Source organism: Rutidosis leptorrhynchoides, chromosome 7 (assembly GCF_046630445.1).
Source record: "Rutidosis leptorrhynchoides isolate AG116_Rl617_1_P2 chromosome 7, CSIRO_AGI_Rlap_v1, whole genome shotgun sequence".
Lineage (NCBI taxonomy): Eukaryota > Viridiplantae > Streptophyta > Magnoliopsida > Asterales > Asteraceae > Rutidosis > Rutidosis leptorrhynchoides.
Window position 1 is genome coordinate 92,624,598 of NC_092339.1, and position 72,089 is coordinate 92,696,686.

At 35.6% G+C, this 72,089-nt stretch overlaps 3 protein-coding genes across 4 annotated transcripts; 2 read left to right on the top strand and 1 right to left on the bottom strand.

Annotated features, from left to right (window-relative positions):
- The first annotated feature begins 26,126 nt into the window (after positions 1–26,126).
- LOC139858115 (mannose-6-phosphate isomerase 1-like) lies at positions 26,127–30,326 on the top strand. Its single transcript, XM_071846968.1, has 5 exons — positions 26,127–26,574; positions 27,762–27,929; positions 28,864–29,061; positions 29,333–29,599; positions 29,821–30,326. Exons 1-5 carry the CDS (start codon positions 26,242–26,244, stop codon positions 30,133–30,135), a joined length of 1,281 nt encoding a protein of 426 aa, XP_071703069.1. The 5' UTR covers positions 26,127–26,241; the 3' UTR covers positions 30,136–30,326.
- A 2,879-nt stretch (positions 30,327–33,205) lies between these two features.
- On the top strand, positions 33,206–34,375 carry LOC139857668 (small ribosomal subunit protein eS7-like). The gene is made up of 5 exons (XM_071846493.1): positions 33,206–33,329; positions 33,430–33,503; positions 33,591–33,714; positions 33,803–33,985; positions 34,071–34,375. Exons 1-5 carry the CDS (start codon positions 33,255–33,257, stop codon positions 34,188–34,190), a joined length of 576 nt encoding a protein of 191 aa, XP_071702594.1. The 5' UTR covers positions 33,206–33,254; the 3' UTR covers positions 34,191–34,375.
- An 865-nt stretch (positions 34,376–35,240) lies between these two features.
- LOC139858441 (protein ABA DEFICIENT 4, chloroplastic) lies at positions 35,241–37,750 on the bottom strand. 2 transcript variants are annotated; one of them, XM_071847288.1, is made up of 6 exons: positions 37,576–37,750; positions 36,430–36,628; positions 36,246–36,346; positions 35,959–36,087; positions 35,763–35,851; positions 35,241–35,509 (listed from the first exon to the last, which is right to left on the bottom strand). In XM_071847288.1, exons 1-6 carry the CDS (start codon positions 37,618–37,620, stop codon positions 35,359–35,361), a joined length of 714 nt encoding a protein of 237 aa, XP_071703389.1. In that variant the 5' UTR covers positions 37,621–37,750; the 3' UTR covers positions 35,241–35,358. The 2 variants fall into 2 exon arrangements, with proteins under 2 accessions (XP_071703389.1, XP_071703391.1); XM_071847290.1 differs by having other exon boundaries at positions 35,251–35,513.
- Between the last annotated feature and the right edge of the window lie 34,339 nt (positions 37,751–72,089).

The window sequence follows — 72,089 nt, forward strand, 5'->3', positions numbered from 1 at the left end:
ATAATTGGTGTTATTGAGTCTATAATGGTTAGTTATTCACTAGCTTACTTGTGTTGTTAATAAAATTGGTTCTAGGGTTCATGGTGGACTTGAAATGGATCAAATGGGTAGGTTTGACCTAGTGGGTTAAATTATGTATGAAAACACCCTATTTATGTGTTGATGGAAGTCTTAGAACCTTAATTGCTAGCTTTTAGTGATTAGTTGGGAGTATTGACCTCTAATGAGTGTTTATAGTGCAAATGGGTCATAAATACACTAGTGGGTCTAGTTGGTGGAAAGTCCAACTTATTATGTGAATTAATTGAGAATTAATTGTGTTAGGTGACTCGCTTTGAAGTTACAAGTGTTATTGGAAATCTCGCCAAGTCGACAAGGTGAGTGGAATGATTATACATGTGTGTATATAATGTATCTATTTGTAGGGCGGGGAAGGGGCCGGGGTATATGTTGTTTATACCACCAAGAGTTAGTGATATATTTCGTTGTACACTAACGATGGATGTTTCGTTGTCCAAATTGCCCAAGAGTTAGTGATATATTTCGTTGTACACTAACGATTGCTTGAACGGATATTTCGTTGTCCGTGTCACCTCGGGGTTAGTGATATATTTCGTTGTACACTAACGGTTGTTATGAACACCGATGGGAAATTCGAAGTACCATTCCCTTGTGTGTTGGTTAACCTTAATTATGCGTTGTATTGTAGTATATTATATCATTCGGGTTATATATATATGCTATTGTGGTGCTAGCTTGTGATCTTGAAGGGTTTAGAGTTATACTTGCGATGGTATGTTATGTAAATTGCTAGCGTGTATGAGGTAATTGTGTAAGTGCTTGCAAGTAGGTGTATTATATATGTATATGTATAATTATTGCATTCACTAAGCGTTAGCTTACCCTCTCATTGTTTACCTTTTTAGGATCCAGCTTGGTTAAAGGAAAAGGTATTTGCTTGGACTAGTGGCGCCTCGAGGGTTTTAGCTTTTTGGAAGTTCGACCAAGATTTGGGTAGTTTAACCCCAAACACCATGCTCTAGTGACGTTTGGCAATTAAACTTTTTGTGGTCGAAACTCGTATTTCGTACTCAATGGCATTTTGGGCATATGTGGGCCCCGTAATGTAAAACTCGTTTTATCATTGATTTGTGCTTGTTTTACTTATACTAATATGATGTGAAAAGCATTTCGCCTAAAAATGATGGGAAGTGTTAGATCTTTTTACGAAAACGGAACATTTTGGACAGCGGGCTGCCAGGCCCTGTGCGCGCCGTGCACAGGTAGGGGTGCGCGCCGCGCACCCAGCCTGGGCAGGCCTGCTTCGAATATTTTTTTTATTTCGCAGTTTTGGTTGGTTAACGGGTTGGGTCATTACAAGTGGTATCAGAGCATGGTCTAAGGGATTTAGGTGACTTGAGATAGGCGCCTAGACTTAGACTTTTGTGTTGTGGAATTATATGCGGGACTTGTAGGACTACGAGTCAATGCAGGGTTTGGCTAGTTCTTTGATGCATAAGTGGACAACTATGCTATGTTATGATGTTACTAATCGTGTGATATCGTTTTGAACATCGAGTAAGATGATTGTGATACGTTTGATCATGGCACAGCATGCGAGCGTAATAGTGAGTCGCGACCACTATTACGGTTGCAAGTCAAGTCAAGAAAGGATGTGCGACAAGTATCGTGCTAGATGTGGTGTGTGTGCGGTCATATGCATAGGTATATATGTGTATTAAATTGTTGGTGATGTCTAATCCGTTTTTAATCTTTAGAATGAAGACGAGAAAAGGAACGAATACGAATGGCAATGGTGGTCCCTCTCATGTAGAGGAAGATGAGATGACTACCAAGATCAAGACCGCTTTAGAAAACTATGTTTCGGTTTTCTCACGAAGGGTTAAACAAATATTCGAAGAGTCGGTTTCGGAACAAATTGTTGATATGATTCAAGAACAGATGACTAATGCCGTTAAAGAAGAAGTTGAAAAGAGGTTTCCTAGACCTCAAAATGTGGGCGAGTTGAAGTTTAGCTATAAGAACTTCTTGGCGACTAAGCCTCCTCACTTTCACGGGGATCCCGACCCCATGAAAAGTACGGCTTGGATCTCCGATGTTGAAGGTTGTTTTCGCACGACCGAGTGCCCACCCGAGAAGAAGACTAGACTTGCTACTAGTTTGTTGAGGGGTCATGCTAAAGATTGGCTCGATGGTAAAATTGATATGGTGGGTGATGCGGCTTTTGTAGGGTTATCTTGGGCGGATTTCAAGAAAGAGTTTTTCCTTGAATATCGTATGCAAGCGGATCTTTCCAAATTGTGCAACGAGTTAAGGAACATGCGTCAAGGGTCTTTGGACCTAAACACTCTCAAAACCAACTTTCTCGCAAAGGCGCGTTTTTGCCCCGAGTATGTGGGGAATGATCAATTGTTAATGGAAGACTTTCATGCGACCTTTAGAGACGATTTGAAGGGTAAAATTAGTATTGGTCAAGTTGAGACTTTTGCTAAGCTTTTGGCAGTGGCGAAGGGGTTTGAAGCGCAAGCTCCGAGTCCGGTTAGTTATGCGCCAAGTAAAAGAAAGTTTGAAGCTTCTAGTTTTTCGAACAAGAAGAGTAAAGGAGTATCCGAAAGTGTTGATAGTGTGAAGAAGGGTGCTCCTAGTGTTTACGTGACCACATGTTACAATTGTGGGGAAAATGGTCACTACTCTCGTGATTGCCCAAAACCGCGTACTAATGTGATCACATGTTTTAATTGTCAACAAGAAGGGCACCGAAAGTCGGAGTGTCCCGAACTCCGAAATGATCAAGTTAAAAGAATGGAGAAGGCGGCGGGGTCGGCTAGGGGACGTAATTATTTGATGACCAATGACGAAGCCAAGCAATCCAATGAAGTCGTTTCAGGTACTTTCATGGTTAACTCTAATCCGGCAAGGATTCTATTTGATAGTGGTGCAAATTTATCGTTTGTGTCTCCAAAATTTGTGCCTAAACTTAATAAACCGTTAGCTAAGTTAAGTCGTCCAGTAGAATTCGAAATAGCGGATGGCAAGACGGTGCTAGTGGTTGATGTATGTAAGAATTGTAATGTTGTATTTGGTTCTGAGAACTTTAATATTGATCTCATTCCGATGACTTTGGGTGATTTTGATATCGTGGTTGGTATGGATTGGCTCGATCATAATAGAGCCGATATTTCGTGCCATGAAAAATCTATTCGTGTAAAGACCCCAAGCGGGGGAGAGTTAATTATTCATGGCGATAAGCGTAGAAGACTTATGCCGTTATGCACTTTTGAACGGGCACGTCGTTTCCTTGTTAATGGTGGCATGGCTTTTCTTGCCCATGTTGTCGATACTCGTGATGAGCCACCACCCATTCGTGAAATTCCGGTGGTAAGTGAATTTGAAGATGTTTTTTCGGACGAATTACCGGGTGTTCCGGCGGAAAGACAAGTCGAATTTCGCATTGAGTTGGTTCCAGGAGCTACTCCCATTGCTAAAACTCCTTATCGTTTAGCACCAATGGAAATGCAAGAATTGTTGAATCAAATTCAAGAGTTACTTGAGAAGGGTTTTACTCGACCGAGTGCTTCGCCATGGGGTGCTCCGGTCTTGTTTGTGAAGAAGAAAGATGGTAGTATGCGTATGTGCATCGACTATCGGGAGTTAAACAAAGTGACGATCAAAAATCGTTATACGTTGCCTAAGATTGACGAATTATTTGACCAACTTCAAGGCGCTACGTACTTCTTAAAAATTGACTTACGGTCCGGCTATCATCAAATGCGAGTCCGTGAGGAAGATATCGAGAAAACAGCCTTTCGTACTTGTTATGGGCATTTCGAATTTGTGGTTATGCCTTTCGGTCTTACGAATGCACCTGCGGTGTTCATGGATCTTATAAACCGAGTGTGCCAACCTATGTTGGACAAGTTGGTAATGGTGTTCATTGACGATATTCTTCTCTATTCTAAGAGCATGACAGAGCATGAACACCACTTGCGTGAAGTATTGAAGACGTTGAGAAGAGAGAAGTTGTATGCTAAATTCTCAAAATGTGAATTTTGGCTAAGGGAGGTTCAATTCCTTGGCCATATTGTGAACAAGAATGGTATTCAAGTGGATCCGGGGAAGATAGAGACGGTAAAGGATTGGGGACGACCGACTACGCCTACGGAAATCCGAAGTTTTCTCGGATTGGCCGGTTACTATTGTCAGTTTATCCAAGACTTTTCTAAAATTGCTTCTCCATTGACGAGATTGACGAGGAAGAACGCGAGTTTTAATTGGGAAAACGAGCAAGAAATCGCTTTTCAATTATTGAAGGAGAAATTGTGTAAAGCTCCAGTCTTAGTATTGCCGGAAGGTGTAGATGATATGACGGTCTATTGTGATGCTTCTTTGAATGGGCTCGGGTGTGTTCTAATGCAACGAGGTAAAGTCATCGCTTACGCCTCTCGCCAATTAAAGGAACATGAAAAGAGATACCCGACTCATGATCTCGAATTAGCGGCGGTGGTCCATGCTTTGAAAATTTGGCGCCATTACTTGTATGGTGTCAAGTGTACGATTTATTCGGATCACAAGAGTTTGAAATATCTTTTTGATTAACGGGATTTGAATTATCGTCAACGTAGATGGATGGATGTGGTGAAGGACTATGATTGTGAGATACTCTATCATCCGGGCAAAGCGAACGTGGTCGCGGATGCGTTAAGCCGAAAGAGTCACCACCCGGCGTTACGATTGGGATTGTTACGTATGGTTATTACTAACGATTTTCTCAAAAAGCTTGGTGAAGTTCAAATAGAGGCTTACGTTCACAACAAGCATGCGGAACGAATTGTGGGGCAATCGGAATCCATTACTATGGGTTCGCGCGGGTTGTTGTCTTTTCAAGAAAGAGTATGGGTGCCAAAGATGGGTGGCTTCTGAAAGGTGCTTCTTGATGAAGCGCATAAGTCTAAATATTCTATTCATCCGGGTGCGACGAAAATGTATCTTGATTTGAAGAAAGATTATTGGTGGCCGGGCATGAAACACGACGTTGTTAAGTATGTTGAGCAATGCGTCACGTGTTTGCAAGTTAAAGCCGAACACCAAAAGCCGTATGGTAAGTTGTAACCGCTAGAAATTCCAATGTGGAAGTGGGAGCATATTACCATGGATTTTATTACCAAGTTGCCGAAAACGGCAAGAACCCAATTTGACACTATTTGGGTGATTGTCGATCGATTGATTAAGAGTGCGTTGTTTCTTCCTATTAAAGAAGCAATATCGTCGGAGGCACTCGCGAAGATGTTCATTAAAGAGGTGATATCGAGACATGGCGTTCCCGCGTCTATTGTTTCGGATCGGGACACGCGTTTTACTTCTCGATTTTGGAAGAAGTTTCATGAAGACATGGGTACGAGGGTGAATATGAGTACGGCGTATCATCCTCAAATGGATGGTCAAACCGAACGTACGAATCAAACATTGGAGGATATGTTACGTGCGTGTATTATTGATTTTGGCGGTAGTTGGGACGAACATTTACCATTGGTGGAATTCTCGTACAATAATAGTTTTCACTCTAGTATTGGAATGCCAACATATGAGATGTTATACGGTAGGAGGTGTCGAACCCCAATTTGTTGGGGCGAAGTGGGTCAAAAGGAAGTCGGGAGCACCGACTTGGTATTGGAGACAAATAGCAAAATCGATATGATTCGGGCTCGTTTAAAGGCGGCGCAAGATAGACAAAAGTCTTACGTCGATAAACGTAGGCGACCGATCGAATTTGAAGAAGGCGATGTGGTGATGCTTAAGGTTTCACTATGGAAGGGTATTATTCGGTTTCGAAAACGGGGAAAGTTAGCTCCTCGGTTTATTGGGCCATTTAAGGTTTTAGCTCGTGTTGGTGAAGTTGCGTATCGTTTGGAATTACCGGAAGAGCTTGCGGGGATCCATAATACATTTCATGTTTCCCATCTTCGTAAGTGTCTTGCGGATGATTCATCATGGATGCCATTAGATGAGATCGAATTAAACAACAAGTTAGAGTATGTTGAGGAGCCGATAGCTATACTTGATGAGAAGTTGAAAATTTTGCGTAACAAAGAGGTGAGGACCTTCAAGGTCCAATGGCGTCGTAGTAAAGGTTCCGAATTTACATGGGAACCCGAAGAATTTGTGATGGTTTATCTTCCTGCTTGTCATGCAGCTTGGATCGCGAGGACGCGCTCCGATTCAAGTGGGGGAGAGTTGTAACACCCTAGTTATTATCGTACAGAAGTGTATATAGTGTACATAAAGCGAGGGGAACTGTGTGTAATTAAACTGTGATCAGAATCTGTTCAGACCATAGTGCGCGCCGCGCACCCTTAAAGGAGCGCGCCGCGCACCACTACTGTAGCCGGGTTCTTTTTATTTTAATCATATATTTTGGAAAGGTATTGAGGTAATTTCACTTGGGGACGAGTTAAGGTCACAGATCAGTGGTTTGGGTGAGTCATAACTCCACTTTCAACAACCATTTTCATCCTACTTTAATTCTAGTAAGAGAAACCCAAAATTTAGAGAGAGAAAGCTCAAGTAAAGGAAGAAGGAGCTAGTTTCGGGTCTTAGCTCGGGTTATAAAGTTGTTCATCTCCTCACTAGCTACAATTTGGTTGTGTTGGTAAGTTCTAATTTTGATTTCCTTGATTTAATTTGTTTAAAGGTTAGAACTTGGGTTAGTGATGAACACAAAACCCATTAATGGCGATTTTGGGGGTTTTGGATATGATTGAGTCATTAGGACTCAAGGATGACTAACCTAGGGTTTCAAGGTAATAATTGGTGTTATTGAGTCTATAATGGTTAGTTATTCACTAGCTTACTTGTGTTGTTAATAAAATTGGTTCTAGGGTTCATGGTGGACTTGAAATGGGTCAAATGGGTAGGTTTGACCTAGTGGGTTAAATTATGTATGAAAACACCCTATTTATGTGTTGATGGAAGTCTTAGAACCTTAATCGCTAGCTTTTAGTGATTAGTTGGGAGTATTGACCTCTAATGAGTGTTTATAGTGCAAATGGGTCATAAATACACTAGTGGGTCTAGTTGGTGGAAAGTCCAACTTATTATGTGAATTAATTGAGAATTAATTGTGTTAGGTGACTCGCTTTGAAGTTACAAGTGTTATTGGAAATCTCGCCAAGTCGACAAGGTGAGTGGAATGATTATACATGTGTGTATATAATGTATCTATTTGTAGGGCGGGGAAGGGGCCGGGGTATATGTTGTTTATGTCACCAAGAGTTAGTGATATATTTCGTTGTACACTAACGATGGATATTTCGTTGTCCAAATTGCCCAAGAGTTAGTGATATATTTCGTTGTACACTAACGATTACTTGAACGGATATTTCGTTGTCCGTGTCACCTCGGGGTTAGTGATATATTTCGTTGTACACTAACGGTTGTTATGAACACCGATGGGAAATTCGAAGTACCATTCCCTTGTGTGTTGGTTAACCTTAATTATGCGTTGTATTGTAGTATATTATATCATTCGGGTTATATATATGCTATTGTGGTGCTAGCTTGTGATCTTGAAGGATTTAGAGTTATACTTGCGATGGTATGCTATGTAAATTGCTAGCGTGTATGAGGTAATTGTGTAAGTGCTTGCAAGTAGGTGTATTATATATGTATATGTATAATTATTGCATTCACTAAGCGTTAGCTTACCCTCTCATTGTTTACCTTTTTAGGATCCGGCTTGGTTAAAGGAAAAGGTATTCGCTTAGACTAGTGGCGCCTCGGGGGTTTTAGCTTTTTGGAAGTTCGACCAAGATTTGGGTAGTTTAACCCCAAACACCATGCTCTAGTGATGTTTGGCAATTAAACTTTTTGTGGTCGAAACTCGTATTTCGTACTTAATGGCATTTTGGGCATATGTGGGCCCCGCAATGTAAAACTCGTTTTATCATTGATTCGTGTTTGTTTTACTTATACTAATATGATGTGAAAAGCATTTCGCCTAAAAATGATGGGAAGTGTTAGATCTTTTTACGAAAACGGAACATTTTGGACAGCGGACTGCCAGGCCCTGTGCGCGCCGCGCACAGGTAGGGGTGCGCGCCGCGCACCCAGCCTAGGCAGGCCTGCTTCCAATATTTTTTTTTGTTTCGCAGTTTTGATTGGTTAACGGGTTGGGTCGTTACAATAAATATGTTTAATCAATCAACCAAAAATATTTCAAAAATTCGTCATGAGTTAAATTAGATCATGAAACCGAAATTACTTTACCGAAAAGAGGGGCGCATATTTTTGATAATATTTGATTGATTAAAGTGGGATAAAAGCCAAAAAGATTTTCAATTTTTTTTACCATGTTTTTAAAATTAATATTGTAAACTTCTTTAAAATTGTAAATATCTGAAAAATTAATATTTTTAATATAAGTTTGTATGTATAAAAACAAAAATATAATTTAAGTTTGGTGTGAATTTTTAATATGAATTTTTAATTTTATGCATTTTAAATTTAAGTTTGGTGTGCATTTAAAAAAAATTTACTTTATTTCGTTAAGTTAAATATATGATTTTTAAAATTCGTCGTGAGTTGAAGACTAGGTCTTTGAACAGAAATTGCTTTACCCGAGGGAGGGACGAGAACTTTTATTATCATTATTTTTAATCTTATTGAATTAAAGTATGCCAAAAAACATTAAAAAACCCAAAAATCTTTGCTTTTAAAATCGCGTTTTGAATTGACAAATTTTAAAATTTTGTCGAGGGACGGACTAGGACATCGATCCGAAAAGCCCTCATCCAAAAAAGAAACAAATTTTTAAAATTTTATTAATTTTATGTTTTATAAAGTGTAAGGTTTTATATATAAAAAAAAAAGGTCAAAACACTGTAGCCGGCACCCCATACGATCGCATGGGGTTTACACTCCAACCTCATGCGATCGCATGAGGCTGGAAATCAGGCCAGACACAAAAGGGCAGCGAGCTGTTCTTCAACACCACAACACACAAACACATAAGAAAACACACTCAAATTCTCTCCAAATTTCACCAAAATTCACCGTAATTCGTCAAATTTTTTGCTCTAATCATGCCTAGATTCGCATTCTTCAGCAAAAAGGTAAAAATTACACTCCTAAACTCTATAAATTCCTAGTTTTTGTGATAATTACCAATATTTTACCTAATGCAATTTTGTTAATTTCTAGTGTAATTAGTGATAAATTGTTAGTATTTTATGCATGTATAACCTAGATTGATGCTATTTAACATGATTTGAAGCCAAAAACTTCAAAATTTTTAGAAATCTAGGGTTTGTGTTCTTGAGCAATTTGGGGCTTTTTGATATAAACAGGTTATGACCGATTTTTGTCATGAATTATTGCTAAATTGAGTAGTGTAACATGTTTAGGTAGTTAAATGATTCAAACATTGATCCTAAACATGATTTTTAAAGATTAAAGTGGACTTTTTAGGTACAAAATTCATGAACTTGATTAATTTGATATAATTGCCAATTGAGACTTGTTTAATTGTTAGTAATGACTATTTTGACATGTTATTTGAGTTAAATGCTTATGAACTTTGTATACATTTTCATATGTGCTTATTTGGAAAAGTGTAGAATTGTGAAAAATTGTGAAAATGTGTATAAGTTTAATTTTGATTTAACATGTTATTGTGATTGTTTTAAGTTGTTATTTTGCTAACACTAATGCATATTTGGATGCACAAATTTTGTGTTTAATGTGTTTTGCAGAAAGCCGATACTGGAGGTTCAGGATCATCATCATCTAGACAACCTGCTCCAGCTCCAGAACCAGAACCAGAAATGCAATGTGAACCTGAACAACAACCACAACAGGAACCACAACATCAGCCTGATCAGCACGTACCTTATTATGATCCGCTACAGTTACCTAATGAATTCACAGTATTTCCCCCGCATCCGCCTGTCGAATACCCAACAATTCTGGAACACACGTTGCATCCTAATCTGAGATTCAATAGACGATGGAGAGATTACCCGGCATATCAAAGTAATAAATTTAAATTGTTAACAAAAGATGTAGAGGTGCCGAGGGTAATTGATTGGAATCCTTTAGAAACGGTCCATCTAGCTGATCGTGTTAGACAGCATTTGGTACAAAGGTATGGCAGTTCTTCTTTTACAGATTGGGAACGTCTTTTCACCATTCGTAGACCTGTATATAAGGAATGGTGTGTTGAGTTGATGAGTACTATAGCGTTAAATGTAGATGTAGATAGGTTAGATGATAGAAGTTTTCTTAGATTTATCCTTGGCGGTAGGATGTACAGAATGTCCATAATGAACATGGCCAGGGCATTACAGATTTACACTCCTAGTGAATTGCTACTACCCGATTGTATGAGTTTGATTTATCGTGGTGAAAGGGTAGATAGGAACTTTGACGTTGACGCCATTTGGAGGCGTATGTCGAACTATAATGTTTTTACACTAGGAGGAAAACACTCCTACTTACATATTAACAAAGCCGAGCTTCATGTGATTCATAGATTTTTGGCTAACTCGATTACACAGAGAGGTCACAATAAGGAGAAAATGACCTTACATGATTTATTTTACCTAAAGTGTATTCGAGACCCGAGGAGCTTTGTTAATATCCCTTACTGTGTTGGTTTTTATTTATCTAAAATGGTAGAAGGAATGCAGGACGGGAGTATAATAGGAGGAGGTATTTTTGTTACTCTCATTGGAGAGTATTTAGGTGTTGATAGGAACCAAGGGGGTCCATTACAGCTTTGTAGAGAACAGGATGAGACCATAGGATTGCGGGTTTATGTGGGTGCTAAAGTATTGAAGAGAAGACGCAACCAGGCATTGCCCTATGAAGGTAATCATTCACAGGTAGAAAGGGGTTCAGACGAAGAAATGGAGGAAGCGGAAGACATTAGGGATGTCATTTGAGATGCTATTCTTGACGTCCACGTTCGTATAGATGAGGAATCAATGACGAGCGCGGCCAGACATAGTATGTATGAGCAGTGGAACTCCGAGCGAGTATACGAGGATTATAGGTGATGCCAACACGATAGCTGGTTAGTTCATCAGCACCAAATCATGAGCCAGCTATCATATCAGGTACCAAATAATTACGTGCCTACTCGACCTGCTCATTTTCCGCCACACAACCCCGACATCCGACCACCCTTTAACCGGTATGACTATAACCAAGCCTATCAGAACACCTATAACCAACAATGGAACCCACCTGACGAGATGAACTGGAACCCCTATCCAGACTGATTTGGTTCCAATGGTTATTTTTATGATTTTTATGTTTTTATCTTTTTACTTATTCATGTTTAAACTTATGTTATTGGATATATTTATGTAATTTTTATCATTTTTATTATTATTGTGTACTAATATTTCACATTTAGGATTTAAAAGTGGGATATTAAGTCTCATTTCAATTTGCCATGCATGTTTATATTTGTATGTATGTATATTGTCGATTGTACAAAACAGGGTAAAACAGCGCATTTTCAAAGACTGGCATTAAGTTCAGCAAAAGCTACTAATTTTGACGACAAGATGAAAAATAAATGTGATGTAACAACAAGATGGAATGAACAAATGATGTGCACCATTTATCATTCAGCAAACAAACGCCAATATGTTTGGAAACTTTGGTAAAATTTAATCATTTTTCTACGCTATTTACCCTCAATAATTTAAATTGTTACTGATTTCTTGCAAATGAGGGCATTGCAAGATCTTAAGTGTGGGAAGGGGTTAAATTCTTTCGGATTTTAAAAAAAAATTTGATTTAAACACTTGGTTACCATTAAAAATACTAGTAACGCAGTAGTTGTATTAGAATCTAGTGCTCTCTGATAACAAAGAACAGCCCTAGTTTTATATACTGACTACCCAATTCTAGTAAAAATTTTCAAAATTTTCAATTAAATGAACTCAAAATCATGTTTATACATATTTATGAACGATAAAACTAGGTGTTAACATCGAAATTATTGTTACCTCGGAAAGGACATAAATTGATAAACAAACCAAAATGTTAGAATTCATTTAAAATGGAATAGAGAACAATAAAAAGGCAAATAAAAGAAAATAAAAGCCAAGTGTGGGAAAATATACCAAGTTATTTAAAACATAAGTCACATATTTTTGTAACAAATAACTGAAGATACTTTTGTTTTGGACGATTTTAATCAGTTTTACCCGATTTACTGTAATATATTTGAAAGAAAGATGGATCTACACGATGAATCAATTCCATCGTTAAAAGGAAGTAAAGTCTTCCGAAAAAGAAACGCGCTTCTTGATTTAGGTCATGAAGTTGTCGTCCAGACCAGCTGTAGGTTGACGAAAAATCTAGAAAAGTCATCACTAAAATCAGCAGGAAATCCACGGACCTCAGCATCAAACAGGGTCGCCAAGTGGTCAGACTTATCCTAACCATGAGAGGATCTGTCTTGTAAAATGGGGAGGACGCCGTGCAAATTAGCTTGATAAGACTAATGAATCAGATCCCCAGAAAGGATAATCTCCTTAAAGATCAAAAATCAGCTTTTAAGACTGATATTACTCAATCCTTGAGATTGACCTTAAAGATTGAGAATTACAAACTCATGGAATTCAATGATATCTAAACTCGAGCTTGAACGAGAAAATATTTTGATCAAAATTTCAAACCGATTTGTTGTCTGAAAACCCATTTTCAATGCGTTCATTACCATTGAACATAAAATCCTAGGAATTCACCTGAAATTCATTAGGTCACCTGAACCAAATCGGGTGTCAACCGTAAGAACGGTGGTTGCATAGCATGGTCAAAGACAGGACCTTGTGCCAGACCAAAAAATTATAAGGGTGAGTTTTACTATTGCTCCTACCAAAGATAGTAATTGCGTCCGACATGTTATAGACCATAATTAAAAGCATGTCAGGGGACATTGCCTTAACAATTGCTTGTTCAACGCTTTCCTTTACAACCGGATGGTAGTTTACCAAAAGGTAATATACGGAGCAAGTATACTGGACGTGTTGCTTTCCCAATACAAGGTTAGCAAGTGGGTGACACAAAACCGCAAGTTTTGAACTAAAATTTTCAAATCTAAAACCCACCAAACCCACAAAAAGAATTTGCAAACACCTGTGAAGGGTTATTCCGGAAAACTTATCTAGGGTAAAAGCTAGATTTAATTTTCAAAAGATCAAATGTTTTCATAAAGATCCAATTTCCTTAAAGGATCTAAATTTTTATAGCCATGTGGGACTGTAAACCACATCGTTACTACCATTGTTTATACCACCGTAAAGAAATCACTGATGTACAAAGTGTGAAGAATAAAGAAGTGATTCTAGTATATTTCAAGACTATATTGCTTGAGAACAAGCAACGCTAAAGTGTGGGAATATTTGATAATGCTAAAAACGAACATATATTTCATAGCATTATCCCTCAAGAAAGAAAAGCTTTTAGTTGCAATTGTTCTATTTACAAGTGATATTAGTTTAAATAATAAAGGGTGAAGACAAAAGACAGATTCGACGAATTGAAGACGCAAACGACCAAAAAGCTCAAAAGTACAAAGTACAATCGGCAGAAGAAAACAACCACATGTGAGCCTCCCCAGCTGGCCATGCGATCGCATGGCCTTGAAGGGCAAAGCTCATGCGATCGCATGAGCCCCTTTTTCTGGTCACAGGCCTATAAAACTCGCGTTTTTGGTGATCATAAAACATATCTTTTTCCTTCTTCATTCATCAACGTATTATATATATATATATTATAATTTTAATTTTAATTTTAATTTTAATTTTAATTTTAATTTTAATTTTAATTTTAATTTTAATTCTAATAATAAGGGTATGTTAGCGCATATTGTAAGGGTGTAAGTCGAAATTCTGTCCGTGTAACGCTATGATATTTTTAATCATTGTAAGTTATGTTCAACATTTTTACATTAATGTCTCATAGCTAAATTATTATTATGCTTATTTAAAACGAAGTAATCATGATGTTGGTCTATATACTAAAATTGGGTAATTGGGCTTTGTACCATAATTGGGGTTTGGACAAAAGAACGATACTTGTGGAAATTAGACTATGGGCTATTAATGGGCTTTATATTTGTTTAACTAATTGATAGTTTGTTAATTTTAATATAAAGATTTACAATTGGATGTACCTATAAATAACCACATACACTCGATCGGACACGATGGGCGGGATATTTATATGTACGAATAATCGTTCATTTAACCGGACACGGGAATGGATTAATAGTCTATGGAATTATTAAAACAGGGGTGAAATTATGTACAAGGACACTTGGCATAATTGATAACAAAGTATTAAAACCTTGGGTTACACGCAGTCGATAACCTGGTGTAATTATTAAACAAAGTATTAAAACCTTGTTACAGTTTAAGTCCCCAATTAGTTGGAATATTTGACTTCGGATATAAGGATAATTTGACGAGGATACTCGCACTTTATATTTATGACTGATGGACTGTTATGGACAAAAACCAGACGGACATATTAAATAATCCAGGACAAAGGACAATTAACCCATGGGCATAAAACTAAAATCAACGAGTCAAACATCATGATTACGGAAGTTTAAATAAGCATAATTCCTTTATTTTCATATTTAATCGCACTTTTTAATTATTATCATTATATTTAATTACACTTTTAATTATCGTACTTTTTAATTATCCCAATTTTATTTTATCGCACTTTTATTTATCGTAATTTTATTATCGTTATTTACTTTACGCTTTAAATTAAGTCTTTTATTTATTTTAATATTTTACATTAGGTTTTAACTGCGACTAAAGTTTTAAAAATCGACAAACCGGTCATTAAACGGTAAAAACTCCCTTTTTATAATAATAATATTACTTATATATATTTGTATTTTTATAAATTAAAACTAATATAGCGTTAAGCTTTGTTTAAAGATCTCCCTGTGGAACGAACCGGACTTACTAAAAACTACACTACTGTACGATTAGGTACACTGCCTATAAGTGTTGTAGCAAGGTTTAAGTATATCCATTCTATAAATAAATAAATATCTTGGGTAAAATTGTATCGTATTTAATAGTTTTTCCTAGTAAAATATAAGCTATTTCATATACGCCTCTACGCACATCAGTGGTCGAAGGTGAATCAAGGTGGTCTTTGATGGTGGTGTTGGCGATCAGAGAAGATGATGGTGTGTGGGTTTACATGGTGGTTTGTGTTGTGATTGAAAATGGTTTATTGTAACAGAAATAAACGCAGCATGTATTGATGGTGTTGGTTTAATAATGGTAGAAATTTCAAAGGTGGTGTTGGCTTCATAATCTTCCTTTTAAAAATATTAACAATCTAAGTGGGTTTGGAGTTTCTATGGTGGCGGTTTGGTGGTAGTTTAACCGGTGGTTCATGATGATCTTAGGGGCCGAGGGTGGTGGTTTGTCACGTAAATGAGGAGATAGGGGATGATGGATATTACGAATAAGAATCAAGAACGTAAGTAGTGATGGGTCTAGTGGTTTAACCGTGACTAAAGTGTTCTCGAATAGAATTTGAATCAGAAAAAGGATACCATGGTGATGATGCTAAATGATGAAGAATAAGAGTGGTATGAAGTGGGTTTCCTCTCCTTGCAATATATATCTATAATATATGTATAGAATGATAGATAACAGATTAATTGGAATAGACAGAAAGTATAAAATTGCCAGAGATGTAAAAACAAATTTGGATAAATCATCTACAGGGATAATTAGATTTTTTTTTGTTCGTATTCTTACTAATTGGATTCTTGATTTGTACTATCGATTAAGATGGATAACCATTTTTATAGATTCAAACAAAGATCAAAATATAAGATTGATTTAGATAGGAACTGCTTTTTGGATCATATGATTTTTAATATTAATAAAAATGATAATAAATATTATTAATAATAATCATAACCCTATCCTAATTATTTATATTATTACTGATAATAATATTAGTAATAGTAATAATAAGGTAAAAATTTATATATATCTGATTTCATATCTTATATGTCATATATTTAAGATAATAGTACTAATAGTACTAATCTAGATGTTAATATTGAAAGTAATAATAATATTTCTATAACAATTATAATTTAACTTATAATTAACCTTATTATATTAGATATTAATATTACATAGTATTAATTATATGACATATATAATATCATACATTTGAATATTCAATAATTAAACATTATAATATAGAAATCATATTTTAGTAGCAACTTAATAATTTTATGTATTACATTAAATATTCATTTAAATTCAAATGTTTAATTTGTATTTTCTTATCTCAAATTATTATAAATTTACTATTATTTACATTTGCCCATATATATATACATATTTATTTACAAACAATGGTTCGTGAATTGTCGGGCATGGTCAAAGGTCAAATATATACATGAACACGGCTCAAAGGTTTTGGGACTTTAACATTACAGACTTCGCTTATCGTGTCAAAATATTAAATCGTATCGAGAGTTTGGTTTAAAATTAGTCGAAATTTTCCGGGTCGTGACAATCACGTACTCCCATGATGAAGTCAGCGGACCCTAAAGGTCATGCTCCACCAATCAACAACCATGATGAAGTCAGCGGACCCTAAAGGTCATGCTCCACCAATCAATAACCATGATGAAGTCAGCGGACCATAAAGGTCATGCTTCACCAATCAACGCCCTTTTGGCCTCGAACAACGAGTAGCATAACATCGCGCTCTGCTACACTATAGTGAATCCTAACGGATACCACTAACCATCCACACAATCGAGCAAGAACCACCTATATCAAACATAGGCACAAAAACAATGATTCTCTAGAAGAGAATCCGACACACACTTCCCTTAACCGAAGGATTTCACCTTGCTCGCTAAACACGTCCATTATCTCTCAATCGAGATTTACCGCATTACCACCTCGGTGGTAATTCAAATCCAAACCATAAGTACAATTTATCCGAAATTGTACTCTACCCCAAATCGACCAAAACTAGGTCTCGACAACATTTTCCGGATCTACCAAAAGCATCATCCGAAATCTCACACTAAAACTTCCTCGGGCGGAAGTGTAACTCCCCCACTTGGAACTACGTTCCATATCCGCACCTCGTACAACCGTACAATGCTACCAAAGGTAGACTTTACCAACAATTAGGTTCACATGACCCATCACCATCTCTTGCTCCAACCTTGAGCATACCAAGGATCTTAACCTATCCTTAAACACTTCGAACGAAAAGTGTACCACCAATTACACAACCCAAATCCCTCGCAATCATCAAATTGCTTTAGTTTGTCAACTTCCACCTTGTCACTCATGTACCTAAGGGTTTCACTTCGGTATCCTAAGTACAATGTAACCACAACCTAATCGGAGTCGAACACCACGCTAGTAGGTATAAAAAAGGCACCTAATGTCGCATTACGTAGACTCCTTTACCAACGTACATCGAGATCCAAAACACTCGATTTCAAGGGTTTCATCCCACCCGTCGAACCTCATGGTTCATCAACTCCAACATACAAGCGAACACGCGCTTAACAATCGAACACCAAAACCCATTTTCATGGCTTGGTAGAAACATTTCCCAAATACTAAGGAATGCTTGGTTGCACCAAGTCTTACGCCCTTCGCCGGACAATCAAACGTCACCATAGGGTACTTCCATTAGGAACGTCACCCATAACATCAACATGCACAACACAATGCATTTAATAAACTCAAACTCAACGGCGCATAATAAATAATCAAAGGACATATTTATTTAAAATGAAACGTACCTTAACGTCTCCTTGCCGCACCCGTCCCCGCTAACTTGGGACATTCCGACTTACGATGTCCTTCCTCTTGACAATTGAAACACACCATGCCATCACCCTTTGGTACCGAACATTTCCAAGACTTGTGACCCCTCACGCCATAATTATAACCTCGAGACGTACTAGAATCCGGTATACCCGTCCGCGTACCACCCGTGCTCACACTCGGACCCTTAGTCCTCTTACTCGGAGCACCATACGAAACAACCCTTCTCTCACTTGAAGGTTCACACCTCTTCGATCGTGAATACGACTCGAAACCTCTAGCCAAGTCAAATAATTCCACAAACGATTTCGCTTGACCCCGGCTAATTTTACTCTTCAAGTCATCATTCAAGGTCCGATAGAAATCTTGCATCAACAAATGATCATTCCCCAAATACTCCGGGCAAAAACGAGCCTTCGCCATAAAGGTCGTCTTGAGAGTATTCAAATCCATAGAACCCTGTTGCAAATTTCGCAACTCATTACGCATTTCCGACAAATCGGCTGAAGTTCGGAACTCCTCGAAGAATTCCTTCTTAAACTCGTCCCATGATAACGCCATAAACGGTTCGCCATCGACAAGATCAATCTTACCATCCAACTAATCCTTTGCTCTACCCCGCAACAAGCTCGTAGCGAGCCTCGTCCTCTTCTCGGGAGGACATTCAATTGTTTGAAAACACCCTTCAACATCCGAGATCCAAGTTGTGCTTATCAAAGGATCCGGTTCTCCGTCGTACATCGGGGGTTTAGTCCACATGAAGCTTTTAAGACGACGCTCCATGTCACCACTACCTTGAAGTTCGGAATACTTCCTATCCATTTCTTCTCGAAACGCACTCATTTGCTCCGTAACGGCGGCCGAAACTCTAGCGTTAAACTCCACGTCGTTCATCTCGATCCCATTTCCCGTCGCCATTCTAAGGAATGCAAAGCGATTAGATCACGAACGTATAAAGTACACACACAATACCGCCCCCATCTTGCTAAACACTCGTCGTACATCACTTGCTAGACCCGATTTGCACCCGTAATAAGGTTTGCAAGTCCTTATTACGCATACACGCCGTATCAACTCGTTAGTACAACGACCGCCTCGCTCGATGATATAAACAAACACAAACAAAATCCTACGCGATATAAACACACGCGAGAATTTTAATCACAACACAATCATATATTAATAATATCCGCATTACTAATATAAACATTAGTCGACCTATATACAAGGCACTAACTAAACCCATTCCGGCCCGTAATCCTACAAGTCCCGCAACAAATTAAGCACACACACAAGTCTAAGTCTAGGCACCTATCTCAAGTCACCTAAATCCCTTAGACCATGCTCTGATACCACTTGTAACAATCCAAACCAAACCACGAACAATCCACTTAAAATACCAAAATAAAAAAAAATTGTTCGTTCAACAACTGGCTCGGCGCGCCATAAGGCCGCGCGGCGCGCCAAACTGGTCTGTCCCAAAAAGTTTGAAATGCGAAAAAGATTGGCCACTTCCCGACCTAATTAGACAAAACGCTTTTAACCACATGTTCAAATATGTAAAACTAACACGTTCCATTTATAAAAAGGGTTTTACGACACCGGGCCCACATATGCCCAAATTACCCCTTTAAGTACAAATACAAGTTTTCGACCACAAGACTTTTAATACAAAACAAAGCCGAGCATGGCGATTGGGGATACGCTACCCAATCCTAATCAATCCAAAAGCGAGCCTTCTAAAGTAACTACGCAAGTCCACTAGTCCCCGCTTACCCGAGCCACCGCATCCATGCAATCTATAAAAAGTCAACAACGAGAGGGTAAGCTAATGCTTAGTGAGTGATAACATACTACATACATATATATGCATAAAATGGACACGCCACACAAATAATCAAATACCGCATACCGGAGCATCCAATTATAAAGGCAAGCTAAGCTAAGCATACCGTATAATCACTAAGCAACAAGCTAATAACAACAACCATAAAGTAAGTCACCAACGACGATGTGAACAATGCCAACAAGCTACACGCAGAGGGTTAGCTACATCACAACAATACAACAATCTATATATAACAATATATATACGAATAAGGTTAACCCATTACCGAAATACCAAACACCACAATGAAGATTGGCCGAACTACACGAGCCTTAGTAATCCGAAACCACACGAGATTACTATCTTCAACAAGACATCATCGAGGTTGGCCGAACTACACGAGCCTTAGAAATCCGAAACCACACGAGATTACTACCTCAATAAGATGACCGAACTACACGAGTCATCGTGAATCCGAACTACACGCGATTCACTTCTTCAATAACAAAACCCACGGTCACGGGATTATAAAGTCCACCATATCGGGGTTATCCAAAACCACATCACAATACATGTGATAACGTACACATAAGTGTACACCTCGCCATAAGGAGGTCAACCAAAATGCACAACCGTGCCAATTGGACCTATACACAAATCCATCAAAACCACCTATATGTGAAGTGAGCTCTATAACCGAGAACCACTTCACCCGACCCGCACCCATCCTACACATACATATGCACATAGGATATTAACACTCACCTTGTCGCCTTGATGAAACGCTTCCAAATAATTCGCAACTCGTCAATGGAAAGCACCTATTCCATCATCATAAATACCACAACACAATTCGGATGGATTTACAAACCAACCCAATTCGACACTTAGTGCAATTTTGACTCAATTGCACTTCCAAGCATAAACCGTGCCCAAACTAACCAATAATCACTAACACAAGTGATAATGGTCCTAATATGCCAATTAAACCCGAACACAAGTGTTAAACACCTATCGTTCTCAAAATCGCCATTAAACCCTAATTTTGACCCATAAAGTCAAAATCTCACCAATTACAAGTTTTGACACCAAAACATATTTAACTCGATTTTATACTTCAACTTAATCCATTTTAAGTTTATAAACCTCATCGAATCGACATTCGGGTCATAATCATCAACAAACCCTAATTTTGACTCTAGTCAAAATTAGTCAACCACAAGAACCCTAAAGGTCTCCAAATCATCAATAATCACTAATACTAGTGATTATACACCATTTACAAGTCTTAATCATGGTTAAATCATTAACCAACCCAAAACCCGCCTTTAACACTTATAAACCCGAATCTTGGTGTTAATCTTCAATTAACAACTAAATGGGTTCCATCTATGAATCATACAATCAAAAGCCCCAAAATTGAATGATGAACACGAAACGAAATTCAGAGTTAGAGCTTACCACTAGTATCACCTTGAAGCTAAGAACAAGGGGAACAAACTTGTCAACTACGCCAAAGATCAAAACCCGCTTCTTCCTTTCCAAAAATCCCTTAGAATCAAATGGGGTGTTTGAGTTTTAGAGAGAAAATGAAAAGAAAAGGAAAAAGAAATAAGGAAATGAAATGGGTGGATGAGGTTAAGTCCTCAAATCTGGCTCAATCGCGAAAAGACCAAAATGCCCTTTTAAAACTCTTAAAATAACAAGGGAGTCTGCCAGCGACATATGGCGCGGCGCGCGACCAGGTGGCGCGGCGCGCGGCTTGTCAGAATCAGGATCCAGGTCTTACACAAGCAAGGTCAGGTCATAGTGTATCACAATCCTAATGCTCGAGATCAACATACAAAAGTTTATCAAAAGTCATTTCAAAAAAGTCATTCTAACTTAATACTATAGTTGAATGATCATGGCAATCGAAACATTTTAACATTTCACATAGTTTCCCAATTCTTGTAAAATTAGTCTATAGTTTTTATAAGGCTTTAAAACATGATAAAACAGTCAATTTTGACAATTGTTCAACAAAATGAGACGTGCCTTAAATAAGGATTCATTTACTCGGCTGGTAATATTTAAAAATCCATTTTATCAATCTTGTAAACAAGTTGTTTAAATCTTAATTGCAGATTCAAAAGCAATTTCAATTAACGTCAATCATAATTAAGTTGATCATATCTTTTAATCCGTTCATCGAAACTATTCGATATCTAAATGAAAAGTTACTGATTTTTCGCCAGCTTTCCAAAAACATGCATATCATATACCTTTTATCAGTAATATATGTATTTAATTCGTGATTCATCATAAACTGTTTAATGACGAAATTTGGCATACAAGCATGCCTAAACATATATACTCGAGCACTAGACATGTATACACTATTAATATATAAAAGATAAGATATGAATGCTCACGTATCAATATTGTGATTCAATATTGTAGGAAGGTACGTAGACGTAACGGAGATGATAAACACTAGGTTTGACTTGCGAATATTACCCATGAACATTACCCATAACCTCCATGGCAATAGCCCATAATTTCTTTAGCTCTAGCTTGCTCGAAAACTTGTTTTGAAATAATTTGGACATCACTCCGTCGTAATATTTTATGTATATTATTATTATTTTTGTATCGTAAAAATAATAATACTAATACTATTAATAATAAGATTAATAATAATATTCTTAATATTAATAATAAATATATATATATATATATATATATATATATATATATATATATATATATATATATATATATATATATATATATATATATATATTTAGAGAGAGTCGAGAGATACATATACATATATGAATGAATCAGAAACAGAAATCGCGAATTTATAGATGTGGCCAGCAAAAGGGTGCCATGCGATCGCATGGCTTCCCAAGCCATTTCCCATGCGATCGCATGGGAAGGTATGACAGGTCACAAATGTTTTTGTCCTACGCTTGTCGACATATTTATTAATTATATTTATAATATATAATTTATATAATTAATTATATATTATATTAAATTTACGTGCATAGTTGACTTGTAATTTTTGTTCCGATAAGTTGTACGTCATCACGCGACTTATGTCCCGGTTCCGGTTTTTCGAACGTCCTTTCGTACACTAAGAAAACTTGCATTTTACATTTCGTGACACGTACCTTTGTTAAAATATAGTCTTAAATTATCAATAAACTATATCACTCAAAGTGTATCTTAAACTTTCGAGTGTTTTGGTCATTTACTTCTATAAATCATCGTCTCGTAGTATATACATATACATATATACATTTTCATTTTGAAATAGTGCTTCTGTCGGCATGTCATTTGACTCGTTGGTTCATTTTTGTTTCGAAAAAGATGAACGTGTTTATGTGGAGATCTAAGCGTAATAGCCTTCCAACTCGGTGTAATCTTTCGTCGAGGGATATGGAGATTCAATCCATCATGCGTCCAATATGCAACCAAGGCGTGGAGATGGTGGATCACCTATTTTTTTCGTGTGTTTTGGCTAGAAGTTTATGGCATTTGATTAGAATTTAGTCCGACTGCAATATGCCTGCTTTCATCTCACGGGACAAAGTGATGATCTGGATGGATGGAAGTCGTTTTTTTTACTTACGGGACAAAGTGATGATCTGGATGGATGGAAGTCGTTTCTTTGAAAAAAAGCAGTGCACATTGGGTGTTATTTCTACTCTTTAATGGGTAATTTAACTGTAGTTTTTTTATTGATTCTTTGATAAAAAAAATTTATGCTATTTGATTTTGTTCATTTGTATTTTTTTCAATTGACTTAAAAATTGAGACCATTTAATTTTAATTTTTATATTAGAACTTATGAACTTAAAAGGTTTTATAACTGTTTTTTAGTTCAAGTGTTTTATTGATAAAATGTTGTCGTTTCAAAAAAATATTATTAAATAATTTTGCCCAAAATCGCTACTGCCCTAATAGGGATGACAATGGTCACCCGATCCACTCGTTTCGTGATAGATATAGATGAATCTAAATGGATATGGATATGAACATAGATAAAAAGTTTCATCCACTAATATATCCATTACCACTCGAAATACATATACAAATACAAAAATATAGATATATGCTCACATATAATTACTACTTCGTATTACAAGTTTGTTTATCGTTAGATTTACATTTTTCTTTCAACCATATACAAAGTAATAAAATAACTATAATATATTACAATAAAACATATATATATATATATATATATATATATATATATATATATATATATATATATATATATATATAACAAAAAAACCCTACAAATTTCATATTAATAGTTAATGTAACATATTTTGTTATATCTTCGACAATGATTAAACAATCTTATGAATAGATTTTAATTATTTCATATTATATTTAATTTTGATAAACTATGCATTTATTTTATTCGCATATTAGAATATATTATAATATTTATTTAATATTCGTTGGATATCTATTAACCGTTTAATTCACTGAATATGGATATAGATGAATGACCTGAAACTAAAATGAACATGGATATACATATGAATGATCTAAAACCAAATAAATTGGACATGAATATGTCATCATCGATTCATATCTAATACATTGTCATCACTCCACTGTCATCACTCCACCAACCTGCCTCTATACTTATCGTTGGGTAATATCATACGCCACGTCAGCAATCTTCTAAAGTCTTGGTTATCTAAAATAGATCACCTTTTTAAAAATGCAATAACGACCCCTAATATTTATAAGGTTTTACTTTTTTATTTTAATTTTTTTAATTTTAATTTTTATATTAGAACTTATGAACTTAAAAGGTTTTATAATTGTTTTTTAGTTCAAGTGTTTTATTGATAAAATGTTGTCGTTTCAAAAAAATATTATTAAATAATTTTGCCCAAAATCGCTACTGCCCTAATATGGATGACAATGGTCACCCGATCCACTCGTTTCGTGATAGATATAGATGAATCTAAATGGATATGGATATGAACATAGATGAAAAGTTTCATCCACTAATATATCCATTACCACTCGAAATACATATACAAATACAAAAATATAGATATATGCTCACATATAATTACTACTCCGTATTACAAGTTTGTTTATCGTTAGATTTACATTTTTCTTTCAACCATATACAAAGTAATAAAATAACTATAATATATTACAATAAAACTTGTATATATATATATATATATATATATATATATATATATATAACAAAAAAACCCTACAAATTTCATATTAATAGTTAATGTAACATATTTTGTTATATCTTCGACGATGATTAAACATTCTTACAAATAGATTTTAATTATTTCATATTATATTTAATTTTGATATACTATGCATTTATTTTATTCGCATATTAGAATATATTATAATATTTATTTAATATTCGTTGGATATCTATTAAACCGCTTAATTCACTGAATATGGATATAGATGAATGACCTGAAACTAAAATGAACATGGATATACATATGAATGATCTAAAACCAAATAAATTGGACATGAATATGTCATAATCCGATTCATATCTAATACATTGTCATCACTCCACTGTCATCACTCCACCGACCTGCCGCTATACTTATCGTTGGGTAATATCATACGCCACGTCAGCAATCTTCTAAAGTCTTGGTTACCTAAAATAGATCACCTTTTTAAAAATGCAATAACGACCCCTAATATTTATAAGGTTTTACTTTTTTATTTTTTACATATATTTGCCTCATAAAGTTGAGTGATTAATGAACTTAAATTTATAATTTACCGTCGGTTATTTAAAAAAAATTAACAACCAAAAAACTTTGTCCAATTTTATATATGAGCCATAATTATGATAATTAAATCTAATTATCTAATTATACACTTTAGAAGAAACCATATTTAATCTTTTAGCTACATAATTTTTTAAATTTTATGTAATGTCAAACTTGAAACTCAATTAAACTCGATATCTTAAGTAAGGTTTTTAAGTTCAATTAGATCTTATCACTTCTTGTATGTTTACCTTGGGCATTTAACTTAGCTTAATTACAAGCATATACATATACTTATACTAAATAATATTTTTTTGTGGACAGCTGTTAGGATCACCTAAGGGGGACTTAACCACCTACGCGTTTATCACCTGCACAGTTATACCCGCCCCCAAGTGCTCGGAAGGAAACCCGCACCAATCTCATACGGGACATAGACTGTAAAATCCCATTGTGAAAATTTGTTAGATAATTTATGTCAAAAATATTTCTATACGTGTTGAAGATTGAGTCTTTCAATGTAAAATCTCCATCCTTTTACTTTGTAATTCCCAATAAAACGATAACTTCTTCTTCAAAATAAAACCGTCATATACACACAAACATATACTTTACACTTATAAATTATATAATTTCCTTTTTCCCCCTCTACGCTTCTCTTTCAAAACCAGTTCTATATCTATCTGTATCTACTTCTTCTTTATAATTTCATCAAATTATCAATCAAATAGTAAGTAATCTTATGGAGGTTGTCGTTGTTAATGGAGTAGCGACAAAACAGCAACAAGAAAAAACAGGGCTTGTGAAGCTGAAATGTTCGGTGCAGAATTACGATTGGGGTCGAATTGGGTACGATTCACGTGTTGCAAGGCTGTTTGAGAAAAACAGTGATGGTGTTCAGATTGATGATCGAAAACATTACGCTGAATTTTGGATTGGGACTCATGTTTCTGGACCTTCATTTTTAAGTGATTCTGATAATGTGAGTTTGAAGTCGTTTATTATGCAAAACCATGAGGTTTTGGGTCATGTTATTGTTGATAAGTGGGGTCATGATCTTCCCTTCTTGTTGAAGGTAATAACTCTTTTTTTTTTCCGAATATTTTAAATTGTTATTTGATTTATTTTCTGTTTTTGTTGTTGTTTTTAGATGATCAAATGATAGATAGACTAAATGGATTTAATGTTGAATCTGTGACCATATACCGTTGGGCCAAGGCCCACATGTGAGTTAGAATTGTTGTTTTTAGGGGGGAAAAATTGTGATTGTGATATTAGGATGGTATAACTGGTGTCATTAGTTTTTTTATTTGTTTTAAACGACTATAAACTCACACACTTAACAAATTTATATATTTTTCGACGAATATATACATATATGCACCTTTGTACTTGAATCCACCATCTCATAGTTACACCTCAATACTCAATTGTCGGTGTCTATAATTTAACTAATTCACCACTTATGTGCTATTGGGTTTGTTCTCGGATAGGAGAAGGATTGTCTAGATCTTACCTCCCCATACACCATAAGTGGTATTGGGTTTGTTGTTGTATAATTTTAACTAATTCAGCATTTATATACAGTGGTGGACTTATGAAGGGGCAGGGTGGGGCGCCCGCCCCAGTGAATTGACAATTTTTAGTGCAATTTTTTTCGATTTTTCGATTTTGGCCCCGGTGGATTTTTTTCCTTACCCCAAATCCTTCATGTTTTGCCCCAAAACCTTCGTATTTTGCCCAAAGACCTCCAGTACTTTGCCCAAAAAACTCTATATTTTTCCCCAAAACCTCCATATTTTGCCAAAAAAAAAGTCGCTACGTTTTAAAAATAAATTTCGGCCCCGGTGAAAAAATTTTCTTGCTCCGCCATTGTTTATATATAAGAGTTTATAGTTGCAAAAATATTCGTTAGTTAAAATTTAGTAAATTAACTAACAAATATGAATGTAGCGATAAGCTTGAAGTCGATACAGCTCAGATACTGCATACAGATGTATAGGATTGATCAAATTGATTACGTTACTACTTGAGACGTGCAGAAATACAGTTCCCATATTTAGATGTATTTTATAAATTTTCAGTGCCTTGTAAATGTGAAATAATCATTTCAACTTCACACGCGATCTTCGTTGGAACCTTTTATAGTAAATTGTGCTTAATAAGTAAAAATGTCTAGTAAATTGACAGTTTCGTCAATTTAGTGTTGATATGGGTCATATGGTTATTATTTTACCACTGACTCGAGTTTTTGTGCATCAGGTTTTATCAGTTGGACGGTCATTGTCAATACAAGCCCATCCGGATAAGGAATTGGCTGAGTTACTTCATAAGTTGCAATCGAACGTTTATAAAGATGGGAACCATAAGCCCGAAATGGCTTTGGCATTAACTGAGTTTGAGGCCTTATGTGGCTTTATTAGTTCAGAGGTAAACATATGCATAACGATTCAAAATTTTGTTATTTTTTTCTATATTTATATATTTATTATTTATTTATAGTAATAGTAATTCATGAATGTTCCAATTCTATTAATATTGTGTTGGTTTTGATATTTACTATAAATATAAAATAAATGGTGGGTAATATGATTGAATACATTGCTTCTTTGGCCATATACCAAGTCTGCTATATTTCCATATTTACTTGCTTAGATTTTTCTTTAGTAACAAGTCATGGCCCACCCACATGCTGTAGTGTCATCTTTACCTGCTTATTATCCTGACTGTATTTGAAGCCATGGCCCATATATTCAAGTGTGGACCATGTTTGTAATTATATACAATATGAAGTTTGTTTTTGGTGTTACCATTCTGTCTTTTTTGTTTAACCATCACAATATGTCTGAGTTTCATATCCTTACGAGAGATCTTAGGTTCAAACCTCACTAACAATACATCTTGTGGTGTCCAGGGAAAGTGTCGGAAAAAGTCACGAAATAACTCGATTAGGCCTCGCTAATCCGAATATGCTCATGACTGAATTTATTTAATATTATAAATATTTGGTTATGATTTATTCATAGTTGTTCAAATTAACATAAAAAGTAACAACATGAGAAACGGGTCAAACACATTGAAATTCTTCCATAGTGTTTTTTATTAAATGGTTATAGCATCCTAAATAATTCTGTTCTAAAAATCACATTGTTATTGTAATAACATAGTTTTGTGATCTTTTAATAACAAGATAACTACTATATATAAAGAAATGAAATTATAGGGTTATCACAACCTGTTTTTGACCCATACTAAAAACATGTTTCAAGTTTCAACCAAACCCGCCTATTTTGCCAACTCTGCTCGAATCTTGTATGTGTGATTGTGATATAACTTATCCAGAGAAACATGTGATTTATGCTAGGAACTTGATGATGTACTTGAAAGTGTTCCAGAGATTAAGGAAGTTGTCGGTAATACGTATGCAGACGACAGACAAAATGGGGAAGTCAAAGATGGACGAGTTCTTCAGTCAATATTCACTAAACTCATGTCAGTTGACCGAGAGGCGATTTCAAAAGCACTGTCCAGATTAACTAGTCGTCTAATTAACGAAGAAGCGGTATGTTCCATGTCCTCACCACTATTCATGTAATAATGGATTTTGCTAATGCTAAAGACAACCCTTAGGGCTGACGTTAACGTGCATAAAACGGTTGTACATAGCAGTTAAATTGTGATTTTATAGTGAAGGTTATTGAATTATACAACATCATAATTCATAATGCACGTTAACAACAACCCTAATAATAATTTATTAGCATTAGCAAAATCCTATAATAATTTATAGAATTTCTTAATTTAACAATTTTAACATTCACATATGTTATCAGACAAGGCGGTTAACTAGTAAGGAGGAACTAGTGTTGAAGCTCGAGAAGCAGTATCCGAACGATGTCGGGGTGTTAGCCGCACTCTTCCTTAATCATGTGAAACTCGAGCCGGGTGACGGTTTATATATAGGTGCGAATGAACCTCACGCGTATCTTTACGGTGAGTGCATCGAATGTATGGCAGCTTCAGATAACGTAGTGCGTGCTGGTCTTACTCCAAAATACATGGATGTTAAAATCCTTTGTTCCATGCTTACATATAAACAGGTCCGAATAATAATCAAATTTGCTTAGTCTATTTCTAATAATCAAATATCAATAGTGATATTTCCACCATTGAAAATGATAAATCCACCATATATATGCATTAGACTTGTACTGTACAAGTATTTATCGTACAGTTATGGTGGATTTATCATTTTCGACGATGGAAATATCAATTCCCATTTCTAATGTTGCCATATTAACAAGTTTTGGTGTGATTTTAGGGTTTACCTGATATCCTAAAAGGCGTTTCTATAAATCCGTATGTAAGAAGATACACTCCGCCTTTTGAGGAATTTGAGGTTGACCGTTGTGCGCTTGACCAAGGTGCGTCGGTTGTGTTTCCTGCACTTCCAGGTCCGTCGGTTTTTGTAGTTATATCAGGAGAAGGATCAATGCTGACGTCATCAAGTGAAGATATAGTCACCGAAGGAGTTGCTTTATTTGCACCTGCAGGGACCGAAATCCGTGTAACTACCGAGTCTGAGTTGCATTTATACAGAGCCGGAGTTAACAACAAGGTGCTTATGAATCATTAAGAATTAAAATGATCATGAGTCTAATAATAATAAAATGGGTCATGTACATCTATCTACTATGTCTTAATAGTAACTTGCTATGTACATGGTCCATAACCTATACACAACGATAGTATCAGAATAAAAGTTTTATGCTTCCGTTCTTTTTGTTATTTCCTTATTTGCAGGAGTTTTTTTTTTTTTTTTTTTTTGGTAAGCGAGAAAACTCTACTATGAACGAGTATATTGGCTCCTCCATAAAAGGTAAAACCTTGGATAGTCAAGCCCCCCGAGCGCGAGACCTGGTACAAGGTGAAATGTGCATTATGCGAGAGTTTATAGATTGGTTTTAGATTACATAAGTAGTTGTCCGATAATAATGTTTGTAAATCTAATCTGCAATAAGACCAACACAGATACACAAAATCCACCTAAACCAGTATATTGTGAAAATTGCAGTGGTACCTGTACAGCTTTAATTCTTATCCTATATACCGGGATACTTAATTTTGACTGATCATCAATCATTGACCAGTTTAAACAGCAGTCAATAATCGATTAATCCTTGTCACAATCTTCTGTTCTATATCAAATTAATGGCTTCATCATGAGTCTAAAGTCCAAATAGGTGAATATCAATTACAGTACATAAAAACGTTAAAATTTTCAGCAACAATCACAATTATATATGTTAGAACTGATGAAAAGGAGGGTTTAACAGCAAATTCCCAAAATCGCTCCTAAATAATATTTCATACATTATATCTCAGTTCTTGAACAACGAGATTGGAATTACGGTGACCACTAAAGGATTTTCATCACCCGATCATATTCGTTTCACAAGTTTTTTTTTTTTTTTTTTTTTTTTTTTTTAAGCGAGGAAACCCTCCTATGAACGAGCACATTGGCTCCCCCATAGAAGGTAAAACCTAGGGTAATCAAGCCCTCCGAGCGCGAGACCTGGTACTGGGTGAATTGCGCATTATGCGCACCCTCTAGTCACCCTCCCTTTTTGAACAATTTGGCATAGCCATGAATTGAACCCGGGTGGTGTGCTTCACTGGAAAACTCGGTGACCACTCAGGCAAGCCTGGGTGGTTGTGTCAAGGATGTTTCACCGAAAAATTGTCACCCCTGAACAACTACCATAGGACAGGCTCAGACAATGATGCCTCCAGATGACTCCATAATCAACTCCAAAGCAAGTTGCATTATGAAATCCCCATGCGAGACTCGAATTTGAAACCTCACGGACACCCAGAAGGGCGGTAACCATTTAACTAAATGGAGATGATTAATACATTATATCTTATTAAAAGGGTTAAAAACTTTCAATTAAAAATAATAATTATTATCATTATCATTTAATACGGAGTATTTAAAATTATGATAATAATATAGTAATTTTATCTATTAATGATAGTATATAATAATTATAATCAATAATTAATAATAAATAGTTAAAATTAATAATTGGCGTCGACAACAATAGTTACAACATCGGTGATGGTTAGTTAGTGACTTTGTCGTTGTTTAGTTGGCTGGTTAATTGTTTTATTTTCATATCTTGTGATTGTGTAATGTATATCGTTAGTTCAAGGTGAGGCTCGCGTTTAGTTAGCTCTTTGACGGTTTCGTTGTTGGGTTTCTGATTTCGAGCCTCGTCCGTGTCTCTTGTTGTATCTATGTTTTCTTTTCTCTTTCCGAGATAAAGAATCGTAATAAATTTTTCGGTTTTTTTTTGCCAAAATAATAATAATAATAATAATAATAATAATAATAATAATAATAATAATAATTTAAATTATTAAAAGTAATAATTTAATTTAATAATTTAATTAGCATAATACTAATGGTGGAAGGTGTTTATGTCGTTTTATACCTAAAATCAGTCTTATTTGCCGTTTTGACATTTTGACTGTACCCATATAGAAAATTCATATTTTTTTTGTTACCTTTGATATGACGTTTAATCGAGAAGTTTGTTTGTTCTGTGCTTTTTTAAAGTTTTTATGTTTCTTATTTATATAATTTTTTTATTTTTCTATTATATAAGATATAAGATACAAATTATAATTAATAATCTCTTAATAATAATAATAATAATAATAATAATAATAATAATAATAATAATAATAATAATAATAATAATAATAATAATAATAATAATAATAATAATAATAAATAAAAAAACGAAAAAAAAGACTCGCACTAAAGTTTGGGCTGTTCCTCCTCACGAAATGATAGACCTAAACAATAAACGAAGGTCTATTGGACTATGTTTGTCGAAACATGTTAAAAGCCCAGCCCATATCTGCTCATGAAAATACCATATATCTGAGTTATTAGGGTTTTCATTTCTCCTCAGCCGACCCCTATCACCTTCAGCTTCCGTTTTTTTCACTGCAGGTTCGTCCCTTTTCCGTTTTTCTTTATTTTCAATTTGCATAAATTAGATCAATTTGTACTTATTATATGATGTATTTATTGACAATTAAGTAGACGATCGTAGGTTTCATGTGTTTAGTGTAATTGTTTGAGCGCTTAAGTTTGAAATTGTTATTTATTGTTAGCCATTGTTTGCTTATATGTAGTCAATTTTGATTGCACTTAATTCATAATTTTAGATTTGATCCGAATATATTGTTAACGTGTTGACTTTGAGCTAGTTATTTGTTGATCAATAGCTTTATTGATTTTTATATAAGATTTGTGAATTCTGAATGAAGTTTTGTTTAATATATCACATTTGTGTAAATTGTTACACAACTCTAGACTTGTGCTTTGCTTTTATGATGATCACATGTTTATATACTTTTGAGAAGATAAGACATTGTTTGGTGTATTGGTATATACTGCCTTATGTTAAGTTATAAAGAATCATATTGTTGTGCTAAATCTGTTGTTTTAGCTTTCTGCACACTTTTTTTCTTACTGGTTATACTCATTGTTGTACCATAATTTGCTTTTAATTTTTCGTAAAATTGGGTGTAAATGCAATATATGTTCTATTGGCGTCAGTATGGCACTATAATTCTATATACTTAAATCATCTTTTTTGCAGTGCCAGTTTACAATTTTATGATAATGTTATGATGCCATATCTTACTTTTTTTTTTTGGTTAGTTTAAAACCTAAAAATGTATACTTCAAGGAAGAAGATTCAGAAGGACAAGGATGTCGAACCCACCGAGTTTGAGGAGTCTGTTGCACAGGTAATTCGTGTTTCACATGATCTTTTTTTATTTATATCTACTTTCTTTAGCTTAGTTTTCTTGCTTATAGGTTGTCTGACTTTATACTTTGTGTGTGCAGGCATTGTTTGACTTGGAGAATGCAAACCAGGACCTGAAGAGTGACTTGAAGGACCTTTTCATTAACGGTGCCAAGTAAGACTGCTTCTTCTCGTTTTTAATATTACATTTTGTTTGACTATATGGTATTGATATTGATTATATTGTGGAATTATTTTGCAGCCAAATTGATGTTTCTGGAAATCGAAAGGCTGTTGTGATTCACGTTCCTTACAGATTAAGGAACGCTTTCCGCAAGATTCATCTCAAGCTTGTTAGAGAGCTTGAGAAGAAGTTCAGTGGCAAGGTTAATTTTATTATTAATTATCTTAACTTTGTTAACTTATAATGTTTTCTTTTATTTACTGAAAATTTGGCTGCTTAAATTTTGATAGGATGTGGTTCTGATTGCAACCAGAAGGATGCTGCCGCCACCTAAGAAAGGTTCAGCAGCTACACGACCTCGTAACCGTACTCTGACTGCTGTGCACGAGGCCATGCTTACTGATATTGTGCATCCTGCTGAGATCGTCGGAAAACGTGTTCGTTACAGAGTTGATGGGTCCAAAATCATCAAGGTAAAAAATTTCTGAAATTTCTACCTACTGTAACTTTTCGGTGTTTAGCTCTTTAATTACATATTGTTTTTCAATTGTTATGCAGATTTTTTTGGATCCGAAGGCAAGAAATGATACCGAGTACAAGCTGGAGACATTTGCTGGGGTTTACAGAAAGCTTTGCGGGAAAGATGTTGTGTTCGAGTATCCGATGACTGAGGCTTAGATGAACCGAACCTAATGGAAGGGTTTTGTTATTTTATGGTTTTAATTTTGTTGTTACTTTGAATGCAACTTTGTGTGCATCTGATATTTTGACTTCAAGAGATTCAGTTTATGCACTCATTTATCTTTGTAGGATTTATTTACAAGGCTTTTGGTTGGAAAAGATTTCTACTTAATGCGTCTTCAGTTTTTGGTTATATTTTGGTTACAGAACTTTGCGTCCTTTTGTTAAGAGCCTTCTGAAAAATTTGAAAAATTGGTGTCTGTGTTCTAGTCTGTTTCGGCTTGTTTTGTTTGGTGTGGGGTGTTGGTTCTTTATTTATGTTGATGTTTTGCTTCCGGTCCCTTCTTTTGGTCTTTGTTGTTAGCTTAGTTTGCTTTGTTTTGTTAGCTTGGTGCCTTGTTCGGGTGTTGTTCCTCTTTGTTGTTTTGTTGTGCTTGGCTTGGTGTTTTAGTTTTTTTAAGGCTTTGTTGCCGTTGTTTGTATCGTGTTTTGGTCGTCATCCATTAGATGAAGATACTTTGTATCTATAAAGTTTTCAGTTTTTTTAAGGGAAAAAAATGTTAAGAGCCCTTTTGTTTTCCTCTTTATTTCATTTGACATCTTGGGTAGCTAGCTTTATAACCAACAACGTTTAGCTCAAGTAAGAAATAACAATTCTTGACATTGACTTTTTTGTGTTGAAACATTGAGAACATATTGTTATGTAGTATGGAACGTACTAAACTATATATGAACAAATTTGTTTTGGTATAGTGTATTTAAAACACTACTGTTATATTGTATGCAACTGTCTTTTAGATGGTCATGTTGTAAGATTCGGTCTTTATAAAGCCTTTTTGCTTCTCATTTAGTACAGTATCTGTAAAGTTAAATTTTGATTGCAAATTACTCTGTACATCTTTTGAAGGAATATACACTAAGCAGATATGTGCTAGACTAATCTACTTCACCATCATATGAAATTTCACCCATACATAATAGATTCAGAGCAACTATGTTATAATGATTTGTAGCTATCACGTAAAAACACCAGAAGGTTTATGCCAAAACTATGGTTATTATTAGATAAGATGAGCAAATACTCGAACCATCTTCAAGTAAATTTTAGATGCAGTCTACTCATTAACACTAGGTTAAATATAAAGTCCAGGTAGAGCAAATAACATCATTGAATCTCAGTTTTTGAATTTCTAGATATGTTAATCAACGCCTTGGTGATGGCATGAACAAGTATTCCAATTGGACAAAATAAGAGGCAAAGAGAAACCGAATGCCGAGTCTCCATCTCGTTCTCCAATCCATCTTGATACACCTGTCTGTTTTGTGCAACCAAAACCAAACTCCGTTATCATTATTAAAGAAAAAAAGTATTTTTCTAACGACAATCTGTAGAGCTGTCGTTAACATGCTAAAAAAATGTTGTACATAGTGGTTAATTTTTATTTTTTAAGGTGGTGGTTACTCAAATGTGCAACAAGTTTAGGTGTGTTAACGACATCCCTATCGTTATAAAAATACTAAAAAATAATGGAAAAAAACAACATTCACACTGTGAGAAAAACGGGTTACCTTGCAGCATAAAGGTCGACGGCTAACAAGTGGATCCAAGCCGAAGCTAATGTCATCTCATTAGAAAACATTTTAGCCACACCATGAAGCTGTATATAAACAATGACACAAGTAAAAAGAAAATTAGTTGATGTATGTCTTACATAATTTAATATTCAGCTTATAACAAACTATTTATATAGGTGCAAAACCGTACCTCGGGCAGCCAATATTTGCTTGCAAACATATAACTAAACGTGTCGGGTGTCCACGAGAGGTAAAGAAGGTACGAGTATAAAACGCCGAGCACAACGAATGGTATGCTACTTCTCATGCACTTTTTAGTCTGCATCAAGGTAAAAAAAAAAAAAAAAAACAAACAAACAAACTGCCTTTCTTTAACCAAGTTACATTAAAATGGGTCGATTTGGGTTATGTTTCATTTCTAATAGTATCATACGGGTTTTATATATACAAGCTACAATTTACAACATAAACCATTACCAAATCAGCTTTTGGAGCCGCAACCATGAGAGTGTAAAATGGAAGAACTGCAGCCGTTCCTAACGTAAACGCATCCCCGGCTAAGTTTGGATTCGCAAACCCTAAACCAACAGTAATTTAGTCACATTGGGCAGATTTTATTATTAAGTTTTAACATTAAAAACAAAGGATATAAAGCAGTTACATGATGCTTTCAATGTTGTGTTTTTTTGTTGCAGATTGATGTTTCGAGGGTTCGGTATGGCAATGGCTCGTGAACCTCCAACAAAACTCCATTTACTTTGTAGCTTACATCCGATATGGGTGCCGTAGAATTCAGTGTTCGCGGCTTTAAGAATAAATGTTGATTTTGAGTGTTTAACATCACTCGTACGTAGGTTAATCTAAATCAAAAGTTAGCACACAGATTAGGCACACGATTAAAGTTAACCAGACTAATCAATGATTGTTTACTAATTAGAAAAATATATTGACATAAATAAATACACATAACTAGCTATGTAAAACCAGCCCAAGTTAGCCTAAACCTCACTAACAACATATCTTGAAAAAGGGTCGGAAACGGTCATATCAGTTAGCCCGCATACATTTGGGTAAAAATACTCCCATTTCCCGGACAGGTAGCCTGAACGAAAAAACCTTATCCGTTTACCCGTTTATAACTAGCTAAGTAAAAATTTGAATCTACAAAACCAAATTATATTAAACATAAAAGACTTGGTAAAAAGACATATTAATTAGACCCTAAAGAATTTCTCAAATATCCAATGTTTTTTCACTCGCAGACTTTTTTGTTTACTTTACCTCTACTTTTTTTTTTTTTTTTTTTTACATTTTCATGGTGTTAATGTTAAAATAGAAATCGACCTAAATTGGTGATCAAAAATTGAAATTGAAACAGAAAAATAAGTATAATAACGAAACAAGAACACCAACTAAACAAGTTCAAGAAACTCAAAATATTTTTATGTAAAGTGATAATAACTCATTGTGCACAAACACAGACACACACAAAATGGATGATATTGATAGTATAAACAGAGTTATATATGCAGAATAAACCAAATACTAACAAAGTAAAGTGAATCATACCCAGAATATATAATTGCTTATTAAATTTAGGATTATGTATATGTAAAGTGATTAGAACAGTAATTGGATAAAGGGGGGCAAAACCAACCCAATTCAATATCAAGAAATTAAAATTAACTCATACCCATATAAAAGTTGGCAAATTAATAATGACTTTATGGATAAAAAGTCACTAGAACATATGTAAACAGATAGACACTAACACAATACAATAAAAGAGCAAAAAAGAAGGCAATACCTTGAGTGCAGATTGATGGTGGCAAAGGCATGAAGAGAAAGCCATGGTAGGTGTCACAAAATAAGAAAATTGAGAGAGCAAATACGTTAGTGTTCATCAGAATTAGTAGTAGTACTATATAATATATATATAGTAACATGTATATAATTTATAATTATATTATATAATGATAATGATAATGATAATGATAATGGTTAGAGAAGAAAGAAAATAGAAGTGGTAGTAGAGTGTAAGAAAGAGAAGTTGGTACAATCATGGATATAGGAGGAACATTAATCTCACTTAGCTATCAAGACTTGTTTTTTTAAAGGTAAAGTCACGACCCAACACGAATTAATCCACAAATATATAGTATATGTCTAGATTTGAAACCAAACCTCTAAGTTAAGCTATAAGTTCTTTTGGCAGTTGTCAAAATTTTAACAAAACAATATAAAACCAGTATAGCAGTGACATTAATTTTTTTTTTTTTTTTTTGAACGTCGATTTTTTTGGCATCAGTAGATCCCTCATCATTTGCACGTAACACACACGTTTGGGCTGAAACCCGAACCCGATCGACAGTACCCGAGAACACATCCATTCGGGCAGTGGTTCCGGGTAGGGGTCCGTGAACGAATCCGATAAAACTTCCATATAGGGTCAATATATACCACCATTATTGGTGTTCAATTTGTTTAAAGAAAATCATGTCATCCCTAAAGATCGAATCCATGACTTCTCTATTTCATGACACAAAGTATATGGGGAGATCCGTTGGACTATGACCGCAAATTCTCAGTGACATTAAGTTTGAAGTTCTTTCAAACCTTTAAAGTGATTTAGTGATTAGAAATAGTTTTATGTTTTGGTAAAGTGTTCAAGAGATAGAGGATTTTTATTATTATTATTATTATTATTATTATTATTATTATTATTATTATTATTATAATAATAATAATAATAATAATAATAAACTTAAAAGTTTTAAAACTTACAATAAATTAGTGGGAAGCCTAGAGACAATCTGGGCCCCACACCTCTAGCAATAGCAAAACATATCCTAGTAAAAATATGAGCAGCAGCACCGGCACCAATATCTTGCGCCATCGAACTCTTCTGAACCCGCTTTAGCAAAGAAACAACCTCCTTCTCTAATTCCCCAAGGGAAGAAAATGAGAAAGGAATGAAACCATAACCAATCGCCAGACAACTAGATTCGTACTTGACCCGCTTCCGACGAGCCGCATCAATCACAGCACGTCCAGGGACAAAGTCAGAAAGCCCAGACTGTGTCAAAGGAGAAGATCCTGTCAAGTCAACACAAACATCGCGACCACAATCCCAGGAATAAAGTAACACATCTGCAGGTCTGAGGGCCCTGTCGTTCCCTCCAGACAACCCAATGTCAACCTCCTTTCTCACTGAAATCCCAGATCGATAACAAACATCAACAAGGGAATCCCGGACAATATTATGTCGATGCTTAATACCCACCATACCAGCACAAGACACCGCGTGATCCCCGAAAATATCTCCAGTAAAAACCCTTGAACAGACAGAGCATGCCGTCGAGATAGAGAACAATGGAACACCTAACCGGTAGCACAACACACATCGGTAAGTCTTTGCGTTCATCGTCTGACCCAACCCTAAAATAGGGACTGCCCTTAGCCAAGCAGAGGTGTGATCACTCTGCTGTGATTTCCATAAGGCCGATTGTCGGGGAGATAACGAAAAAGTGGATTCTGCAGAAGCGGTAACCTTTGTGAAATAAACATCTGCCAATTTCTTCATGAGTATTGGGGCAGCGACGTCAATCGGATTACCTAAAATATCAAACCCAACTGTTTTATTAAACAGACCCAATGCATCTTCAAAAGCACGACCAAGACCAACAATACTCGCATGACGTAGTAGCTTGGTCTGCAATCCAGCAGACTGTAATCGAGAAGCCAGAAAAGCATAATGACGAACATCTCCCGCAGAATAAACACCAAGCCCTCCAAATGCAAATGGCAAGGTGGCAAGCCGCCACTGCCAATCACCAAACCCAGGCCCTGAAGCAGTAACAATACGCTCCAAGGAAGATCGAAGGGCTCCATCGAAAGCGCGTTGAGCCGCCTCAAATATACTAGAAGGACAAGTACGCAAGGAAAAGTAGAGTTTAGAAACTCCCGTACATGCCCTAAGCAACAACAACTCACACTGAGGATCATCAAGCTTAGCAACCTTATCCATAAGCGCAATGGACTTGGTCACCCTTTGCATCACCATTTCACTACTAAAACCAGGATCGGAACTTGCGGGGGCCCCAAACAACTTAACACCATTTAAAGGCCGAGCAATATTAGGAGAAAAGACACCTACTTGCCTGCTGCGAGGGTCCTCCGTAGGCCAGAAAATTTCTGTTTTTTCAACGTTGAGATGCAGCCCAAAACGAGGCCCATCCTCCATAATCAAATGCAAAACCTTCCCCACCACCAAAGTGTCCCCAATAATAGTACCATCATCCAAATACCATGCCTGAAGACAAACCTCAAAATTATCTCTGATTTTAGAAACCAAGGGTTGTAGGACCAAAGCAAAAAGCAGCGGACCAAGGGGATCACCCTGTTGCGCCCCCTGAGAAGACCATAATGTGTGATTCCCATAATACAATCTGGCTGGATTAGAGTAGCAAAATTCAACCCACCGAGAAAGGCTCGGACAAAGGCGGCGAACTTCACGTAACATGACCGTACGATCAACTAGATTGAAGGCATTTTGAAAATCAACTAATAACATAGAGAGGCCAACATCAGAGCCACGATCCTCAATCAGCCGATTCACAGCATGAAGAATAGCCTCACCACCTGAAGAAACACCAACACCAAACTGAAGACCATCGAAGTAACTTCCCAAAGACTGGCCAACCATAGCAGCGCCAACCTTCGAAACAAGACATCGCCAAACAGTACCCACAGCTATAGGACGAAGACCACCGCCGGGCTTGACAAGCGGTGTGAGCGGAGCACTAGCAATATACTCTCCTAATTCCATAGGGCACCTTCCAGCTAGAAAGAGATTAACGACTCCGGTAATAGAGCCAACCAACTCATCCGAGACTGCCACAGCAGCACCACTCAAGCAATCCATAAGGTGTTGTGCACGTAAACCATCCCTACCACATGAAGTGCCCCGAGAAAAACTTTTAATCTGGCCCAAAACAATAGCATAAGTCGTAACGAGGTGAAGGTGATCAACCGTCATATCAGGCAAGGATGGAGCGATAGAAGAAGGGTGCTTAGACAGCAAGTCCGCCAGTATGGCGTCATTATAAGGAGCAACGCCTGATGAAGAAAGAACACGAGCTGTAGCGGTGTAATGGCCATCACAAATCTTCCTACGACACTGCTTAATATTACGCTCTTCCAAATCAAGGACATCATCATCAACCACTGACAACATAGGAGAATCCTCTGCCAAATACTCCCTCACAAGCTGTAAACTCCCACCCGCTGTCCCCCAAGAGCAAATAGCACGGGAAATATTCTCTTCTTGATGCCGACGCTTTATCGAAGACCTAGACTCACGACAACTCCGTGGCCGAAAGGTTTTAAGGGTACAAAGGGGTAACACCAACAAAGAGACCCAACTAGAAATGTCATCAGGCTTAGAGATCACCTTATCAAGAGCACCTTTCAAAACCCGAGAAAACCCCAAACGACACTTGGGAGGGATAGACTTAACCGTGCGAAACCCCTTAGAGAACAACTGATCCAGGAGAGCCACATCAAAACCATCGTTATGATCACGCACCGAACCATCCTCAATACAAAGTCGAGCAGGAGAAGAGGGAGCTAGTGGCTTGGAAAAATTATGAAGCACAAAACGAACAACACCATTTCCCTCATCGGGGGGCGGCACATCCGGGCCCCTACCATGACGGCACTTAGCACGTACCGTGTGTGTTTTGTAGCAAACACCACATAACCAAATCCCCATACGCCTAAAAGTAACATCAGCCTCAGTATAAACACCCAAATTAGAAGTAAGAGAATGTCGAGTGATATCCCGCGCATCGATACCACAATGACGATCACTAAGATGCTTGATAAGAGAACTTCTAACAAGCCCATTTCCACTCCCATTTTGACAGCCACTAAGACCCACAAAGGGACAATGAAACTTCACTGTGGCATGCGACAAAATGAAACTTCTAACAAGCCCATTATTATTATTATTATTATTATTATTATTATTATTATTATTATTATTATTATTATTATTATTATTATTATTATTATTATTATTTTACTAATGATAATTTTGTTATTAATTAATTTTAAATTTAATTGAACGAAATAATTAAAAAATATAACCATTCAGGCTTGCCTGAGTGGCCACCGAGTTGAATAAATCACACCACCCGAGTTCAATTCCTGGCTATGCCAAATTGTTCAAAAAGAGATTGTGACTAGAGGGTGCGCATAATGCACAATTCACCCGGTACGCGCTCGGGGGGCTTGATTACCCGAGGTTTTACCTTCTATGGGGAGCCAATGTGCTCCTTCATAGGAGGGTTTCCTTGCTTACCCATAAAATATAATTAAAAAATATATAAAATAGATCTTACATTAATTTACAATATGAAAATTATTTCTTTTACTTTTTTTTTTTAATTTGAAAGAAAGAATGAAAAAAGTTGAATTTTTGAATGTAAAAATAAGGTTGATATTGTCGGTATTTATAAAGAATTTCATAAATTTATAAAAAAATAATAGTATCATTAAAAATCTACCGCTATGTTGGATTCTAAAAAAAATAAACGACCAACAAGCTTTGAAACTATATCACTTTATCTACGTCGATCTGAAATGTCGATCCGAAGTGGTGAAACCGTTAGATCCTAATGTTTCAGATGGACGGTCTCGAAAAACACCTCACTTCGTGTGCTCTAATTATAACTTCTAGTTTAAATAGAAAAAAGACTCGCGGATTGGAGGACGCGTTCGATGTCATTTGGTGGACGGTTGACTCTCGTGAAATCGGTGCTTAATAGTTTACCGTTGTACTTTTTCTCGCTCTTTCGTGCCCCACAATGTGTGATAAAAAAACTTGAGTGTGTGCGGCGATCTTTCTTTTGGGGCTGATCGGGAAACGATAGAAAACTTTCTTGGGTTAAATGGGATGAAGTCCTTCTTCCTTTCGAGGAGGGTGGACTAAATCTCGGTTCACTTAAAAGTAAAAATTTGGCTCTTATCGGCAAGTGGTGGTGGAGGTTCAAAACCGAAACCACTTTCTTGTGGGTAAGGGTGATTCAAAGTATCTATGGGGCTTCGGGTGGTCTTATTTCGGGTGAGGTTTCTCATGGGTCCTCTAACAATACTTGTTGGTATAATGTTATTAAAACATGAAGCAGTATCGAAGAGCTTGACATTTCTTTCATAAGTTCCTTCTACCGTTCGCTTGGATCCGGGACAGAAACATTCTTCTGGTTCGATAGTTGGTTACATGGTGGATGCTTGAAAAACCGATTTTCCAGGCTATTCCATTTAGAGACCAATCCACAAGTATCGGTCAGTGAAAGGGTGGGATGGAATGGGGCTGTTTGTGCAGGATCGTGGGGCTGGTCGAGATCACCAACGGGTAGATCATTTGACGAACTCGTGGAACTGCGCGAATTAATCAGGTTGATTCAGCTTTCCCCAGATTGTTGTGACTCGTGGCGATGGTCTTTAAGTGGCAAAGGCGTGTACGAAACTAAAGTCATGTCCGATGCTATAAACTCAAAGATCCTCGTTCCGGGTCCCAACCGTCTTGAAACCTTGAAAAATAATCTTATTCCAAAGAAGGTAGAGGTATTTGTATGGAGAGCTAGAAAGAAAAGATTAGCCGTTTTGACAGAACTTGACAAACGGGGTGTCGACCTTCACTCCATTAGATGCCCCATTTGCGATGACGATGTTGAGACGGTAGATCATACGTGTCACACCCCCCAAAATGGACCAGGGGTAATTGTGACCAATCATATCATAACACAGTTGTATAAACGAGAACGACTCTATATGAGACTTTTTAAATAAAACCTTTGTTAATAAAACAGCGGAAGCAGTAATACATGTTTACATTATTATTAAAACGTAAAATAAATGTTTATGAACTAAAATATAATATGCGATGTGGACTCCATGCAAGCATCAAATATATCATCACAAAGTTGCAAACAGCTAGCTCAATCATCACCTGAGACAAAACATGCTTAAAGTGTCAACCAAAAAGGTTGAGTGAAATTCACAGGTTTATAAATAATATCCAAAGTTTTAGACCACAAGATTTAGTTTAAAGTTGATTGATATAGAAATATCAATCTAAAAGTGTTGCTGCATTTTGTAATATCGCTACTAAACAAGTTTACCCTATGAAACATTGTACTGTCAGTGTCGTGAAATCATTATTATGTAACTAAAGACCAACGGTCGAATGGTTAGAGACATTACTCTCAATAGGCCTACTCACAATAATTAAGTTTGCATTTAAACGTAGCAATTGACGATATTACGGTAGGAATTTAGCATGAATCAAAGCATGACAGCATAGTTAACAATTTAGTACTTGTGTCTAAGTGTAAAATAGTTATAAAGCAAGCATGTGTCTCACCCCAAAAGTTATAAAACAGTTATGAAACAGTAAAAAGTGGGGCTATGAAGTTCACCTTAATAGCACAAAAGAGTATTCCACGAAAGAATTGAATGGAAGGACGTGACCGAGATCTCAACCTAGAGATAGAACGTATGATCAGACATTGCCTAACAGACAATAGTATATAGTACTATATTGATAGTAATGGTTCACTAAAGAATTTCCATTTTCGGAAGGTTACTATTTATGGAAAGTTTCCACTTATAGTAATTTTCCAATTTTAGAAAGTTCGGGTTAATCTTTAGCAAGACGTTGTATAACTTTACTCAAACTTCGTTGCTATCAAATAAGTCAGGAATGACCAGATGTAACCGGGGGCCCAGGACTCTTGACCAGAATCTAAGTCATGGCATTCGAGATCCACAAGCTTACCCATAAATGGTGTAGTGACCCGAACTTTTACATGTTTATATATATTAATTGATATTGATATTTACATGATTAAATGTTTCCAACATGTTAAGCAATCAAACTTGTTAAGACTTGATTAATTGAAATATGTTTCATATAGACAATTGACCACCCAAGTTGACCGGTGATTCACGAACGTTAAAACTTGTAAAAACTATATGATGACATATATATGGATATATATATATATAGTTAACATGATACTATGATAAGTAAACATATCATTAAGTATATTAACAATGAACTACATATGTAAAAACAAGACTACTAACTTAATGATTTTTAAACGAGACATATATGTAACGATTATCGTTGTAAAGACATTTAATGTATATATATCATATTAAGAGATATTCATACATGATAATATCATGATAATATCATGATAATATAATAATTTAAAATCTCATTTGACATTATAAACATTGGGTTAACAACATTTAACAAGATCGTTAACCTAAAGGTTTCAAAACAACACTTACATGTAATGACTAACGATGACTTAACGACTCAGTTAAAATGTATATACATGTAGTGTTTTAATATGTATTTATACACTTTTGAAAGACTTCAATACACTTATCAAAATACTTCTACTTAACAAAAACGCTTACAATTACATCCTCGTTCAGTTTCATCAACAATTCTACTCGTATGCACCCGTATTTGTACTCGTACAATACACACCTTTTAGATGTATGTACTATTGGTATATACACTCCAATGATCAACTCTTAGTAGCCCATGTGAGTCACCTAACACATGTGGGAACTGTAGTGACCCGAACTTTTCCATGTTTATATATATTAATTGAGATTGATATTTACATGATTAAATGTTTCCAACATGTTAAGCAATCAGACTTGTTAAGACTTGATTAATTGAAATATGTTTCATATAGACAATTGACCACCCAAGTTGACCGGTGATTCACGAACGTTAAAACTTGTAAAAACTATATGATAACATATATATGGATATATATATATATATATATATATATAGTTAACATGATACTATGATAAGTAAACATATCATTAAGTATATTAACAATGAACTACATATGTAAAAACAAGACTACTAACTTAATGATTTTTAAACGAGACATATATGTAACGATTATCGTTGTAAAGACATTTAATGTATATATATATCATATTAAGAGATATTCATACATGATAATATCATGATAATATAATAGTTTAAAATCTCATTTGATATTATAAACATTGGGTTAACAACATTTAACAAGATCGTTAATCTAAAGGTTTCAAAACAACACTTACATGTAACGACTAACGATGACTTAACGACTCAGTTAAAATGTATATACATGTAGTGTTTTAATATGTATTTATACACTTTTGAAAGACTTCAATACACTTATCAAAATACTTCTACTTAACAAAAATGCTTACAATTACATCCTCGTTCAGTTTCATCAACAATTCTACTCGTATGCACCCGTATTCGTACTCGTACAATACACAGCTTTTAGATGTATGTACTATTGGTATATACACTCCAATGATTAGCTCTTAGCAGCCCATGTGAGTCACCTAACACATGTGGGAACCATCATTTGGCAACTAGCATGAAATATCTCATAAAATTACAAAAATATGAGTAATCATTCATGACTTATTTACATGAAAACAAAATTACATATCCTTTATATCTAATCCATACACCAACGACCAAAAACACCTAGAAACACTTTCATTCTTCAATTTTCTTCATCTAATTGATCTCTCTCAAGTTCTATCTTCAAGTTCTAAGTGTTCTTCATATATTCTACAAGTTCTAGTTACATAAAATCAAGAATACTTTCAAGTTTGCTAGCTCACTTCCAATATTGTAAGGTGATCATCCAACCTCAAGAAATCTTTGTTTCTTACAGTAGGTTATCATTCTAATACAAGGTAATAATCATATTCAAACTTTGGTTCAATTTCTATAACTATAACAATCTTATTTCAAGTGATGATCTTACTTGAACTTGTTTTCGTGTCATGATTCTGCTTCAAGAACTTCGAGCCATCCAAGGATCCGTTGAAGCTAGATCCATTTTTCTCTTTTTCAGTAGGTTTATCCAAGTAACTTAAGGTAGTAATTATGTTCATAACATCATTCAATTCATACATATAAAGCTATCTTATTCGAAGGTTTAAACTTGTAATCACTAGAACATAGTTTAGTTAATTCTAAACTTGTTCGAAAACAAAAGTTAATCCTTCTAAATTGACTTTTAAAATCAACTAAACACATGTTCTATATCTATATGATATGCTAACTTAATGATTTAAAACCTGGAGACACGAAAAACACCGTAAAACCGAATTTACGCCGTCGTAGTAACACCGCGGGCTGTTTTGGGTTAGTTAATTAAAAACTATGATAAACTTTGATTTAAAAGTTGTTATTCTGAGAAAATAATTTTTATTATGAACATGAAACTATATCCAAAAATTATGGTTAAACTCAAAGTGGAAGTATGTTTTCTAAAATGGTCATCTAGACGTCGTTCTTTCGACTGAAATGACTACCTTTACAAAAATGACTTGTAACTTATTTTTTCAACTATAAACCTATACTTTTTCTGTTTAGATTCATAAAATAGAGTTCAATATGAAACCATAACAATTTGATTCACTCAAAACGGATTTAAAATGAAGAAGTTATGGGTAAAACAAGATTGGATAATTTTTCTCATTTTAGCTACGTGAAAATTGGTAACAAATCTATTCCAACCATAACTTAATCAACTTGTATTATATATTATGTAATCTTGAGATACCATAGACACGTATACAATGTTTCGACTTATCATGTCGACACATCTATATATATTTCGGAACAACCATAGACACTCTATATGTGAATGTTGGAGTTAGCTATACAGGGTTGAGGTTGATTCCAAAATATATATAGTTTGAGTTGTGATCAATACTGAGATACGTATACACTGGGTCATGGATTGATTCAAGATAATATTTATCGATTTATTTCTGTACATCTAACTGTGGACAACTAGTTGTAGGTTACTAACGAGGACAGCTGACTTAATAAACTTAAAACATCAAAATATATTAAAAGTGTTGTAAATATATTTTGAACATACTTTGATATATATGTATATATTGTTATAGGTTCGTGAATCAACCAGTGGCCAAGTCTTACTTCCCGATGAAGTAAAAATCTGTGAAAGTGAGTTATAGTCCCACTTTTAAAATCTAATATTTTTGGGATGAGAATACATGCAGGTTTTATAAATGATTTACAAAATAGACACAAGTATGTGAAACTACATTCTATGGTTGAATTATTGAAATCGAATATGCCCCTTTTTATTAAGTCTGGTAATCTAAGAATTAGGGAACAGACACCCTAACTGACGCGAATCCTAAAGATAGATCTATTGGGCCTAACAAACCCCATCCAAAGTACCGGATGCTTTAGTACTTCGAAATTTATATCATATCCGAAGGGTGTCCCGGAATGATGGGGATATTCTAATATATGCATCTTGTTAATGTCGGTTACCAGGTGTTCACCATATGAATGATTTTTATCTCTATGTATGGGATGTGTATTGAAATATGAAATCTTGTGTTCTATTATTATGATTTGATATATATAGGTTAAACCTATAACTCACCAACATTTTTGTTGACGTTTTAAGCATGTTTATTCTCAGGTGATTATTAAGAGCTTCCGCTATCGCATACTTAAATAAGGACGAGATTTGGAGTCCATGCTTGTATGATATTGTGTAAAAACTGCATTCAAGAAACTTATTTTGTTGTAACATATTTGTATTGTAAACCATTATGTAATGGTCGTGTGTAAACAGAATATTTTAGATTATCATTATTTGATAATCTACGTAAAGCTTTTTAAACCTTTATTGATGAAATAAAGGTTATGGTTTGTTTTAAAATGAATGCAGTCTTTGAAAAAAGTCTCATATAGAGGTCAAAACCTCGCAACGAAATCAATTAATATGGAACGTTTTTAATCAATAAGAACGGGAAATTTCAGTTGGTATCCGAGCGTTGGTCTTAGAGAACCAGAATTTTGCATTAGTGTGTCTTATCGAGTTTGTTAGGATACATTAGTGAGTCTGAACTTCGACCGTGTTTACTTGAAAAATGATTGCTTAACAAATTTTGTTGGAAACTATATATTTTTAACATGTGAATATTATGTGATATATTAATCTCTTAACGCGTTTGATATTATGTGATAGATGTCTACCTCTAGAACAAGTCCCATTGACTCACCTAATAATAATGAAGAGTCAAATGTAAATTGGAATGATTCGTGGACTGATTCACAAGTTCCCAAAGAGGAACCGGAAGAAGAGTCGGAACCGGAAGAAGAATCGGAACCGGAAGAAGAATCGGAACCGGATGAAGAAATAGAACCGGTGGGGGAAATAATAAAACGGTTAAGTAAAAGAAAATCCTCAACCAACCGACCAAGGTTAATTATGGTCAATGGTGTTTCCGCCAAGGAAGCAAAATATTGGGAGGATTACCAATTCTCCGATGAATCGGATTCCGACGAGAATTTCGATGATGTTATAGAAATTACCCCAACTGAATTTAAAAAGGCAAAAGAAAATAATAAGGGAAAGGGCATAAAAATAGAGAAATCTAATTCCAACCCCGATGAACTTTATATGTATCGTCAACCCCCGAAGTCCTTAAGTTGTAACAATGACCCGGGAACCTCTAAACCACCAGGTTTTTCTAAACCAATGTGGAAAACGACGGCTCGTATTAGGGGAACATCATATATCCCTAGAAACTTGGCAAAACGAACCAAAACCGAAGAAGAAAAAAAAAAGCGAGTCAGAATAAGAAAGTTGTATTCGTGTGGTGTAATATATGTAATATAGTGTGCTTATGCTTTATGATATATGTAAAAATTGCTTGTATTAATAGGAATTTTTTTTTATGAATCTAACTCTTGTCTATTTTACAGTATAAAAATACAAAATGGATAGACAACCCAATATTTTAAGAGACCTACCCGGAGACATGATTGATGAAATCTTGTCTAGAGTCGGTCAGAATTCTTCGGCACAACTATTTAAGGCGAGATCAGTTTGTAAGACATTCGATGAACGTTCCAAGAATGCCTTGGTTTATAAAAGGCTTTCGTTTGAAAGATGGGTGATATCACATTGGGAAATCCATAAGTTACGATGTGTTTACTTTGACGCATATATTGCGGGGAACCCAAATGATATTTTACGCAATGGGTTAAGAAATTATTTTGACTCAATATATCCGAATATTGGACTTCGTGATTTAGAAAAAGCGGCTAACATGCAACATAAATAAGCTTGTTATGCTTACAGATTAGTAATGTTCGCTTCTCACCAAAGTGAGACCAAGAACATTCGGCTACAACTATTAAACAAAACGTTCCCACAAGTGACGGAGTCGGTAATTGGGGTAAGAAATGAGATTTTCAGATTGTTACGGGACTGTTGGACATTACGTAACCCTCGTCCCTTTGACGACGTTACAACACGCTGTCTTATCAACGGCCATAACGGTTATGTTCCACAAGACCAAGGATGGGAAGTAATCCTAGTAAATCCAGAATGCATGACTTGTTTCTGGACGTATGAATTACGTGTCTTTATTGCCTTTGCTGAACGACTTGTGTACTAGCTAGAATTATCTTCACAAGCATCTTGTATCAAATTTATTGTGTGCTATATTTCATGCTATATGTAAAATAAGCGGTATTGTAAGTTTGTAAAATATTGTGTAAAAGTTTGAACGCGAAATATTATTATAATCAGTTTTTCATATAGAATTGTAGTAGTTGAATTGTATATTAGCTACTAAGTATGAACTTAACGGGTAGGTACTACCCGAATTTAAACTTATAAAACGCTAATATGAAGAAAAAGCTTTTATAAATGAGTTCATATTATGCTACGAAATACTATTAACTACTCTTAATATTCTGTATGATTAACTTGTTCCATTTGACTATTTTGAAGGAAATGGCACCGACTACTCGACACATCGTGAATATGAATGAAGAGGAATTCCGTACTTTTCTAGCTTCAAACATAGCCGCAGTACAGGCTGCGCTACATACCAACAATAACCTTGGATCTAGCAGTACAGGAAATCGTGTAGGATGCACCTACAAAGAATTCACTGCCTGCAAACCTTTGGAATTTGATGGAACCGAAAGACCGATCGGATTGAAACGGTGGACCGAGAAGGTCGAATCGGTGTTTGCCATAAGTAAGTGTACTGAAGAGGACAAAGTGAAGTACGCTACGCATACCTTCACAGGTTCTGCGTTAACATGGTGGAATACCTATCTAGAGCAAGTGGGACAAGACGATGCGTACGCACTACCGTGGTCAGCATTCAAGCACTTGATGAACGAGAAATACCGTCCCAGAGCATTCGAAGATGAGGAAGAGAAGATCGACGCGTTTGTGAAAGGATTATCGGAAAGAATCCAAGAAGATATAAGTTCACACGAGCCCGCCTCCATACAACAGGCATGTAGAATGGCTCACAAACTAGTGAACCAGATTGAAGAAAGAATTAAAGAACAGACTGCTGAAGAGGCCAATGTGAAGCAAGTCAAAAGAAAGTGGGAGGAAAACGGTGATAAGAATCACCAATACAACAACAACATCAATTACAACAATAATCGCAACAATTATCCCAACAATCGCAACATCAATCACAACTACAACAAACGGCCCAACAACAACAACAACAACAACAACAACAACAACAACAACAACAACAACAACAACAACAACAACAACAACAACAACAACAACAACAACAACAGCAACTACAACAATCATCCCAATAACAATAATAATCGCAACAACAACAACAATCTGAAGCAGCTATGCCAAAGGTGTGAAAAGTATCACTCGGGGTTCTGCACCAAATTTTGCAACAAGTGTAAAAGAAATGGTCATAGCGCGGCGAAGTGTGAGGTCTACGGACCAGGGGTTAATAGAACGAAAGGAACAAATGGTGTCGGAACGAGTAATGGCGGAGCAAGTAGTGTCGGAGCAAGTTATGCCAATGTAGTTTGTTATAAATGTGGAAAACCGGGCCACATTATTAGAAATTGCCCGAACCAGGAGAACACGAATGGACAAGGCCGCGAAAGAGTTTTCAATATTAATGCGGCAGAGGCACAGAAAGACCCGGAGCTTGTTACGGGTACGTTTCTTATTGACAATAAATCTGCTTACGTTTTATTTGATTCGGGTGCGGATAGAAGCTATATGAGTAGAGATTTTTGTGCTAAATTAAGTTGTCCATTGACGCCTTTGGATAGTAAATTTTTACTCGAATTAGCAAATGGTAAATTTACTCGATTTCGACATATATTATCTGCTGAAATTAATTTACCATTTGCTAATTCGAGTAAAAATTTACTATCCAAAGGCGTCAATGGACAACTTAATTTAGCACAAAAATCTCTACTCATATAGCTTCTATCCGCACCCGAATCAAATAAAACGTAAGCAGATTTATTGTCAATAAGAAACGTACCCGTAACAAGCTCTGGGTCTTCCTGTGCCTCTGCCGCATTAATATTGAAAACTCTTCCGCGGCCTTGTCCATTCGTGTTCTCCTGGTTCGGGAAATTTCTAATAATGTGGCCCGGTTTTCCACATTTATAACAAACTACATTGGCGTAACTTGCTCCGACACTACTTGCTCCGCCATTACTCGTTCCGACACCATTTGTTCCTTTCGTTCTATTAACCCCTGGTCCGTAAACCTCACACTTCGCCGCGCTATGACCATTTCTTTTACATTTATTGCAAAATTTGGTGCAGAACCCCGAGTGATACTTTTCACACCTTTGGCATAGCTGCTTCAGATTGTTGTTGTTGTTGTTGCGGTTATTATTGTTATTGGGATGATTGTTGTAGTTGCTGTTGTTGTTGTTGTTGTTGTTGTTGTTGTTGGGCCGTTTGTTGTAGTTGTGATTGATGTTGCGATTGTTGGGATAATTGTTGCGATTATTGTTGTAATTGATGTTGTTGTTGTATTGGTGATTCTTATCACCGTTTTCCTCCCACTTTCTTTTGACTTGCTTCACATTGGCCTCTTCAGCAGTCTGTTCTTTAATTCTTTCTTCAATCTGGTTCACTAGTTTGTGAGCCATTCTACATGCCTGTTGTATGGAGGCGGGCTCGTGTGAACTTATATCTTCTTGGATTCTTTCCGGTAATCCTTTCACAAACGCGTCGATCTTCTCTTCCTCATCTTCGAATGCTCCCGGACACAATAGGCATAATTCTGTGAATCGTCTTTCGTACGTGGTAATATCAAATCCTTGGGTTCGTAACCCTCTAAGTTCTGTCTTGAGCTTATTGACCTTAGTTCTGGGACGGTACTTCTCGTTCATTAAGTGCTTGAATGCTGACCACAGTAGTGCGTAAGCATCATCTTGTCCCACTTGCTCTAGATAGGTATTCCACCATGTTAACGCAGAACCTGTGAAGGTATGCGTAGCGTACTTTACTTTGTCCTCTTCAGTACACTTACTTATGGCAAACACCGATTCGACCTTCTCGGTCCACCGTTTCAATCCGATCGGTCCTTCGGTTCCATCAAATTCCAAAGGTTTGCAGGCAGTGAATTCTTTGTAGGTGCATCCTACACGATTTCCTGTACTGCTAGATCCAAGGTTATTATTGGTATGTAGCGCAGCCTGTACTGCGGCTATGTTTGAAGCTAGAAAAGTACGGAATTCCTCTTCATTCATATTCACGGTGTGTCGAGTAGTCGGTGCCATTTCCTTCAAAATAGTCAAATGGAACAAGTTAATCATACAGAATATTAAGAGTAGTTAATAGTATTTCGTAGCATAATATGAACTCATTTATAAAAGCTTTTTCTTCATATTAGCGTTTTATAAGTTTAAATTCGGGTAGTACCTACCCGTTAAGTTCATACTTAGTAGCTAATATACAATTCAACTACTACAATTCTATATGAAAAACTGATTATAATAATATTTCGCGTTCAAACTTTTACACAATATTTTACAAACTTACAATACCGCTTATTTTACATATAGCATGAAATATAGCACACAATAAATTTGATACAAGATGGTTGTGAAGATAATTCTAGTTAGTACACAAGTCGTTCAGCAAAGGCAATAAAGACACGTAATTCATACGTCCAGAAACAAGTCATGCATTCTGGTTTTACTAGGATTACTTCCCATCCTTGGTCTTGTGGAACATAACCGTTATGGCTGTTGATAAGACAGCGTGTTGTAACGTCGTCAAAGGGACGAGGGTTACGTAATGTCCAACAGTCCCGTAACAATCTAAAAACCTCATTTCTTACCCCAATTACCGACTCCGTCACTTGTGGGAACGTTTTGTTTAATAGTTGTAGGCCGATGTTCTTGTTCTCACTTTGGTGAGAAGCGAACATTACTAATCCGTAAGCATAACATGCTTCTTTATGTTGCATGTTAGCCGCTTTTTCTAAATCACGAAGTCCAATATTTGGATATATTGAGTCAAAATAATTTCTTAACCCATTGCGTAAAATAGCATTTGGGTTCCCCGCAATATATGCGTCAAAGTAAACACATCGTAACTTATGGATTTCCCAATGTGATATCCCCCATCTTTCGAACGAAAGCCTTTTATAAACCAAGGCATTTTTGGAACGTTCTTCGAATGTCTTACAAACTGATCTTGCCTTAAATAGTTGTGCCGAAGAATTCTGACCGACTCTAGACAAGATTTCATCAATCATGTCTCTGGGTAGGTCTCTTAAAATATTGGGCTGTCTATCCATTTTGTGTTTTTATACTGTAAAATAGACAAGAGTTAGATTCATAAAAAAAAATACCTATTAATACAAGCAATTTTTACATATATCATAAAGCATAAGCACACTATATTACATATATTACACCACACGAATACAACTATCTTATTCCGACTCGCTTTTTTTTTCTTCTTCGGTTTTGGTTCGTTTTGCCAAGTTTCTAGGGATATATGATGTTCCCCTAATACGAGCCGTCGTTTTCCACATTGGTTTAGAAAAACCTGGTAGTTTAGAGGTTCCCGGGTCATTGTTACAACTTAAGGACTTCGGGGGTTGACGATACATATAAATTTCATCGGGGTTGGAATTAGATAAAAATCATTCATATGGTGAACACCTGGTAACCAATTATCGTTGTAACGACATTTAATGTATATATATCATATTAAGAGATATTCGTACATCATAATATCATGATAATATAATAATTTAAAATCTCTTTTGATATTATAAACATTGGGTTAACAACATTTAACAAGATCGTTAACCTAAAGGTTTCAAAACAACATTTACATGTAACGACTAACGATGACTTAACGACTCAGTTAAAATGTATATACATGTAGTGTTTTAATATGTATTCATACACTTTTGAAAGACTTCAATACACTTATCAAAATACTTCTACTTAACAAAAATGCTTACAATTACATCCTCGTTCAGTTTCATCAACAATTCTACTCGTATGCACCCGTATTCGTACTCGTACAATACACAGCTTTTAGATGTATGTACTATTGGTATATACACTCCAATGATCAGCTCTTAGCAGCCCATGTGAGTCACCTAACACATGTGGGAACCATCATTTGGCAACTAGCATGAAATATCTCATAAAATTACAAAAATATGAGTAATCATTCATGACTTATTTACATGAAAACAAAATTACATATCCTTTATATCTAATCCATACACCAATGACCAAAAACACCTACAAACACTTTCATTCTTCAATTTTCTTCATCTAATTGATCTCTCTCAAGTTCTATCTTCAAGTTCTAAGTGTTCTTCATAAATTCCAAAAGTTCTAGTTTCATAAAATCAAGAATACTTTCAAGTTTGCTAGCTCACTTCCAATCTTGTAAGGTGATCATCCAACCTCAAGAAATCTTTGTTTCTTACAGTAGGTTATCATTCTAATACAAGGTAATAATCATATTCAAACTTTGGTTCAATTTCTATAACTATAACAATCTTATTTCAAGTGATGATCTTACTTGAACTTGTTTTCGTGTCATGATTCTGCTTCAAGAACTTCGAGCCATCCAAGGATCCATTGAAGCTAGATCCATTTTTCTCTTTTCCAGTAGGTTTATCCAAGGAACTTAAGGTAGTAATGATATTCATAACATCATTCGATTCATACATATAAAGCTATCTTATTCGAAGGTTTAAACTTGTAATCACTAGAACATAGTTTAGTTAATTCTAAACTTGTTCGCAAACAAAAGTTAATCCTTCTAACTTGACTTTTAAAATTAACTAAACACATGTTCTATATCTATATGATATGCTAACTTAATGATTTAAAACCTGGAAACACGAAAAACACCGTAAAACCGGATTTACGCCGTCGTAGTAACACCGCGGGCTGTTTTGGGTTAGTTAATTAAAAACTATGATAAACTTTGATTTAAAAGTTGTTATTCTGAGAAAATGATTTTTATTATGAACATGAAACTATATCCAAAAATTATGGTTAAACTCAAAGTGGAAGTATGTTTTCTAAAATGGTCATCTAGACGTCGTTCTTTCGACTGAAATGACTACCTTTACAAAAACGACTTGTAACTTATTTTTCCGACAATAAACCTATAATTTTTCTATTTAGATTCATAAAATAGAGTTCAATATGAAACCATAGCAATTTGATTCACTCAAAACGGATTTAAAATGAAGAAGTTATGGGTAAAACAAGATTGGATAATTTTTCTCATTTTAGCTACGTGAAAATTGGTAACAAATCTATTCCAACCATAACTTAATCAACTTGTATTGTATATTATGTAATCTTGAGATACCATAGACACGTATACAATGTTTCGACCTATCATGTCGACACATCTATATATATTTCGGAACAACCATAGACACTCTATATGTGAATGTTGGAGTTAGCTATACAGAGTTGAGGTTGATTCCAAAATATATATAGTTTGAGTTGTGATCAATACTGAGATACGTATACACTGGGTCGTGGATTGATTCAAGATAATATTTATCGATTTATTTCTGTACATCTAACTGTGGACAACTAGTTGTAGGTTACTAACGAGGACAGCTGACTTAATAAACTTAAAACATCAAAATATATTAAAAGTGTTGTAAATATATTTTGAACATACTTTGATATATTTGTATATATTATTATAGGTTCGTGAATCAACCAGTGGCCAAGTCTTACTTCCCGACGAAGTAAAAATCTGTGAAAGTGAGTTATAGTCCCACTTTTAAAATCTAATATTTTTGGGATGAGAATACATGCAGGTTTTATAAATGATTTACAAAATAGACACAAGTACGTGAAACTACATTCTATGGTTGAATTATCGAAATCGAATATGCCCCTTTTTATTAAGTCTGGTAATCTAAGAATTAGGGAACAGACACCCTAATTGAAGCGAATCCTAAAGATAGATCTATCGGGCCCAACAAGCCCCATCCAAAGTACCGGATGCTTTAGTACTTCGAAATTTATATCATATCCGAATGGTGTCCCGGAATGATGGGGATATTCTTATATATGCATCTTGTTAATGTCGATTACCAGGTGTTCACCATATGAATGATTTTTATCTCTATGTATGGGATGTGTATTGAAATATGAAATCTTGTGGTCTATTGTTACGATTTGATATATATAGGTTAAACCTATAACTCACCAACATTTTTGTTGACGTTTAAAGCATGTTTATTCTCAGGTGAATACTAAGAGCTTCCGCTGTTGCATACTAAAATAAGGACAAGATTTGGAGTCCATGTTTGAATGATATTGTGTAAAAACTGCATTCAAGAAACTGATTTTGATGTAACATATTTGTATTGTAAACCATTATGTAATGGTCGTGTGTAAACAGGATATTTTAGATTATCATTATTTGATAATCTACGTAAAGCTTTTTAAACCTTTATTTATGAAATAAAGGTTATGGTTTGTTTTAAAATGAATGCAGTCTTTGAAAAATATCTCATATAGAGGTCAAAACCTCGCAACGAAATCAATTAATATGGAACGTTTTTAATCAATAAGAACGGGACATTTCAGTTGGTATCAGAGCGTTGGTCTTAGAGAACCAGAATTTTTCATTAGTGTGTCTTATCGAGTTTGTTAGGATGCATTAGTGAGTCTGGACTTCGACCGTGTTTACTTGAAAAATGATTGCTTAACAAATTTTGTTGGAAACTATATATTTTTAACATGTGAATATTATGTGATATATTAATCTCTTAACGCGTTTGATATTATGTGATAGATGTCCACCTCTAGATCAAGTCCCATTGACTCACCTAATAATAATGAAGAGTCAAATGTAAATTGGAATGATTCGTGGACTGATTCACAAGTTCTCGAAGAGGAACCGGAAGAAGAGTCGGAACCAGAAGAAGAATCGAAACCGGAAGAAGAATCGGAACCGGATGAAGAAATAGAACCGGTGGGGGAAATAATAAAACGGTTAAGTAAAAGAAAATCCTCAACCAACCGACCGAGGTTAATTATGGTCAATGGTGTTTCCGCCAAGGAAGCAAAATATTGGGAGGATTACCAATTCTCCGATGAATCGGATTCCGACGAGAATTCCGATGATGTTATAGAAATTACCCCAACTGAATTTAAAAAGGCAAAAGAAAATAATAAGGGAAAGGGCATAAAAATAGAGAAATCTAATTCCAACCCCGATGAACTTTATATGTGTCGTCAACCCCCGAAGTCCTTAAGTTGTAACAATGACCCTGGAACCTCTAAACCACCAGGTTTTTCTAAACCAATGTGGAAAACGACGGCTCGTATTAGGGGAACATCATATATCCCTAGAAACTTGGCAAAACGAACCAAAACCGAAGAAGAAGAAACAAGCGAGTCGGAATAAGATAGTTGTATTCGTGTGGTGTAATATATGTAATATAGTGTGCTTATGCTTTATGATATATGTAAAAATTGCTTGTATTAATAAGTATTTTTTTTTATGAATCTAACTCTTGTCTATTTTACAGTATAAAAACACAAAATGGATACACAACCCAATATTTTAAGAGACCTACCCGGAGACATGATTGATGAAATCTTGTCTTGAGTCGGTCAGAATTCTTCGGCACAACTATTTAAGGCGAGATCAGTTTGTAAGACATTCGAAGAACGTTCCAAGAATGCCTTGGTTTATAAAAGGCTTTCGTTCGAAAGATGGGGGATATCACATTGGGAAATCCATAAGTTACGATGTGTTTACTTTGACGCATATATTGCGGGGAACCCAAGTGCTATTTTTCGCAATGGGTTAAGAAATTATTTTAACTCAATATATCCGAATATTGGACTTCGTGATTTAGAAAAAGCGGCTAACATGCAACATAAAGAAGCATGTTATGCTTACGGATTAGTAATGTTCGCTTCTCACCAAAGTGAGAACAAGAACATCGGGCTACAACTATTAAACAAAACATTCCCACAAGTGACGGAGTCGGTAATTGGGGTAAGAAATGAGGTTATTAGATTGTTACGGGACTGTTGGACATTACGTAACCCTCGTCCCTTTGACAACGTTACAACACGATGTCTTATCAACGACCATAACGGTTATGTTCCACAAGACCAAGGATGGGAAGTAATCCTAGTAAAACCAGAATGCATGACTTGTTTCTGGACGTATGAATTACGTGTCTTTATTGCCTTTGCTGAACGACTTGTGTACTAGTTAGAATTATCTTCACAACCATCTTGTATCAAATTTATTGTGTGCTATATTTCATGCTATATGTAAAATAAGCGGTATTGTAAGTTTGTAAAATATTGTGTAAAAGTTTGAACGAGAAATATTATTATAATCAGTTTTTCATATAGAATTGTAGTAGTTGAATTGTATATTAGCTACTAAGTATGAACTTAACGGGTAGGTACTACCCGAATTTAAACTTATAAAATGCTAATATGAAGAAAAAGCTTTTATAAATGAGTTCATATTATGCTACGAAATACTGTTAACTACTCTTAATATTCTGTATGATTAACTTGTTCCATTTGACTATTTTGAAGGAAATGGCACCGACTACTCGACACATCGTGAATATGAATGAAGAGGAATTCCGTACTTTTCTAGCTTCAAACATAGCCGCAGTACAGGCTGCGCTACATACCAACAATAACCTTGGATCTAGCAGTACAGGAAATCGTGTAGGATGCACCTACAAAGAATTCACTGCCTGCAAACCTTTGGAATTTGATGGAACCGAAGGACCAATCGGATTGAAATGGTGGACCGAGAAGGTCGAATCGGTGTTTGCCATAAGTAAGTGTACTGAAGAGGACAAAGTGAAGTACGCTACGCATACCTTCACAGGTTCTACGTTAACATGGTGGAATACCTATCTAGAGCAAGTGGGACAAGACGATGCGTATGCACTACCGTGGTCAGCATTCAAGCACTTGATGAACGAGAAGTACCGTCCCAGAACCGAGGTCAATAAGCTCAAGACAGAACTTAGAGGGTTACGAACCCAAGGATTTGATATTACCACGTACGAAAAATGATTCACAGAATTGTGCCTATTGTGTCCGGGAGCATTCGAAGATGAGGAAGAGAAGATCGACGCGTTTGTGAAAGGATTACCGGAAAGAATCCAAGAAGATATAAGTTCACACGAGCCCGCCTCCATACAACAGGCATGTAGAATGGCTCATAAACTAGTGAACCAGATTGAAGAAAGAATTAAAGAATAGACTGCTGAAGAGGCCAATATGAAGCAAGTCAAAAGAAAGTGGGAGGAAAACGGTGATAAGAATCACCAATACAACAACAGCAATTACAACAATAATCGCAACAATTATCCCAACAATCGCAACATCAATCGCAACTACAACAAACAGCCCAACAACAACAACAACAACTACAACAATCATCCCAACAACAATAATAACCGCAATAACAACAACAATCAGAAGCAGCTGTGCCAAAGGTGTGAAAAGTATCACTCGGGGTTCTGCACTAAATTTTGCAACAAGTGTAAAAGAAATGGTCATAGCGCGGCGAAGTGTGAGGTCTATGAACCAGGAGTTAATAGAACGAAAGGAAAAAATGGTGTCGGAACGAGTAATGGCGGAGGAAGTAGTGTCGGAGCAAGTTATACCAATGTAGTTTGTTATAAATGTGAAAAACCGGGCCACATTATTAGAAATTGCCCGAACCAGGAGAACACGAATGGACAAGGCTGCGGAAGAGTTTTCAATATTAATGCGGTAGAGGCACAGGAAGACCCGGAGCTTGTTATGGGTACGTTTCTTATTGACAATAAATCTGCTTACGTTTTATTTGATTCGGGTGCGGATAGAAGCTATATGAGTAGAGATTTTTGTGCTAAATTAAGTTGTCCATTGACGCCTTTGGATAGTAAATTTTTACTCGAATTAGCAAATGGTAAATTAATTTCAGCAGATAATATATGTCGGAATCGAGAAATTAAACTGGTTAGCGAAACATTTAAGATTGATTTGATACCAGTAGAGTTAGGGAGTTTTGATGTGATAATCGGTATGGACTGGTTGAAAGAAGTGAAAGCAGAGATCGTTTGTTACAAAAATGCAATTCGCATTATACGAGAAAAAGGAAAACCCTTAATGGTGTACGGAGAAAAGGGCAACACGAAGCTACATCTTATTAGTAATTTGAAGGCACAAAAACTAATAAGAAAAGGTTGCTATGCTGTTCTAGCACACGTCGAGAAAGTACAAACTGAAGAAAAGAGCATCAATGATGTTCCCATTGCAAAAGAATTTCCCGATGTATTTCCGAAAGAATTACCGAGATTACCCCCACATCGATCCGTTGAATTTCAAATAGATCTTGTACCAGGAGCTGCACCAATAGCTCGTGCTCCTTACAGACTCGCACCCAGCGAGATGAAAGAACTGCAAAGCCAATTACAAGAACTTTTAGAGCGTGGTTTCATTCGACCAAGCACATCACCGTGGGGAGCTCCTGTTTTGTTTGTCAAGAAGAAAGATGGTACATTCAGGTTGTGTATCGACTACCGAGAGTTGAACAAACTTACCATCAAGAACCGCTACCCACTACCAAGAATCGACGACTTATTTGATCAACTACAAGGCTCGTCTGTTTATTCAAAGATTGACTTACGTTCCGGGTATCATCAAATGCGGGTGAAAGAAGATGATATTCCAAAGACTGCTTTCAGAACACGTTACGGTCATTACGAGTTTATGGTCATGCCGTTTGGTTTAACTAATGCACCAGCTGTGTTCATGGACCTTATGAACCGAGTGTGTGGACCATACCTTGACAAGTTTGTCATTGTTTTCATTGATGACATACTTATTTACTCAAAGAATGACCAAGAACACGGTGAACATTTGAGAAAGGTGTTAGAAGTATTGAGGAAGGAAGAATTGTACGCTAAGTTTTCAAAGTGTGCATTTTGGTTGGAAGAAGTTCAATTCCTCGGTCACATAGTGAACAAAGAAGGTATTAAGGTGGATCCGGCAAAGATAGAAACTGTTGAAAAGTGGGAAACCCCGAAAACTCTGAAACACATACGCCAGTTTTTAGGACTAGCTGGTTACTACAGAAGGTTCATCCAAGACTTTTCCAGAATAGCAAAACCCTTGACTGCATTAACGCATAAAGGGAAGAAATTTGAATGGAATGATGAACAAGAGAAAGCGTTTCAGTTATTGAAGAAAAAGCTAACTACGGCACCTATATTGTCATTGCCTGAAGGGAATGATGATTTTGTGATTTATTGTGACGCATCAAAGCAAGGTCTCGGTTGTGTATTAATGCAACGAACGAAGGTGATTGCTTATGCGTCTAGATAATTGAAGATTCACGAACAAAATTATACGACGCATGATTTGGAATTAGGCGCGGTTGTTTTTGCATTAAAGACTTGGAGGCACTACTTATATGGGGTCAAAAGTATTATATATACCGACCACAAAAGTCTTCAACACATATTTAATCAGAAACAACTGAATATGAGGCAGCGTAGGTGGATTGAATTGTTGAATGATTACGACTTTGAGATTCGTTACCACCCGGGGAAGGCAAATGTGGTAGCCGATGCCTTGAGCAGGAAGGACAGAGAACCCATTCGAGTAAAATCTATGAATATAATGATTCATAATAACCTTACTACTCAAATAAAGGAGGCGCAACAAGGAGTTTTAAAAGAGGGAAATTTAAAGGATGAAATACCCAAAGGATCGGAGAAGCATCTTAATATTCGGGAAGACGGAACCCGGTATAGGGCTGAAAGGATTTGGGTACCAAAATTTGGAGATATGAGAGAAATGGTACTTAGAGAAGCTCATAAAACCAGATACTCAATACATCCTGGAACGAGGAAGATGTACAAGGATCTCAAGAAACATTTTTGGTGGCCGGGTATGAAAGCCGATGTTGCTAAATACGTAGGAGAATGTTTGACGTGTTCTAAGGTCAAAGCTGAGCATCAGAAACCATCAGGTCTACTTCAACAACCCGAAATCCCGGAATGGAAATGGGAAAAGATTACCATGGATTTCATCACTAAATTGCCAAGGACTGCAAGTGGTTTTGATACTATTTGGGTAATAGTTGGTCGTCTCACCAAATCAGCACACTTCTTGCCAATAAGAGAAGATGACAAGATGGAGAAGTTAGCACGACTGTATTTGAAGGAAGTCGTCTCCAGACATCGAATACCAATCTCTATTATCTCTGATAGGGATGGCAGATTTATTTCAAGATTCTGGCAGACATTACAGCAAGCATTAGGAACTCGTCTAGAAATGAGTACTGCCTATCATCCACAAACTGATGGGCAGAGCGAAAGGACGATACAAACGCTTGAAGACATGCTACGAGCATGTGTTATTGATTTCGGAAACAGTTGGGATCGACATCTACCGTTAGCAGAATTTTCCTACAACAACAGCTACCATTCAAGCATTGAGATGGCGCCGTTTGAAGCACTTTATGGTAGAAAGTGCAGGTCTCTGATTTGCTGGAGTGAAGTGGGGGATAGACAGATTACGGGTCCGGAGATTATACAAGAAACTACCGAGAAGATCATCCAAATTCAACAACGGTTGAAAACCGCACAAAGTCGACAAAAGAGCTACGCTGACATTAAAAGAAAAGATATAGAATTTGAAATTGGAGAGATGGTCATGCTTAAAGTTGCACCTTGGAAAGGCGTTGTTTGATTTGGTAAACGAGGAAAATTAAATCCAAGGTATATTGGACCATTCAAGATTATTGATCGTGTCGGACCAGTAGCTTACCGACTTGAGTTACCTCAACAACTCGCGGCTGTACATAACACTTTCCACGTCTCGAATTTGAAGAAATGTTTTGCTAAAGAAGATCTCACTATTCTATTAGATGAAATCCAAATCAACGAAAAACTCCAATTCATCGAAGAACCCGTCGAAATAATGGATCGTGAGGTAAAAAGACTTAAGCAAAACAAGATTCCAATTGTTAAGGTTCGATGGAATACTCGTAGAGGAACCGAGTTCACCTGGGAGCGTGAAGATCAGATGAAGAAGAAATACCCGCATCTATTTCCAGAAGATTCGTTAACACCTTCAACAGCTTAAAATTTTGGGACGAAATTTATTTAACGGGTAGCTACTGTAGTGACCCGAACTTTTCCATGTTTATATATATTAATTGAGATTGATATTTACATGATTAAATGTTTCCAACATGTTAAGCAATCAAACTTGTTAAGACTTGATTAATTGAAATATGTTTCATATAGACAATTGACCACCCAAGTTGACCGGTGATTCACGAACATTAAAACTTGTAAAAACTATATGATGACATATATATATATATATATATATATATATATATATATATATATATATATATATATATATATATATATATATATATATATATATATATATATATATATATAGTTAACATGATACTATGATAAGTAAACATATCATTAAGTATATTAACAATGAACTACATATGTAAAAACAAGACTACTAACTTAATGATTTTTAAACGAGACATATATGTAACGATTATCGTTGTAAAGACATTTAATGTATATATATATATATCATATTAAGAGATATTCATACATGATAATATCATGATAATATAATAATTTAAAATCTCATTTGACATCATAAACATTGGGTTAACAACATTTAACAAGATCGTTAACCTAAAGGTTTCAAAACAACACTTACATGTAACGACTAACGATGACTTAACGACTCAGTTAAAATGTATATACATGTAGTGTTTTAATATGTATTTATACACTTTTGAAAGACTTCAATACACTTATCAAAATACTTCTACTTAACAAAAATGCTTACAATTACATCCTCGTTCAGTTTCATCAACAATTCTACTCGTATGCACCCGTATTCGTACTCGTACAATACACAGCTTTTATATGTATGTACTATTGGTATATACACTCCAATGATCAACTCTTAGTAGCCCATGTGAGTCACCTAACACATGTGGGAACTGTAGTGACCCGAACTTTTCCATGTTTATATATATTAATTGAGATTGACATTTACATGATTAAATGTTTCCAACATGTTAAGCAATCAAACTTGTTAAGACTTGATTAATTGAAATATGTTTCATATAGACAATTGACCACCCAAGTTGACCGGTGATTCACGAACGTTAAAACTTGTAAAAACTATATGATGACATATATATGGATATATATATAGTTAACATGATACTATGATAAGTAAATATATCATTAAGTATATTAACAATGAACTACATATGTAAAAACAAGACTACTAACTTAATGATTTTTAAACGAGACATATATGTAACGATTATCGTTGTAAAGACATTTAATGTATATATATCATATTAAGAGATATTCATACATGATAATATCATGATAATATAATAATTTAAAATCTCATGTGATATTATAAACATTGGGTTAACAACATTTAACAAGATCGTTAACCTAAAGGTTGCAAGACAACACTTACATGTAACGACTAACGATGACTTAACGACTCAGTTAAAATGTATATACATGTAGTGTTTTAATATGTATTTATACACTTTTGAAAGACTTCAATACACTTATCAAAATACTTCTACTTATCAAAAATGCTTACAATTACATCCTCGTTCAGTTTCATCAACAATTCTACTCGTATGCACCCGTATTCGAACTCGTACAATACACAACTTTTAGATGTATGTACTATTGGTATATACACTCCAATGATCAGCTCTTAGCAGCCCATGTGAGTCACCTAACACATATGGGAACCATCATTTGGCAACTAGCATGAAATATCTCATAAAATTACAAAAATATGAGTAATCATTCATGACTTATTTACATGAAAACAAAATTACATATCCTTTATATCTAATCCATACACCAACGACCAAAAACACCTACAAACACTTTCATTCTTCAATTTTCTTCATCTAATTGATCTCTCTCAAGTTCTATCTTCAAGTTCTAAGTGTTCTTCATAAATTCCAAAAGTTCTAGTTTCATAAAATCAAGAATACTTTCAAGTTTGCTAGCTCACTTCCAATCTTGTAAGGTGATCATCCAACCTCAAGAAATCTTTGTTTCTTACAGTAGGTTATCATTCTAATACAAGTTAATAATCATATTCAAACTTTGGTTCAATTTCTATAACTATAACAATCTTATTTCAAGTGATGATCTTACTTGAACTTGTTTTCGTGTCATGATTCTGCTTCAAGAACTTCGAGCCATCCAAGGATCCATTGAAGCTATATCCATTTTTCTCTTTTCCAGTAGGTTTATCCAAGGAACTTAAGGTAGTAATGATGTTCATAACATCATTCGATTCATACATATAAAGCTATCTTATTCGAAGGTTTAAACTTGTAATCACTAGAACATAGTTTAGTTAATTCTAAACTTGTTCGCAAACAAAAGTTAATCCTTCTAACTTGACTTTTAAAATCAACTAAACACATGTTCTATATCTATATGATATGCTAACTTAATGATTTAAAACCTGGAAACACGAAAAACACCGTAAAACCGGATTTACGCCGTCGTAGTAACACCGCGGGCTGTTTTGGGTTAGTTAATTAAAAACTATGATAAACTTTGATTTAAAAGTTGTTATTCTGAGAAAATGATTTTTATTATGAACATGAAACTATATCCAAAAATTATGGTTAAACTCAAAGTGGAAGTATGTTTTCTAAAATGGTCATCTAGACGTCGTTCTTTCGACTGAAATGACTACCTTTACAAAAACGACTTGTAACTTATTTTTCTGACTATAAACCTATACTTTTTCTATTTAGATTCATAAAATAGAGTTCAATATGAAACCATAGCAATTTGATTCACTCAAAACGGATTTAAAATGAAGAAGTTATGGGTAAAACAAGATTGGATAATTTTTCTCATTTTAGCTACGTGAAAATTGGTAACAAATCTATTCCAACCATAACTTAATCAACTTGTATTGTATATTATGTAATCTTGATATACCATAGACACGTATACAATGTTTCGACCTATCATGTCGACACATCTATATATATTTCGGAACAACCATATACACTCTATATGTGAATGTCGGAGTTAGCTATACAGGGTTGAGGTTGATTCCAAAATATATATAGTTTGAGTTGTGATCAATACTGAGATACGTATACACTGGGTCATGGATTGATTCAAGATAATATTTATCGATTTATTTCTGTACATCTAACTGTGGACAACTAGTTGTAGGTTACTAACGAGGACAGCTGACTTAATAAACTTAAAACATCAAAATATATTAAAAGTGTTGAAAATATATTTTGAACATACTTTGATATATATGTATATATTGTTATAGGTTCGTGAATCAACCAGTGGCCAAGTCTTACTTCCCGACGAAGTAAAAATCTGTGAAAGTGAGTTATAGTCCCACTTTTAAAATCTAATATTTTTGGGATGAGAATACATGCAGGTTTTATAAATGATTTACAAAATAGACACAAGTACGTGAAACTACATTCTATGGTTGAATTATCGAAATCGAATATGCCCCTTTTTATTAAGTCTGGTAATCTAAGAATTAGGGAACAGACACCCTAATTGACGCGAATCCTAAAGATAGATCTATTGGGCCTAACAAACCCCATCCAAAGTACCGGATGCTTTAGTACTTCGAAATTTATATCATATCCGAAGGGTGTCCCGGAATGATGGGGATATTCTTATATATGCATCTTGTTAATGTCGGTTACCAGGTGTTCACCATATGAATGATTTTTATCTCTATGTATGGGATGTGTATTGAAATATGAAATCTTGTGGTCTATTATTATGATTTGATATATATAGGTTAAACCTATAACTCACCAACATTTTTGTTGACGTTTTAAGCATGTTTATTCTCAGGTGATTATTAAGAGCTTCCGCTATCGCACACTTAAATAAGGACGAGATTTGGAGTCCATGCTTGTATGATATTGTGTAAAAACTGCATTCAAAAAACTTATTTTGTTGTAACATATTTGTATTGTAAACCATTATGTAATGGTCGTGTGTAAACATGATATTTTAGATTATCATTATTTGATAATCTACGTAAAGCTTTTTAAACCTTTATTGATGAAATAAAGGTTATGGTTTGTTTTAAAATGAATGCAGTCTTTGAAAAACGTCTCATATAGAGGTCAAAACCTCGCAGCGAAATCAATTAATATGGAACGTTTTTAATCAATAAGAACGGGACATTTCAGTTGGTATCCGAGCGTTGGTCTTAGAGAACCAGAATTTTGCATTAGTGTGTCTTATCGAGTTTGTTAGGATGCATTAGTGAGTCTGGACTTCGACCGTGTTTACTTGAAAAATGATTGCTTAACAAATTTTGTTGGAAACTATATATTTTTAACATGTGAATATTATGTGATATATTAATCTCTTAACGCGTTTGATATTATGTGATAGATGTCTACCTCTAGAACAAGTCCCATTGACTCACCTAATAATAATGAAGAGTCAAATGTAAATTGGAATGATTCGTGGACTGATTCACAAGTTCCCGAAGAGGAACCGGAAGAAGAGTCGGAACCGGAAGAAGAATCGGAACCGGAAGAAGAATCGGAACCGGATGAAGAAATAGAACCGGTGGGGGAAATAATAAAACGGTTAAGTAAAAGAAAATCCTCAACCAGCCGACCAAGGTTAATTATGGTCAATGGTGTTTCCGCCAAGGAAGCAAAATATTGGGAGGAATACCAATTCTCCGATGAATCGGATTCCGACGAGAATTCCGATGATGTTATAGAAATTACCCCAACTGAATTTAAAAAGGGAAAAGAAAATAATAAGGGAAAGGGCATAAAAATAGAGAAATCTAATTCCAACCCCGATGAACTTTATATGTATCGTCAACCCCCGAAGTCCTTAAGTTGTAACAATGACCCGGGAACCTCTAAACCACCAGGTTTTTCTAAACCAATGTGGATAACGACGGCTCGTATTAGGGGAACATCATATATCCCTAGAAACTTGGCAAAACGAACCAAAACCGAAGAAGAAGAAACAAGCGAGTCGGAATAAGATAGTTGTATTCGTGTGGTGTAATATATGTAATATAGTGTGCTTATGCTTTATGATATATGTAAAAATTGCTTGTATTAATAAGTATTTTTTTTATGAATCTAACTCTTGTCTATTTTACAGTATAAAAACATAAAAAGGATAGACAACCCAATATTTTAAGAGATCTACCCGGAGACATGATTGATGAAATCTTGTCTAGAGTCGGTCAGAATTCTTCGGCACAACTAATTAAGGCGAGATCAGTTTGTAAGACATTCGAAGAACGTTCCAAGAATGTCTTGGTTTATAAGAGACTTTCGTTTGAAAGATGGGGGATATCACATTGGAAAACCCATAAGTTACGATGTGTTTACTTTGACGCATATATTGCGGGGAACCCAAATGCTATTTTACGCAACGGGTTAAGAAATTATTTTGACTCAATGTATCTGAATATAGGACTTCATGATTTAGAAAAAGCGGCTAACATGCAACATAAAGAAGCATGCTATGCTTACGGGTTAGTAATGTTCGCTTCTCACCAAAGTGAGAAAAAGAACATCGGGCTACAGCTATTAAACAAAACGTTCCCACAAGTGACGGAGTCGGTAATTGGGGTAAGAAATGAGGTTTTTAGATTGTTACGGGACTGTTGGACATTACGTAACCCTTGTCCCTTTGACGACGTTACAACACGCTGTCTTATCAACGGCCATAACGGTTATGTTCCACAAGACCAAGGATGGGAAGTAATCCTAGTAAAACCAGAATGCATGACTTGTTTCTGGACGTATGAATTACGTGTCTTTATTGCCTTTACTGAACGACTTGTGTACTAGCTAGAATTATCTTCACAACCATCTTGTATCAAATTTATTGTGTGCTATATTTCATGCTATATGTAAAATAAGCGGTATTGTAAGTTTGTAAAATATTGTGTAAAAGTTTGAACGCGAAATATTATTATAATCAGTTTTTCATATAGAATTGTAGTAGTTGAATTGTATATTAGCTACTAAGTATGAACTTAACGGGTAGGTACTACCCGAATTTAAACTTATAAAACGCTAATATGAAGAAAAAGCTTTTATAAATGAGTTCATATTATGCTACGAAATACTATTAACTACTCTTAATATTCTGTATGATTAACTTGTTCCATTTAACTATTTTGAAGGAAATGGCACCGACTACTCGACACACCGTGAATATGAATGAAGAGGAATTCCGTACTTTTCTAGCTTCAAACATAGCCGCAGTACAGGCTGCGCTACATACCAACAATAACCTTGGATCTAGCAGTACAGGAAATCGTGTAGGATGCACCTACAAAGAATTCACTGCCTGCAAACCTTTGGAATTTGATGGAACCGAAGGACCGATCGGATTGAAATGGTGGACCGAGAAGGTCGAATCGGTGTTTGCCATAAGTAAGTGTACTGAAGAGGACAAAGTAAAGTACGCTACGCATACCTTCACAGGTTCTGCGTTAACATGGTGGAATACCTATCTAGAGCAAGTGGGACAAGACGATGCGTACGCACTACCGTGGTCAGCATTCAAGCACTTGATGAACGAGAAGTACCGTCCCAGAACCGAGGTCAATAAGCTCAAGACAGAACTTAGAGGGTTACGAACCCAAGGATTTGATATTACCATGTACGAAAGACGATTCACAGAATTGTGCCTATTGTGTCCGGGAGCATTCGAAGATGAGGAAGAGAAGATCGATGCGTTTGTGAAAGGATTACCGGAAAGAATCCAAGAAGATATAAGTTCACACGAGCCCGCCTCCATACAACAGGCATGTAGAATGGCTCACAAACTAGTGAACCAGATTGAAGAAAGAATTAAAGAACAGACTGCTGAAGAGGCCAATGTGAAGCAAGTCAAAAGAAAGTGGGAGGAAAACGGTGATAAGAATCACCAATACAACAATAACAGCAATTATAACAATAATCGCAACAACTATCCTAACAATCGCAACATCAATTGCAACTACAACCAACTGCCCAACAACAACAACAACAACAACAACAACAACAGCAACCACAACAATCATCTTAACAACAATAATAACCGCAACAACAACAACAATCAGAAGCAGCTATGCCAAAGGTGTGAAAAGTATCACTCGGGGTTCTGCACCAAATTTTGCAACAAGTGTAAAAGAAATGGTCATAGCGCGGCGAAGTGTGATGTCTACGGACCAGGGGTTAACAGAACGAAAGGAACAAATGGTGTCGGAACGAGTAATGGCGGAGCAAGTAGTGTCGGAGCAAGTTATGCCAATGTAGTTTGTTATAAATGTGGAAAACCGGGCCACATTATTAGAAATTGCCCGAACCAGGAGAACACGAATGGACAAGGCCGCGGAAGAGTTTTCAATATTAATGCGGCAGAGGCACAGGAAGACTCGGAGCTTGTTACGGGTACGTTTCTTATTGACAATAAATCTGCTTACGTTTTATTTGATTCGGGTGCGGATAGAAGCTATATGAGTAGAGATTTTTGTGCTAAATTAAGTTGTCCATTGATGCCTTTGGATAGTAAATTTTTACTCGAATTAGCAAATGGTAAATTAATTTCAGCAGATAATATATGTCGGAATCGAGAAATTAAACTGGTTAGCGAAACATTTAAGATTGATTTGATACCAGTAGAGTTAGGGAGTTTTGATGTGATAATCGGTATGGACTGGTTGAAAGAAGTGAAAGCCGAGATCGTTTGTTACAAAAATGCAATTCGCATTATACGAGAAAAAGGAAAACCCTTAATGGTGTA

What these genes read in the sequence shown, in the direction of transcription:
- LOC139858115 (XM_071846968.1), top strand. Translation starts at nt 26,242, where the DNA reads ATGGAGGTTGTCGTTGTTAATGGAGTAGCGACAAAACAGCAACAAGAA. An exon ending in GTGGCTTTATTAGTTCAGAG is followed by an intron (nt 27,930 to 28,863) that starts GTAAACATATGC and finishes GATTTATGCTAG; the next exon opens with GAACTTGATGATGTACTTGA. An exon ending in CCATGCTTACATATAAACAG is followed by an intron (nt 29,600 to 29,820) that starts GTCCGAATAATA and finishes GTGTGATTTTAG; the next exon opens with GGTTTACCTGATATCCTAAA.
- LOC139857668 (XM_071846493.1), top strand. Translation starts at nt 33,255, where the DNA reads ATGTATACTTCAAGGAAGAAGATTCAGAAGGACAAGGATGTCGAACCC. An exon ending in TTGAGGAGTCTGTTGCACAG is followed by an intron (nt 33,330 to 33,429) that starts GTAATTCGTGTT and finishes TTGTGTGTGCAG; the next exon opens with GCATTGTTTGACTTGGAGAA. An exon ending in CTTTTCATTAACGGTGCCAA is followed by an intron (nt 33,504 to 33,590) that starts GTAAGACTGCTT and finishes ATTATTTTGCAG; the next exon opens with CCAAATTGATGTTTCTGGAA.
- LOC139858441 (XM_071847288.1), bottom strand. Translation starts at nt 37,620, where the DNA reads ATGGCTTTCTCTTCATGCCTTTGCCACCATCAATCTGCACTCAAG. An exon ending in ACCATCAATCTGCACTCAAG is followed by an intron (nt 36,629 to 37,575) that starts GTATTGCCTTCT and finishes CTTTTGATTTAG; the next exon opens with ATTAACCTACGTACGAGTGA. An exon ending in CACAACATTGAAAGCATCAT is followed by an intron (nt 36,347 to 36,429) that starts GTAACTGCTTTA and finishes CTGTTGGTTTAG; the next exon opens with GGTTTGCGAATCCAAACTTA.